We start from the raw sequence: 72,089 nt of genomic DNA on the forward strand, positions 1-72,089 counted from the left end.
GTTCCGGAGCGAACTAGTTCCAATGAAAGGTTCACTAAATGGAACGATTGTCACTAGTTTCATTTCTTTCGCTCTCATCGTTCCTTTTGTCATTTATTTTTATTTTCAATTTACACTCCATCGTCCCGCGTATCGCAGTTTGATTTTTTACATCTGTTTGACAGTAACTATTTGTTTGACATTAACATAAAAACTGCAGACATTGACGAAAATCGTATGCGGGAAGTTCCTACAGGTTCAAACCTCACCAAAGTTGAACCGCGGATTGTTGCAACAGTCAACGAGATCTGTGAAGAAGAAGCCCTTGATAACTCAATTGAAGCGGCTGATGTTACGGTGGTTGAAAATTTGGAAGGTTCTACGGTTCCTCCAGATAAATCTCCACCATTGTTAGGCCGCTTGTACTGCCTTAAAAGTTCAAGAACCATACATATATCAGAATAAGATCTGTGAATTAAGCACTCCGGGTTTCAAACTTTTGCGTAATATCGGTAAAGATAAAAATCGAGCATGTATAATTGCCAGCCAGTCTAGAGATATCCAAATGCAAATACTGGCTATCTTCGGTCTACATGGGACATGATAGGGAGATTCCTTCATGTACTGTTATGTTAAGACCTTAGTTGAGGAGTCACTGAAAACAAAGACAAACCTCATTATGGGATGCGATGCAAATGCACATCATAGTATTTGGGGAAGTAGTGATACTAATGCAAGGGGGAGTCGCGAATAGAGTTTATTTTGCGTACTAACCTGGTAGTTTGCAATAAGGGAGATGCACCAACCTTCGTCACCAAAAACAGGCAAGAGGTTTTGGACGTCACATTGGCCTCTCCGGAACTGAATGATAGGATATCTGATTGGCAATTACTCCGGATGGAAATACTCCGGCGGTTTTACAAGCAGTGACTGACAGAATTATCCCCTGACTGACAGTGATATATAAAGGACGCATAAAGTTAGCATATATTCCAGAAAAGTGGAGGGAAACAAAAGTCGTTTTCATACCTAAAGCGGGAAAAGCCTCTCACTCGAGTGCGAAGGATTTCCGACCACTCATATTATTCTCATTCCTACTTAAGACTCTGGAGAGGATGATAGACTAGCGTCGATTCAAGTTTGCTCTCGAAACGACAGCATGCATACTCGAAGGGCAGGTTTACTGAGACCGCATTACATGAACTAGTCAGTTTTATTGAAAGCTCATTATCTGTCAATGAATACACAATCGTTGCGTTTCTAGACATATAGGGGGCATTCAATAACGTCCATCCGAGCTCGATATTAAATGTACTGGACCTCTGAATGTCGATCCAGGTATACTTAGGCTGCTAGACGAACTGCTAATGAGGAGACGTATTTCGGCCACACTAGGTCAAGCAAATATACAAAGGTATGTGAACAGAGGCACTCCCCAAGGAGGAGCTCTATCACCTCTTCTTTGGAATGTTGCTTTAAAATACCTTCTGGTTTCCCTAGAAAAAGAAAGTATAAAAGTGGTGGCATACGCAGGCGATGTGGCTCTAGCAGTCAGGGGAAAATTCCCATCCACAATCAGAGATGTTATACAGAGAGCCCTCCGGATGACTGAGAAATGGGTGTATTACACTGCCGAATAAAACGCAAGTGGCTTCGCATATGCTCAAATGCATACTAACTGCTTTATTAGAATTCAAATGTATAAATACTAGCAATGAGATTTTAATTCGGTATAAACATAGACCTTATAATACATAGATGAGCCATGGGTGTCAAACTATGTTTGACAGTTCCGAAGATTAAGAATAAACGAGAAAAATAAGAGCACGCTTACAATCTCTTTCGTTTTCCTTTTTGTAGTTTGCCAATTTTACACAAAATTAGAACGTTTATGATGCAACAGAGGATTTATAAATAAATTAATACATTAAAAGTTCATATTTGAACAAAAATTGTGACCAAAATCGCGAAAATACGAAATTTAATTTTGAGCAGCATTGCTCTTTACGAACAACACAAAAGCAAATGCACGAAAATTAATGTTTGGGACTGACTCTTTACGAAAAAATCAAAACGAAATGTCAGAAAATTAATTTTTGGAACTGACACATTTTTTTTAATGAGAATAGTGGATCATCTATGTATTAAAGGGTCTATGGGTATAAATAACCGATTGGATGTGTGTGTGAGTGTGTGAGATACATTAACTTGTTTCAACAGATGAGAGTGAGAATACAATGGTAGGATAAGATAAATGTTAGAGTGGGACTTAACAAATCATACTCTACTGTCTTGGAGTAAATCTTGCTAAGACAGAACTAGTCATGTACTGCAAAGATCGCAAAACTCCAACGGTTAGGCCCATTCTCTTAGGGGGTATTGAAATTCCCTTTAGGGATTGTGCGTGGCGTTATTTTGGACAGGAAGCTGAACTTTAAGCTTAATATTGAAGAAAGGGCGAGAAAAGCAACGGTAGCTTTGTACTCGTGCAAAAAGGTAATAGGAAAAAAGTGGGGACTAAAACCAAAAATTGTGCATTGGCTATACATGGCAGTGGTTAGATCTATAATGCCATATGGTGTTGTAGTCTGGTGGCCGGCACTTCACCAGCTAACAAGTTTAGACAAAGTTCAGCGTATGGCGTGTTTGTGTATCTCAGGCGCATTCAGCAAGACAGGAACAAATTCCCTTAATGTCATGCTGCATCTATTGCCTTTAGACATTTTGGCCAAACAGTCAGCTGCAACAACGGCTGTGCGGTTGCGCGAGCTATCGCTGTGGTCGGAAAAAAGTTACGGTCACAGCTCGGCCTCAAAATAATGCCAGATGTGCCTAACGTAGTGGATTACACTTTGGCGAGTCCACTTTTCGACAAAAAAGTTTGAGACTCTAATCCCCAACAGTGAGGCGTGGTGCACACAGACCCCGGGGAATAAAGAATATATAGATTTCTACACTGATGGCTCCAAATTGGATGGACAATTGGGTTTCGGAGTATATTCTAATGATCTGGAACTTTGAATAGCGAAAAGATTACCTAATCATTGTAATGCTTTTCAGGCTGAAATATTAGCAATAAGAGAGGTGGCGAATTGGCTGAGAAGTAATGTTCCAAAAAATGTGGGCATTACTATATACTCAGACAGTCAACCTGCAATAAAATCCTTGGACTCTGTGTTCCTCAACTCGAAACTGGCCATCGACTGCCGCAAATCTCCCAATGAGATGGCTGAGCAGTACAATATTCACCTAATATGGGTGCCTGGCCATAGCAACATACCGGGGAACTGCGAAGCGGATGAGTTAGCAAGGCTAGGGACTACCTTACATATTCCAGGGGAACTAGAATATGTTGGTATGCCCCTGGTTACCTGTAAGCTCATGCTGCGTGAGAAGGCTGTTATGATGGCAAATGTTCGATGGGAGAATTGCAAGGGCTGTAACGACACCAAGCAAATATGGCCCATTTAAACTTAAACCGCACACTAGATATGCTAGTGTTCTCGAGACGTCAGATATCACGCCTGATATCTGCTATAACGGGTCGCTGCCTGATAGGCGATTTTGCAAAAACTATAGGCGCGAAGTATGATGACTATTGTATGAGCTGTCATGATGCGGAGGAAAAGGAATCAATTAAATACCTCCTGCATTATGTGTAAAGTGCAAGCAACTTTTAGGAGCATATAGCTTCAGATTACTGGCGGATCTGGAAAACGTTAACTTAAGAAGTCTGCTAATGTTTTTGGAACAATCTGGTTGGTTCAACAAAGAAAAATAATCAAGAAGCGGTTAAAACTAGAAGTGCCCATATGTAATAGGTACTTTTAGTTAATGTGGTATCACAATGGACTGAATAGTCTAAGTGAGCCTGAATCTTAATCGGGCTGCCACTTTAACCTAACCTATTCCTTAAAGGTGGCTATTAAGTTCGAGTTTAGCCGCTAAAACCGCTAAAGTGAAAACTAAATCAGTAAAAAGAGGCATAAAATTATACACATTTGTTGCAAATTTTATTATAATTTGATGGGGAATAGTCCATCAATTTTAAGGAATACAAACATTGTGAAAATTTGCTTTGGGTTTTGCTAAAAATGTTAAAATTCTTCAACTTTGAGCAGATTTGGCTAAATCTGTATTAATTTTCTTTCTGTAATGTAGTCCGGATCTTCAAGGTATGATACATATATATTTAACTCAAAAACAGAAATCATTCAATGAACACAATATCAACAATATCAACTTCTCTTACCTTAACCTAACCCTAGAACCTGCAAAGATTTAAGATAATAAAAATACCATACTACACTAAATGCAACGACTGATGCACCTACGGCCTCCCAAAGAGAGCTCACTTAGCCAGGGAAGGAGACAGTACAAATGGGCAAATACCCTACCTTACCGCACTAAGTCTTTGCAAATCCTTTGACAAACGTTAAACTCAATGGGACGTTTTAATTAACAAAATAAATATTAAATTTAACAAAAAAAAAAAACTAACTAACTACTATAAATAATAAATTAAAGTATTATAAATAAATAAAAGTATTATAAATATATAAATTTTTCAAATCAAAATTTCCAATAATTTTCTTAGATTTTAAGCTTCATTATTATACAAAAGACTTGAGCAGCCAATCGTACTCTCTTTTAAATTTTGTACTTTCGTGTGTATTGGTGTAATTTCAAATTCAGATTCTTCTTGCATACGTGTGTGTAACAAAAAAAAAAACGATTTATAATAAAAATCTTGTTGCTGCTTTTAGGCGCATTTCCGGTGGATAAATTAGTTCCCCAAACTCTGGGTTTACGATCGCGAAATATAAATCTTGGATTTCAAAACAATAGGGCGGTCTTTCACTACGCCAATTGCACGGCCGGTCTCTTAAAAATTGTTTCTCAATCTACAATACGTCCTACCTTAGAAACACAAAGAATCACCCTCTGGTAATACTTCTAATCCAATCATAAGGGGAAAAATTCAATCTTCACTGACGATCTTTTTTTCTTCCAGAGTACACTGTTTTCGCCTCTCCGGTGCTCCCACTCGGATAATACCAAAAAATTCGGCCTCCTGTTCGTCCATGAGGCTTCTCCTTTAATTTCAGAAAAATTCAAATTACCATACAATGTGTAAAGTGCAAGCAACTTTTAGGAGCATATAGCTTCAGATTACTGGCGGATCTGGAAAACGTTAACTTAAGCAGTCTGCTAATGTTTTTGGAACATTCTGGTTGGTTCAACAAAGAAAAATAATCAAGAAGGTTCAGCGGTTAAAACTAGAAGTGCCCATATGTAATAGGTACTTTTAGTTAATGTGGTATCACAATGGACTGAATAGTCTAAGTGAGCCTGAATCTTAATCGGGCTGCCACTTTAACCTAACCTATTCCTTAAAGGTGGCTATTAAGTTCGAGTTTAGCCGCTAAAACCGCTAAAGTGAAAACTAAATCAGTAAAAAGAGGCATAAAATTATACACATTTGTTGCAAATTTTATTATAATTTGATGGGGAATAGTCCATCCATTTTAAGGAATACAAACATTGTTTGCTTTGGGTTTTGCTAAAAATGTTAAAATTCTTCAACTTTGAGCAGATTTGGCTAAATCTGTATTAATATTCTTTCTGTAATGTAGTCCGGATCTTCAAGGTATGATACGTATATATTTAACTCAAAAACAGAAATCACTCAATGAACACAATATCAACACTTCTCTTACCTTAACCTAACCCTAGAACCTGCAAAGATTTAAGATAATAAAAATATCATACTACACACAAAAAAAAATTTTTGATTTCAATCACGAAAATCGCGGATTCAATCATTTTTTTAATTGAAATGTCTTCAATCACGAAAATGATAGTATCAATCACCCATTTTGATTGAAAACCAACACGATTTTCAATTAAAAATTTAATTGACTTTTGTCACGGAATCAATTAATTGTGTGATTGATTTTTAATATAAAATTCAATCACAGTTTTAATTGAATCAATTAAAATTTTAATTAATTTTGCGACAAAAATCAATCAACTATTTGATTCATTCAATTAAATAATTAATTGAAATTGGTTATAAATTTCGATCAAAAAATTTATATATTGCGACCCCAAAACCGTATTTAGTTTTATTTGAAATAAAAGAAAATATGTGTTTCTTATAATATTTAATATTTTATTATTTTTTTAATTATGCAATAGACAAATAAATTTGGTTCTTTTCATTTGTGTTTTGTTCTAACATAATTTACAAATACAATTACTATCAATAACAACTGTAGGGTGAAAAAATAAATTATATAAATCATTACCTTCCTTATAATAATAACCATGTTAGCATGTTCCTTCTAATATGTAGATGCGCCTAGATTTCCTATAAATCAGCAGACTATAAGCTAAATTAGTTTTTCTGAAAGTAAACAGAATAATTTGAATTTAATTTTGTTCAATTAAAAGTTAATTTTGTTAAATATTACCTGCATAGAATATCAAGTTCAATTCTTAGTTCCAGGTTGCAGATTTAGAATCTTCTTTTGCAGTTGTAGTCTTTTAGCATAAAAAGGTGTGTTAAGGAGCTCGGTAATTTAATTTTAGTAACAATTCCTTTCCAAAATTTCCACACATTGCAATCGTCTATTAAAATTTGAACCAATCAAAGACAAAAAATAATGGGAAAGCAATGTACTATTTGGTATTATATTGATGATACTTTGCAAATTCTGGAAATAGTTAAAAATATAAATGGAAAATACATATTTTTATTATTTTTGGATATTTTTCATATTTTTAAATCCAAAAGAAAGAACTTTTTTACCATTACATAATTCAGCTCATTAGTTTATATATCAGATATACTGCTCTCTACTTGGGTTCAAACTGAAAAAGGCAGGTAAAACAAAAATGCAATTTAATGCCAACGCCACTTCGCAACTTCAAGGTGAATCTTCCAACAAATCCATACCTCTTTTATAATAAAAATATCATACTACACACAAAAAAAATTTTTGATTTCAATCACGAAAATCGCGGATTCAATCATTTTTTTAATTGAAATGTCTTCAATCACGAAAATGATAGTATCAATCACCCATTTTGATTGAAAACCAACACGATTTTCAATTAAAAATTTAATTGACTTTTGTCACGGAATCAATTAATTGTGTGATTGATTTTTAATATAAAATTCTATCACAGTTTTAATTGAATCAATTAAAATTTTAATTAATTTTGCGACAAAAATCAATCAACTATTTGATTCATTCAATTAAATAATTAATTGAAATTGGATATAAATTTCGATCAAAAAATTTATATATTGCGACCCCAAAACCGTATTTAGTTTTATTTGAAATAAAAGAAAATATGTGTTTCTTATAATATTTAATATTTTATTATTTTTTTAATTATGCAATAGACAAATAAAGTGGGTTCTTTTCATTTGTGTTTTGTTCTAACATAATTTACAAATACAATTACTATCAATAACAACTATATGGTGAAAAAATAAATTATATGAATCATTACCTTCCTTATAATAATAACCATGTTAGCATGTTCCTTCTAATATGTAGATGCGCCTAGATTTCCAATAAATCAGCAGACTATAAGCTAAATTAGTTTTTCTGAAAGTAAACAGAATAATTTGAATTTAATTTTGTTCAATTAAAAGTTAATTTTGTTAAATATTACCTGCATAGAATATCAAGTTCAATTCTTAGTTCCAGGTTGCAGATTTATAATCTTCTTTTGCAGTTGTAGTCTTTTAGCATAAAAAGGTGTGTTAAGGAGCTCGGTAATTTAATTTTAGTAACAATTCCTTTCCAAAATTTCCACAAATTGAAATCGTCTATTAAAATTTGAACCAATCAAAGACAAAAAATAATGGGAAAGCAATGTACTATTTGGTATTATATTGATGATACTTTGCAAATTCTGGAAATAGTTAAAAATATAAATGGAAAATACATATTTTTATTATTTTTGGATATTTTTCATATTTTTAAATCCAAAAGAAAGAACTTTTTTACCATTACATAATTCACCTCACTAGTTTATATATCAGATATACTGCTCTCTACTTGGGTTCAAACTGAAAAAGGCAGGTAAAACAAAAATGCAATTTAATGCCAACGCCACTTCGCAACTTCAAGGTGAATCTTCCAACAAATCCATACCGCTTTTATAATAAAAATATCATACTACACACAAAAAAAATTTTTGATTTCAATCACGAAAATCGCGGATTCAATCATTTTTTTAATTGAAATGTCTTCAATCACGAAAATGATAGTATCAATCACCCATTTTGATTGAAAACCAACACGATTTTCAATTAAAAATTTAATTGACTTTTGTCACGGAATCAATTAATTGTGTGATTGATTTTTAATATAAAATTCAATCACAGTTTTAATTGAATCAATTAAAATTTTAATTAATTTTGCGACAAAAATCAATCAACTATTTGATTCATTCAATTAAATAATTAATTGAAATTGGATATAAATTTCGATCAAAAAATTTATATATTGCGACCCCAAAACCGTATTTAGTTTTATTTGAAATAAAAGAAAATATGTGTTTCTTATAATATTTAATATTTTATTATTTTTTTAATTATGCAATAGACAAATAAAGTTGGTTCTTTTCATTTGTGTTTTGTTCTAACATAATTTACAAATACAATTACTATCAATAACAACTATAGGGTGAAAAAATAAATTATATGAATCATTACCTTCCTTATAATAATAACCATGTTAGCATGTTCCTTCTAATATGTAGATGCGCCTAGATTTCCAATAAATCAGCAGACTATAAGCTAAATTAGTTTTTCTGAAAGTAAACAGAATAATTTGAATTTAATTTTGTTCAATTAAAAGTTAATTTTGTTAAATATTACCTGCATAGAATATCAAGTTCAATTCTTAGTTCCAGGTTGCAGATTTATAATCTTCTTTTGCAGTTGTAGTCTTTTAGCATAAAAAGGTGTGTTAAGGAGCTCGGTAATTTAATTTTAGTAACAATTCCTTTCCAAAATTTCCACACATTGAAATCGTCTATTAAAATTTGAACCAATCAAAGACAAAAAATAATGAGAAAGCAATGTACTATTTGGTATTATATTGATGATACTTTGCAAATTCTGGAAATAGTTAAAAATATAAATGGAAAATACATATTTTTATTATTTTTGGATATTTTTCATATTTTTAAATCCAAAAGAAAGAACTTTTTTACCATTACATAATTCAGCTCATTAGTTTATATATCAGATATACTGCTCTCTACTTGGGTTCAAACTGAAAAAGGCAGGTAAAACAAAAATGCAATTTAATGCCAACGCCACTTCGCAACTTCAAGGTGAATCTTCCAACAAATCCATACCGCTCTTGGTTTTAAGAAAACTAGGAGTGAAAAAATTTATAATTTTAAAAGATCAATACGGTACCCACTTTTTTATTGCAAACATATTCTTATATATTTGATAAAATGATGGAGTTGATGGGATTGATTGGTCAATTTCACGAAATAAAATTGGTCACTAAAAGAAATGAAAAAAATATATTTTTTAGTCCGTTTAATGTAAACAGGCTACAATGGAAAACGGTATTCACATTTCATAATTTCTTACCTTCAATAAACGTAGATTGTTTTCCATTTTTACAATACCACAAAACACAAACACATGTAATTTCAAATGCGTTCTCTCATATATTTTTTTCAAACCTTTACCACGTGGCCATTTGTTGTTGCACACTTTATTTATTTCAACCCTTTGCTATTTGTTGTTGCGTTCAAAATATTTATGCACACATTTTGAATGCAGCAGACAGAATGTCGCCAATCATGTTTTTCAATTTACGCGAAAAACAAAAACCCAACCGTTCGTTATGAGTTACTTCAACAGACTGATCTCTCCATCATACCTTGTTGAATAAATACCCATTCTCTTGTTCTCTTTTCGCTCTTTCCATTGCTCAAAATTATTCAATTTCAATCACAAAGGTGATTGGATCAATCACATGTGTAATTGGAAACGGAAAAAATGTCAATCACGTTTGAAATTGAAAATTATTTCCGAATTGATTAACAAATTGATTGAATCAATTAATATTTTAATTGGAAACGTAACAAATATCAATCATTTTTTTAATTGGTTTTTATTCGGATTTGATTAAATAATTAATTGAATCAATAAACATATTAATTGAATCCGTTTCCAAATTCAATTAAGTGTTTAATTGAAAAAATGTTGGTCATAATTTTTTGTGTGTACACTAAATGCAACGACTGATGCACCTACGGCCTCCCAAAGAGAGCTCACTTAGCCAGGGAAGGAGACAGTACAAATGGGCAAATACCCTACCTTACCGCACTAAGTCTATGCAAATCCTTTGACAAACGTTAAACTCAATGGGACGTTTTAATTAACAAAATAAATATTAAATTTAACAAAAAAAAAAAACTAACTAACTACTATAAATAATAAATTAAAGTATTATAAATAAATAAAAGTATTATAAATATATAAATTTTTCAAATCAAAATTTCCAATAATTTTCTTAGATTTTAAGCTTCATTATTATACAAAAGACTTGAGCAGCCAATCGTACTCTCTTTTAGATTTTGTACTTTCGTGTGTATTGGAGTAATTTCCAATTGTATCGAATCACACCGCCACTGATATTCAACTACTTAGAATTTATGCCAAATGTGTCCACATCACCCATTTTATAGCCTCGACCTCTCTCAATTTTTCCAGGGAAGCCATCTTTGCATGGTACCCCTATGGATCCATTATCCATCTCTTTCTTACCATTCTCATTACCTCTATTTTATGCTAATTTTTCTTTAACTTAACGCATTTCAGGGATAATTAATGAATTAAAACTGTTTTACCGACCTACAATTATCCAACAACAATTCCACAATGTGTAGTATTGGTTGCACTATCCAACACTAACCCGTCATCTGACATATCCTAGACCTACTAAGCACATTTCATAGTATTTCTTCTTTTTCAGCTTGATGGTTTGTGGTTCCATCCAAATCTTACAGCCAATTTCTGATATCCGAACGAAAGCAAATTGCGAACGGCAGTCACTCACTTTCGTCTAGATTTGGGTTTCTCCATGGCTGAACAAGAAGGTTAAATCATGGGCCCATATGATTACAATTTTTTTATTTCGACAAAATTTTAAGATGTCAAAATCATATGTTCATGGTGATTGCAGCTCTCAAAATGACACTGCATAGCAAATGCATCTCAAACAAACTCGCGCATTCATAGCTGGAGAATTGTTCAAAGATGACTTGAGTATCTTGATAACATATTCCAAACCCAAAATACCACGCACATCAGTTTTTAAACTGCATCATAAACTGTTTTTGTTGATATATGGCGAAGATCCATTTGACTGACTTCCATTATTAACTTTGGTGGGTATTATAGTCTTATTTTGAATTATCCACTTCACAATTAAATTTGAACCTTTATTTTTCTCTGGATTTTAATTATTTTTTTAGGACAATTGAAAGAATAAATAATTGCCACTTTTACCAATGCCATACGATTCTTTTATCAGCTGATTTTGACTTCTTAAAATTGTAAACAACATATTGAAATTTGTTGTTTTTGTTATCGTGATTCAACCTCCTTATTCAGCCATGGGTTTCTCTAACTTCCTTTCGTTCGTTCGCATGGCTTACGTTACTGTCAAATGCTAGCATTACCAGATCTCAATTATTTCAATTTCCCGAAAAAGGCCCATACATTTTAAAAATGATTTTCCATAAAATTCAATCTAGCATCGCCGTTCATTTGGCAAACATTTCCTGCTTTTGATATTTGGTTTAGCTCAATAATTTTTTTAACAAATTAGCCCGCGTAGGGAGATAAGGATTTGTATTTCCATATTTCTACAATAATTACAGTTCAGTTGTCCTTTTAATGAGTGTTTCATTCGAAATGTATGTGTTTGCTCGTGTTGGACTTTCCCTTAAACGGTCTCTATGGCGGTAATAAAGAGAAAAAATAGATCGATATAATTAACTTTTATCACATATTTACAATAAAAGCTTTAATCAATTTATCAATTATTAAGTTTTTCCTATTTATAAATGGGAGCCACCGTGGTGCAATGGTTAGCATGCCCGCCTTGCATACACAAGGTCGTGGGTTCGATTCCTGCTACGACCGAACACCAACAAGTTTTTCATCGGTGGATTATCCCTCCTCAGTAATGCTGGTGACATTTCTGAGGGTTTCAAAGCTTGTCTAAGTGATTTCACTGGAATGTGGAACGCCGTTCGGACTCGGCTATAAAAAGGAGGTCCCTTGTCATTGAGCTTAACATGGAATCGGGCAGCACTCAGTGATAAGAGAGAAGTACACCACTGTGGTATCACAATGGACTGAATAGTCTAAGTGAGCCTGATACATCGGGCTGCCACATAACCTAACATAACCTAACCTATTTATAAATGCCTTTTTCCACAAAACGAAAGGTCTTTACCAAGTGAGTGGGTTTGACATTTCAGTTCGTCAAAATGCGAACGAATCGAGTTAGAGAAACCAAATTTTAGAGCTTACGTTACGTCTTCGTTCGCATTGACTTTCATTTCGATTTTCGTTTAGATACCCCTTAGAGAAACCAAAATCAGCTGTTTTTCGTTTTGTATGCGAACGAAGACTAGAATTCGGATAGCAGAAATAGGCTGTTAATCATTCTTATATTAATCTATTTACCTTCTCTCTTTAAAGGTGGGACATCCCGCAGTGGCATCTGCATGTGTAGTGACAAGAATTGCAGAATATATCCAACTAGTGCTGGATACTTTCCACAACTCTTTACTTTGCACCATATAGATGCTCATGCCAGATATCTAACAGACTGGGGCCAAGCAGCCGTGGAAACGCCACCGCATAGCCGAGCTTCCCCCAGTTCTCCTGCACGGCCCGGAGAACTGGGGACGGCGGCCACGAGCACATACAACAAAAACGGCCAGCTGACCCTAGGGTCTCCAATAGCTACCCCTGGCCGCCCCATCATGTGGCAAACTATCCGGAGGCTGGGGAATTATGTGAATTTTTTTGCGCAGCAACAACAACAACTTACAATAGCACTCGTATATTAGGGTGGCTCGCAACAACATTTGCCATCATAACAGCCTTCTCACGCAGTATGAGCTTGCAGGTAGCCAGGGGCATATCAACAGATTCTAGTTCCCCTGGAATATGTAGCCTTGCCAACTCATCCGCTTCGCAGTTCCCCGGTATGTTCCTATGGCCAGGCACCCATATTAGGTGAATATTGGTCTGCTCACCCATCTCATTGAATGATTTGCGGCAGTCGATGGCCGTTTTAGAGTTAAGGAACACAGAGTCCAAGGATTTTATTGCAGGTTGACTGTCTTAGTATATACTAATGCCAACATTTTTTGGAACATAACATCTCAGCCAATTCGCCACCTCCCTTATTGCTAATATTTCAGCCTGAAAAACACTACAGTGATTGGGTAATCTTTTAGCTATTCGAAGTTCCAGATCTTTAGAATATACTCCGAAACCAACTTGTCCATCCAATTTGGAGCTATAAGTGTAGAAGTCTATACATCGTTTATTCCTCGGGGCCTATGTGCACCACGCTCGCTGTTGGGAATTAGAGTTTCAAACTTTTTGTCGAAAAGTGGTCTCGCCAAAGTATAATCCACTACGTTAGGAACATCTGACTTTATTTTGAGGACCAAACTGTGACCGTAACTTTTTTCCGACCACAGCGATAGCTCGCGCAACCGCACAGCCGTTGTTGCAGCTGACTGTTTGGCCAAAATGTCTCAAGGCAATGGATGCAGCATGACATCTATTGCCTCTTACTGAATGCGCCTGAGATACACAAGCACGCCACGCAGTGTGTCCTTCCCATACATTCGATGGCCAAAAATAGAAGGAGTTGTACGAGAGTAATGAAATTTGGCACGAGTCCCTAATATAATAGAATTAAGAAAATTTCAAAGTATCGACAAAATTGACCACGTCCATCGCCCACCGCCCATACAAACTAAAATCATTTTTCGACCACAGCGATAGCTCGCGCAACCGCACAGCCGTTGTTGCAGCTGACTGTTTGGCCAAAATGTCTAAAGGCAATAGATGCAGCATGACATCTATTGCCTCTTACTGAATGCGCCTGAGATACACAAGCACGCCACGCAGTGTGTCCTTCCCATACATTCGACGGCCAAAAATAGAAGGAGTTGTACGAGAGTAATGAAATTTGGCACGAGTCCCTAATATAATAGAATTAAGAAAATTTCAAAGTATCGACAAAATTGACCACGTCCATCGCCCACCGCCCATACAAACTAAAATCATTTTTGGCTTTTAAAAATTAACTATTGCTACAAATTTCCTGAAAATTGCTGAAAGAACATATCTATGCAACACCTTTAAAAAAAATTATTTCATCAACATTGACCGCGCCCATCACCCACCTCCCATACAAATGATATTTCAAAAATGCCATATCTTCTGTAAATTTATAACTATAATGTTTATTTTTCGCAAAAATGCATACAGCATCTATTAAATGCTGTTTTGAAAATATGAAGAAAATCCGCCCACTGTAACACCCGCCCCCCATACAAAAATTTTACAGTTCACTCTGTTCTGTCACAATCAGAACTCAAATATTCTTTAAACTCGTTAGTGATAACCAATTCGAACACATAAATCCGAACTGACACTAACCCTTTTTGTTTGTGTACCTTCCAGCACTTGTAACTGGAAAGCAATAAAAGAAAGTACACTGGTCGTAATTTCAATAGAATAACTGACAAAAATTTATTGATTTTCAATTGTATATATACCTACGAGATAGTTACATCATTGCCTATGCGTTGTACGAGAATTCATGAGTTTGCATATTGCAGTGTTCCACATGTCGGCCAAGTCAGTTTTGGTGAATTGGGACATATGGTAGCATGATCTGCTTACTCAGTAATTAACGTCCAACACTCACAAATATGGGACACTTGATCATTGACATAAATAAAATGTGTTAAACTAAACATAAATGAAATATAAAACCAAAGAAGTAAAAGTAACCTACGACAATGTGTTTCAATGTGTTCTACTTATACGTTGATTAATTTATTTGTAATAAATAGGTTATTAACCAAATAAAGACAAAAAGAAAGAACAAAAGAATTGTATTACAGTACAATACTAAACATTAAATGAACCAAAATCTAACATTCTCCCCCGCGTTGACCCATTGGTCAACCTAATAGTAAATTTTTAAACATGAATGGCAAAATTATGTCTTGGAGTAGGTGTTGGTCTACTATTACTCGACTCAGGAGATGGAGAATTTCGTCTGCATGGCCTCTTAGATATAAGACATCTACATGATATCAGAGTAAAGATTATGCCACCAATGCATAATGCTGCATACGATATTGATATACTATGTTGGTAACTGCGGTGGTGCTCATTTCGTGTGTTTTCGATTGCCTGGAGTTTCTTCTGTATGGATGATAGTTAGTAGTTATTCAACCGTCGAACTGAACGGACGTGTTTTCTAATAGCGGAGTATTTCATCGTAATAAGTACTTATTACGAATTTCACGTGTGGTGGAAATAATAAACCACCATGCAGCGAAATTCAAAGTCATCCACTGGGTTGCTAACTTCAGGGCCCAGTGGACGGGTAACGACTGAAGTTATAAATTTGGGCAGCGACCAAGAGTCAGGCCCAATTAGTCGACCTGTAGACGGGTCGACTGGTGGTGACACTTTGGCAAGTCGAACCTTTTCTAAGGTGACGACATCAAAAGGAGGCAATCCCTCTCGAAAGAGATTCAAGGAACGAAGAAATGCTTTGTTTATCCTAAAGAAATTAGGATCAGTCGACCCAAGCACGTTGTCGGCTAAGCAAAGCGATTCCTTAAAATGGGCTCAAGGAATTCTTGAAGCTGGAAAAAGGGAACGATCACCGGATGAGCTACCATCCTCTAAACGGGATCAAAGATCGTTTGCCTCAGTTGCAAAAGACAGCCTTGTGATGGCTATTATTAATAAAGGAGCATTGGACGGTATGATTCCAAGGCAAAAATGGGGGGAAATTGAGAACGCGATGTCTGGTGTCTACTCAGAGGTGCGAAAAAAGTTTCCCGGACCAAGTCCTCGACGGCAAGATGCTGGATGGTATCAAGGACGATATAAGTTAATAGCTTTTGCAGACCAGAGGTCCATGGATTGCTTTAAAGCTGCATTGATGCTAATTGGTGAAGTTTGGGAAGGAGCCGCTTTGGAGTTAGTCGATAAAAAAGACATACCGGCTAAACCTAGAGCACATGCATGGATACCGGCAAACCCTCCTGATCCTGAGTCAATACTAGAGAGACTAAAAGAATGTAACCCAGATCTTCCAACCGCCGATTGGAAGGTTGGTCGTTTGGATGAGGTGGATGGACCAAGACGACATGCGGTGTTTATATTAAACATAGAGTCGCTGCCACATCTAGCCCAGAACCAAGGACGCGTAAGTTATGGCTTTCATGATATCCATATGAAGGTATACAAAAGCGATCAGCCAAAGGATACCGAAACGGACAAGCCTCCGGTAGAGGCAGCAGTGAAAAAATCTCCTAGCGAAGCCGAAGGCGACATAAAACCTACAGACTATGGCGAAAATCATATGCGGGAAGTTTCTACAGGCTCAAGCCTCACCAAAGCTGAACCGCGGATTGTTGCGAGAGTCACCGAGATCTGTGAAGAGGAAGCCCTTGATGACTCAATTGAAGCGGTTGATGTGACGGTGGTTGAAAATTTCGATGGTTCTACGGTTCCTCCAGATAAATCTTCACCATTGTAAGGCCGCTTGTGCTGCCTTAAAAGTTCTCCTGATGAAAGGAGACATAGATATAGTTCTTATTCAAGAACCATACATATATAAGAACAAGATCTGTGAATTAAGCACTCCGGGTTTCAAACTTTTGCATAATACCGGTAACGATATAAATCGAGCATGTATAATTGCTAAAAACGAACTAAACTTGTTTCTGCTTCCTTCATTGAGCAATGCAGACACTGTCGTAGCCAGTCTAGAGATATCCACATGCAAATATTGGGTATCTTCGGTCTACATGGGACATGATAGGGATATGCCACCCTGTGCCGTTAAGACCTTAGTTGAGGAGTCACTAAAAACAAAGACAAAACTCATTATGGGATGCGATGCAAATGCACATCATAGTATTTGGGGAAGTAGTGATACTAATGCAAGGGGAGAGTCGCTAATAGAGTTTATTTTGCGTACTAACCTGGTAGTTTGCAATAAGGGAGATGCACCAACCTTCGTCACCAGGAACAGACAAGAGGTTTTGGACGTAACGTTGACCTCTCCGGAACTGAATGATAAGATATCTGAGTGGCAAGTTTTGAGGGAACATAGCTTCTCAGATCATCGCTACATCAGTTTCAGATTGGCTGTTCGTACTTCAAAGACCATATTTCCGCCAAATGTTAGGAAAGCTGATTGGAATAGGTATAGGGAATCGTTCAATTTGATGATACCGGAAGTGCCGGAGACAAATATGAGCACTGTGCAAGATATCGAACACGCAGTGGAGCGGATTACTAAGGCCTTCAACATTTCACTGAAAGCTGCATGCCCTAGAGGAAAGCCAAGGGGAAAAAATCGGCCGCCATGGTGGACTACGGAGTTAAGTAATATGAGGAAATCCTGCAGGAAGCTCTTTAACAAAGCAAAGTCCACAAGAGCTCCGGAGGATTGGGACACTTACAAGATGAATCTGAGAGAATATAAACGAGAACTGAGAAGGTCTCAACAAAACTCTTGGGATGATTACTGTAGCAGTATTGAGAATACGTCAGAGGCTTCCAGACTACGGAAGGTACTAGCATCCACTAACACCGCTCCAGGTTTCATTAAAACATCGGAGGGAAATTGGACAACGTCCAGTGAGGAGACGTTGGAGGTACTTTTGGACACACACTTCCCTGGAAATCAGACGGTTGAACCATGTTCCGGCGGTGTAACAGAGGCTCAGCGATCATTTCCTATCGAGGAAATTGTGTCGGAATCTAGAATAAAATGGGCTTTAAATAGCTTTGGACCATTCAAATCCCCCGGACCTGATGGAATTACTCCGGCGGAGTTACAGGCAGTGGCTGAAAGAATTATCCCCTGGTTGACGGTGATATATAAACAATGTGTAAACTTAGCATATATTCCAGAAAAGTGGAGGGAAACAAAAGTCGTCTTCATACCTAAAGCAGGAAAAGCCTCTCACTCGAGTGCGAAGGATTTCCGACCAATCAGCTTATCCTCATTCCTACTTAAGACCCTGGAGAGGATGATAGACATGTATCTTAGAACTAGCGTGGATTCAGGTTTGCTCTCGAAACGACAGCATGCATACTCGAAGGGCAGGTCTACTGAGACCGCATTGCATGAACTAGTCAGCTTTATTGAAAGCTCACTATCTGTCAAAGAATACACAATCGTGGCGTTTCTAGACATCGAAGGGGCGTTCAATAATGTCCATCCGAGCTCGATATTAAATGGACTGACAACTCTGAATGTTGATCCAGGTATACTTAGGCTGTTAGACGAACTTCTAATGAAGAGACGTATTTCAGCCACACTAGGGCAAGCAAACATACAAAGGTATGTGAACAGAGGCACTCCCCAAGGAGGAGTTCTATCACCTCTTCTTTGGAATGTTGCTATAAACAACCTTCTGGTTTCTCTAGAAAAAGAAAGGATAAAAGTGGTGGCATACGCAGATGATGTGGCGCTAGCAGTCAGGGGAAAATTCCCATCCATAATCAGAGATATTATACAGAGAGCTCTCCGGATGACTGAGAAATGGGCGAAAGATAATGGTCTTGGTGTAAATCCAGCAAAAACAGAAATAGTCATGTACTGCAAAGATCGCAAAACTCCCACGGTTAGGCCCATTTCCTTAGGGGGTACTGAAATTCCCTTTGGTGAGTGTGCAAAATACCTTGGCGTTATTTTGGACAGGAAGCTGAATTTTAGGCTTAATATTGAAGAGAGGGCGAGAAAAGCCACGGTAGCTTTGTACTCGTGCAAAAAGGCAATAGGGAAAAAGTGGGGACTAAGACCAAAAATTGTGCATTGGATATACACGGCAGTGGTTAGACCTATAATGCTATATGGTGTTGTAGTCTGGTGGCCGGCACTTCAGAAACCGACTTGTTTAGATAAAGTTCAGCGTATGGCGAGCTTATGTATCTCAGGCGCATTTAGTAAGACAGGAACAGACTCCCTTAATGTCATGCTACATCTATTGCCTTTAGACATTTTGGCCAAACAGTCAGCTGCAACAACGGCTGTGCGGTTGCGCGAGCTATCGCTGTGGTCGGAAAAAATGTACGGTCATAGTTCGGTCCTCAAAGTAATGCCAGATGTGCCTAACGTAGTGGATTACACTTTGGCGAGTCCACTTTTCGACAAAAAGTTTGAAACTCTAATTCCCAACAGTGAGGCGTGGTGTACCCAGACCCCGGGGAATAAAAGATATATAGATTTCTATACTGTTGGCTCCAAATTGAATGGACAAGTGTGGTTCGGAGTATATTCTAAAGATCTGGAAATTCGAATAGCGAAAAGATTACCTAATCACTGTAGTGTTTTTCAGGCTGAAATATTGGCAATAAGAGAGGTGGTAAATTGGCTGAGAAGTAATGTTCCAACAAATATTGGCATTAATATATACTCAGACAGTCAACCTGCAATAAAATCCTTGGACTCTGTGTTCCTTAACTCAAAAACGGCCATAGACTGCCGCAAATCTCTCAACGAGATGGCTGAGCAGTACAATATTCACCTAATATGGGTGCCTGTTCATAGGAACATACCGGGGAACTGTGAAGCAGATGTGTTAGCAAGGCTAGGAACTACCTTACATATTCCAGGGGAACTAGAATCTGTTGGTATGCCTCTGGCCACCTGCAAGCTCTTACTGCGTGAGAAGGCTGTTATGATGGCCAATATTCGATGGGAAAATTGCAAGGGTTGTAACGACACCAAGCAAATATGGCCCCATTTAAACTTAAACCGCACACTAGATATGCTAGTGTTCTCAAGGCGTCAGATAGCACTCCTAATATCTGCTATAACGGGTCGCTGCCTGATAGGCGAATTTGCAAAAACTATAGGTGCGAAGTATAATGACTATTGTATAAGCTGTCATGACGTGGAGGAAAAGGAATCAATTAAACACCTCTTGTGTGAGTGTCCTGCTTTTTGTGTAAGTCGTAAGCGAATTTTAGGAGCATATAGCTTTAGATTACTGGCTGACCTGGAAAACGTTAACTTAAGCAGTTTATTAATGTTTTTGGAGCAATCTGGTTGGTTCCACAAAAGTAAATAATAGAGAAGGTTCAGTGGTTAAGACTAGAAGTGCCCATATGTAATAGGTACTTTTAGTTAAATGTGGTATCACAATGGACTGAATAGTCTAAGTGAGCCTGAAATTTAATCGGGCTGCCACTTTAACCTAACCTAACCTAACCTATGGATGATAGTTCGGCCAGATGTGAATCGAGTTGATCCCGTTAAGTTTTTTCTCCATCTGTCCGAAGTTGTGTTTAGTTGTTGTCATACTTTGTTTCACAACATTCAGAGTTGAGTTGATAACCGAAGTCTGATCTCTCAAAAGTCTTAACATGACGGAATCATCTGTTTTCATGTTTTTTATAGTTGCTGACATCTGTTCTGCGTACTCCGAGTCCAGAATACCAAACAGTGAATTAGCTATATTTCCAATTATGTTAATAGCACCTCTTATTATTCGTGATTTACGCAGCAGTTTGTTTTCTAATTCTAGCTCTTGTTCAATTCGGAAAAAATTTTCAAGAATATGGCGACAAGATTCCTTAATTTCCATCATGTCACATGTCTTTTGCAAGGAAAGAGTTTCATCACGCAACAATTTGGTATCCTTCCAATACATTGATAAGTCGTAGTAAACAATTAGATTCCATTGGCTTGTTGCAATTTTTGTTCTTCCAACTTCTTCGAAGTGAACTCCCAATTTTGATTCAAATCTTGAGATGTTTAGGTGAGTTGATGATACAATCGGGAGGATTAAAAACATCGCTAGCAAAGTTAAAACTAAATGGTTTCCATGTAAGCGTGTCTTCTTTCGTTCTGGTTCAGTCTCAATGTCTTCATCAACACAACTGGCTGTATTTTCAATCGGTAGCAGTGCTAGGCGGTGTATCGGTCTCTTGAAAATCCCTGTTGCCGTTTTTACCTCAGCAACACGAACAATTCCATCATTTCCTGGGAAAACATTAGTTATGCGTCCCAGTGGCCATTTCAATGGTGGAGTGTTATCCTCCTGAATTATCACCATATTTCCTGGTTTGAGGTTGGGAGATGATTTCTTCCATTTATGTCGAAGCTGAAGTTCTTGCAAGTACTCTTTTGACCATTGCTTCCAAAACTCAAATTTCAGTCTTGACACAAGCTCCCATCTGGATAGCAAGGATATTTTTCGGGAATCTGCTTCACTATCTATTGGAGTGGTAAGTGGTTCGCCAATTAGGAAGTGTCCTGGAGTCAGTGCCGTTAAATCGGATGGATCACTCGACATAGGTGTCAATGGACGGGAATTCAGTATTGCTTCGACCTCCACAATTACAGTTTCAAATTCTTCGTAAGTTAGCGAAGCAGTACCCATACTTCTTACAAGAAGATGTTTTGCAGATTTTACTGCTGCTTCCCATAAACCTCCAAAATGAGGTGCTCTTGGTGGAATAAAGTTAAATTTGATTCCTTTAGAACTGGCAGCAGTCATTATATTTTCTTGTGCCTCTGATGAGTAAATCGCTTCAGCCAATTCTGATAGTTGGTTCTTAGCTCCCACAAAATTAGTTGCATTGTCAGAATATATGTTTTGACAGTGTCCACGACGAGCAATGAACCTTTTCAAAGCTCCAATAAATGCACTAGTTGATAGGTCAAATACAAGTTCCAAGTGTACTGCCTTAGTTGCAAAACAACAAAAAACTGATATGTACGCCTTAGTAGGTCGCTTGCCTCTTACTCTGTGATGTATCCAAAAAGGATCACAGTAATCAACGCCACTATTAATGAATGGACGAGCAGGAACTACGCGTGTTTGTGGTAAGTCGCCCATTATTTGTTGACACAATTGTGGTTTCGCCCTGGTACATCTGACGCATTTCTGGACAACGGATCGAGCTGTTATCTTTCCTTTCACCGGCCAAAACCGTTGTCTGACTGTGTTTAATAATGCCTGGTGTCCACAATGTTTGTTTTCCTCATGCAAAGAAATAAATAATAACTTCGTTATTGGGTCATTATAAGGGAGTACCATAGGTTGTTTAACATCTTCGTGAAGGTCTGAATTTCCTAAGCGACCTCCAACCCTTATGATACCCTTGGAATCCAAATATGGACTAAGAGCATTAATACAACTTCTTTTATCCACTTCGTGGCTTTTCTGCAACTGTTTGATTTCGTCATAGAAGTCAGATCTTTGCACCCTTCGGATGATGACGTATAGAGACTCATCTAACTCTTTTGGGGTGAGTGATATATGTGAATTTCGCTTATGTTTGGGAATTCTTGTGTTGTTCATAAATCGAAAAATATATCCAATAATTCTTTGTAGACGTTTGAATGAACCTCCATGATGCACTTTGTATAGGATTGCATCCTGCTCTACTGCGGTACTTATAGTTGCCTTCTTCTCAACATCAGTGAGAATGGCTAAATTAGAATTATATTTTTGTGGCCATAAAGATTCTTTCCCATGAAGGAATAAAGGCCCGTGGAACCACAACTGGCATTTTGGCAAGTCTACTGCAGGCAGTCCACGTGATACAATATCTGCTGGGTTATCTATTGATCTCACGTGGCGCCATTGATCACGAATGCTCAAAGATTGGTGTTACCGCCGCCACTGTTTATTTACATTTTTCTCATTATTTAAATATTTGAAATTTTTTCCATTTACTTATTCTTATTGATCTCTTAATTACTCTCTTTCGTAGCCCTTTTGGTTATTGTCAATTTGATCATTATATGCACATACATATATGTACATATATGTATGTAGCCCTTTCATTTGTTTACATTGCGGAATAACGGCAATATCCAGTTTTACATATTTATACATAGCATACAAAGGGCCACGAAGGAAAAGAAAATCAGTTCAAGTTTTCAACTGGAGCGATCAAATTGTTTTTAAAGTTTTTTTACGCGTCTGTACCGAATAAACGGAATTAATGAATAAACACTTTTATAAATTTCTTAAGTAAAAGACTAGTGTTTCATTTGTTAATAAATTACGGACCACTAAAAAAGTTTGTATGTCTCCGTGAACTCAACATTCTTTAAAAACAATTTATTTGTGAAGTTTATTAAAAATAATTTTTATTTGCGCGAGTGAGCGAATAATACGAATAAAATACATACAAAATAAAAGCTTTCGCGGCGTGTAAAAATATATTTTGACTTTAACAAAAAGTTTATAGTAGTTCAAATTGAAGAGTTTCAAAAGTGAAAGAATAAATTGAATAGTGGTGGTTCAAAAGTCAAATTTTTGTTGTTGTTTGAACAAATATACAAGCCGCAAGAAAGTTGCACAATTTCATCGGATTCAAAGTTAAAGACAAAATAATGTCGGAAACCGATTTTAATTGCAATAAGTGTGATCTAAAAGACACCGATCGTATGGTGCAGTGCGATTCGTGTGATAAGTGGTTCCATTTTGAATGTGTAAAAGTGGACAGCAACATAGCGAATGTAAGCTGGAGTTGCTCATGTTGTGTGGAACAACCGGTGGACTCTGGCGATAAATCTAATGCAACACAACAGTTGCCGCCCGTTGATGACACCACTGACTTCACCACCGGTACTCGAGCTGCATCATCACCAGCTACTGGAAATGGCACAACAGTGCAGCAAAACGCAGTACATCAACCATTTACCCAAATTGGACTACCGTCGGCACAAGTAAGTACCAGCCAAAGGGGTGCATATGCAAATGCACATAACCTAAATTTGGAGAATCAAGGCTCGAGTACATGTCACAATGCCCAAGCAAATCTCAAGTATGGCGCCTACAAATACAACAATGACGCTACCGGCACATAAGGAGCAGTATATACAACGCCATTTTAATAATTCTAACGGCTCGAACGTGTCCCCATGCAACTCGTCGTCTCAAACACAGTTGCAGCTACAAATGTTGGAAGAAGAAAAAGAACTGCAAAGGCAATATTTGGAGAAAAAATATCATATTTTATCCCAAGGCAATTTAAGCCAGCCGTCGAGTTCCTTCGCCAACAATACCACATCGTTTCATCCCACACCAACACAAATTGCAGCAAGGCAAGTAATACCAAAAGAATTGCCGAATTTTGATGGTAATCCAGAAGACTGGCCCTTATTCATCAGTAACTATCGCAACAGCACCGAGATAGCCGGCTACAGTGACGGCGAAAATTTAATGCGTCTGCAGTCGTGTCTCCGCGGTCGTGCTAAAGAGTTAGTGAAAAGTAAATTACTGATCCCGTCGATGGTGAATGAAATTATTCAAACTTTGGAAATGTGTTTCGGTCGTCCAGAGCATATATTGGACAGTATGATTGAGAAAGCAACCAAAATACCTCCTTTAAAAGATCGATTGGACAGTTTAATTGAATATGCTTTAACAGTGCGTAATATTTGTTCGACAATGGAAGCCTGCAATTTAGTGGCTCATTTGAATAATCCGATGCTCGTGAAGACATTGGTCGAAAAATTGCCAAACAATCAAAAGCTGAACTGGGCAATGCATATTAGAAATGAAAAAGTGCCGATTGTGAAAGAATTTAGTGATTGGATATATGCAATAGCAGCTGCTGCGAGCCAAGTCGTGTCTCCTACAACAAGTAAAAAGGGAGCATCAGTGAACACTCATCAACAGAATAATACAAGCAAGCCAATTTGTTTTTCGTGTAAAAGTGAAGCTCATAAAATTCAGAACTGTGGAGAGTTTCAATCTTTTAATTTAAACGCCAAATGGAATGTGGTAAAAGAAAACAAATTATGTAGACAGTGCTTGAATTTACATCGCAGAAAGTGTTTTTCTAATAGGCAGTGTGGAATTAATGGTTGTGCAGCAAAACATCATTCATTGTTACATAAATATACGACGGTAGAACCAAGTGCAAGCAATATAGCACTACCGCAGCAAAGTGGAAACGTAAATACGCACAACAACAGTGATAACCAAAACCCGTATTTTCGAATTTTGCCCATAAAAATTTATTTCAATGGTGGCTCTGTGAATACGTTCGCCTTTTTGGATGAAGGTTCTTCGGTGACCCTTATGGAACATGAATTTTACAACCAGTTGGGACTGAAAGGTGAAAGTGAACCATTAGAATTAAAATGGACTGGAAATACAACCCGATCTGAAGACGATTCTGTGAGATTGAATGTGGAAGTGTCTGGAGTAAATGGTTCGAAATACGTTATTTACAACGTGCACACTGTGCAAAATCTTGGCCTACCAACACAAAGCTTGGATTTCGAATCCATTGTAAAAGATAACCCGTATTTCAAAGGTTTGCCTATACAGTCATACGAAAATGTCAAGCCGACAATACTAATTGGTGTAAACAATTGGAGAGTGGCTGTGCCATTGAAAGTCCGTGAAGGTGGAAGAAATCTGCTTATAGCAACAAAAACTCGTCTTGGTTGGACACTGCAAGGTTGTGGCTCCGGTGTAAGGAAATCTTTTTCTCTAAATATTCACACATGTGCATGTGAGGATCGATACAAGAATTTACACGATGAAGTAAAAGAGTATTTCGCACTGGAGGTGGCCCAGGAGAAAACATTGTTGTCATTCGAGGACCAGAAAGCTATGCAGATTTTGGAAAATAATGTAATTAGAAAAGGCCAACAATTTGAAGTAAGTTTACTTTGGAAAGATGAAAATCCAGTTTTACCAGAAAGTTATGAAGTTGCCTGCCATCGACTTAAGTGTCTCCAAAAGAAGTTCAAGAAGGATCCACAACTACAACAAACTATGCAGGTGGAAATCGACAAACTTCTCAACAAAGGATATGCCAGAAAGGTAACAAATTCTGAATTTAATTCTTATAGTAGAACTTGGTACCTTCCAATTTTTGTTGCTCTAAACCCAAATAAACCTGGCAAAGTCCGACTAGTGTGGGATGCTGCAGCAAAATCGAATAATAAGTCACTCAATGATTTCTTTCATCGGATTCAAAGTTAAAGACAAAATAATGTCGGAAACCGATTTTAATTGCAATAAGTGTGATCTAAAAGACACCGATCGTATGGTGCAGTGCGATTCGTGTGATAAGTGGTTCCATTTTGAATGTGTAAAAGTGGACAGCAACATAGCGAATGTAAGCTGGAGTTGCTCATGTTGTGTGGAACAACCGGTGGACTCTGGCGATAAATCTAATGCAACACAACAGTTGCCGCCCGTTGATGACACCACTGACTTCACCACCGGTACTCGAGCTGCATCATCACCAGCTACTGGAAATGGTACAACAGTGCAGCAAAACGCAGTACATCAACCATTTACCCAAATTGGACTACCGTCGGCACAAGTAAGTACCAGCCAAAGGGGTGCATATGCAAATGCACATAACCTAAATTTGGAGAATCAAGGCTCGAGTACATTGTTGCCCAATGTCACAATGCCCAAGCAAATCTCAAGTATGGCGCCTACAAATACAACAATGACGCTACCGGCACATAAGGAGCAGTATATACAACGCCATTTTAATAATTCTAACGGCTCGAACGTGTCCCCATGCAACTCGTCGTCTCAAACACAGTTGCAGCTACAAATGTTGGAAGAAGAAAAAGAACTGCAAAGGCAATATTTGGAGAAAAAATATCATATTTTATCCCAAGGCAATTTAAGCCAGCCGTCGAGTTCCTTCGCCAACAATACCACATCGTTTCATCCCACACCAACACAAATTGCAGCAAGGCAAGTAATACCAAAAGAATTGCCGAATTTTGATGGTAATCCAGAAGACTGGCCCTTATTCATCAGTAACTATCGCAACAGCACCGAGATAGCCGGCTACAGTGACGGCGAAAATTTAATGCGTCTGCAGTCGTGTCTCCGCGGTCGTGCTAAAGAGTTAGTGAAAAGTAAATTACTGATCCCGTCGATGGTGAATGAAATTATTCAAACTTTGGAAATGTGTTTCGGTCGTCCAGAGCATATATTGGACAGTATGATTGAGAAAGCAACCAAAATACCTCCTTTAAAAGATCGATTGGACAGTTTAATTGAATATGCTTTAACAGTGCGTAATATTTGTTCGACAATGGAAGCCTGCAATTTAGTGGCTCATTTGAATAATCCGATGCTCGTGAAGACATTGGTCGAAAAATTGCCAAACAATCAAAAGCTGAACTGGGCAATGCATATTAGAAATGAAAAAGTGCCGATTGTGAAAGAATTTAGTGATTGGATATATGCAATAGCAGCTGCTGCGAGCCAAGTCGTGTCTCCTACAACAAGTAAAAAGGGAGCATCAGTGAACACTCATCAACAGAATAATACAAGCAAGCCAATTTGTTTTTCGTGTAAAAGTGAAGCTCATAAAATTCAGAACTGTGGAGAGTTTCAATCTTTTAATTTAGACGCCAAATGGAATGTGGTAAAAGAAAACAAATTATGTAGACAGTGCTTGAATTTACATCGCAGAAAGTGTTTTTCTAATAGGCAGTGTGGAATTAATGGTTGTGCAGCAAAACATCATTCATTGTTACATAAATATACGACGGTAGAACCAAGTGCAAGCAATATAGCACTACCGCAGCAAAGTGGAAACGTAAATACGCACAACAACAGTGATAACCAAAACCCGTATTTTCGAATTTTGCCCATAAAAATTTATTTCAATGGTGGCTCTGTGAATACGTTCGCCTTTTTGGATGAAGGTTCTTCGGTGACCCTTATGGAACATGAATTTTACAACCAGTTGGGACTGAAAGGTGAAAGTGAACCATTAGAATTAAAATGGACTGGAAATACAACCCGATCTGAAGACGATTCTGTGAGATTGAATGTGGAAGTGTCTGGAGTAAATGGTTCGAAATACGTTATTTACAACGTGCACACTGTGCAAAATCTTGGCCTACCAACACAAAGCTTGGATTTCGAATCCATTGTAAAAGATAACCCGTATTTCAAAGGTTTGCCTATACAGTCATACGAAAATGTCAAGCCGACAATACTAATTGGTGTAAACAATTGGAGAGTGGCTGTGCCATTGAAAGTCCGTGAAGGTGGAAGAAATCTGCTTATAGCAACAAAAACTCGTCTTGGTTGGACACTGCAAGGTTGTGGCTCCGGTGTAAGGAAATCTTTTTCTCTAAATATTCACACATGTGCATGTGAGGATCGATACAAGAATTTACACAATGAAGTAAAAGAGTATTTCGCACTGGAGGTGGCCCAGGAGAAAACATTGTTGTCATTCGAGGACCAGAAAGCTATGCAGATTTTGGAAAATAATGTAATTAGAAAAGGCCAACAATTTGAAGTAAGTTTACTTTGGAAAGATGAAAATCCAGTTTTACCAGAAAGTTATGAAGTTGCCTGCCATCGACTTAAGTGTCTCCAAAAGAAGTTCAAGAAGGATCCACAACTACAACAAACTATGCAGGTGGAAATCGACAAACTTCTCAACAAAGGATATGCCAGAAAGGTAACAAATTCTGAATTTAATTCTTATAGTAGAACTTGGTACCTTCCAATTTTTGTTGCTCTAAACCCAAATAAGCCTGGCAAAGTCCGACTAGTGTGGGATGCTGCAGCAAAATCGAATAATAAGTCACTCAATGATTTCTTGATGAGTGGCCCCGATTTACTGACATCGCTTATAAATGTTTTACTCGAGTTTAGAGTTGGTCAAATTGCTGTCTGTGGCGACATCGCTGAGATGTTTCATCGTATCAATGTAAATGATGTGGATATGCACGCCCAACGTTTCCTGTGGATCAAAGATGGTGAAGTAATCGCATATGTAATGAAAGCCTTAACGTTTGGAACTAGCTGTGCTCCGTGTATTGCTAATTTTGTGCGAAATAAGAACGCCGAAGATTTTCGCGACTTATACCCTCGTGCAGTCAAAGCAATAAATTTCTACCACTACATGGATGATTTCATCGACAGTGTTCAAACCGAGGAAGAGGCCATAAAGTTAGCGAATCAAGTCAAAACGATTCATGCTAAAGGTGGGTTTCACATGCGTAACTGGGCTTCAAATTCAAATATAGTGCGACAAAAATTAGCAGAAGGTGGCGCAGCAACTGAAAACTCCTTTGGAGCTGTCGAGAAAATTCTTGGTATGTATTGGGAATCAAATAATGATGTTTTTCAATACAATTGTCGATTTTCGAGGCTCAAAAGAAACGTGTTTCAAAGGCATACGGTTCCCACCAAAAGAGAAGTCCTTCAAGTTTTGATGTCAATATTTGACCCCCTCGGCTTCGTGTCTCATTATACCATAAGTCTTAAAATTTTGCTGCAGGATATATGGCGATCCGCCATTAAATGGGACGACGAACTAAATGAGGACTTGCATATAAAGTGGTGTTCCTGGCTTTCAAATCTGGAGAAAATTTCAACTGTCTCTATTCCGAGATGTTACTCGAGGTTGTTGAAATCGACGCTTAATGTGCAGTTACATACTTTTGTCGACGCTGGGGAAAACGCATACGCTGCTGTTTGTTATTTTCGTATTCAATACCAAGGTGAAGTCGACGTGCGCATAGTGGCAGCCAAGGGTAAAGTTAGCCCACTGAAACCAGTTTCCATTCCTAGACTGGAACTTCAAGCTGCACTAATTGGAGCGCGTCTATCAAGAAAAATTATAAAAACTACACGGCTTAATTGTACTGAGTGCTTCTACTGGTCCGACTCTAAAACGGTTTTGAAGTGGTTGTCCATGGACCCCAAGAATTTCAAAGCTTTTGTAATGTATAGAGTTGGAGAAATATTGGAATTAACAAATTTACCACAATGGAATTGGGTTCCATCTAAATTAAACCCTGCTGATTTCGCAACAAAGGTCTGCTCAGCCGAGGACGACATGTGGTTCCAAGGTCCTGAGTTTCTAAAAGACAATGAGGATGTCTGGCCAAAGTGTTCCGATTTAGGAAGAATCAGCTATGAAGAAGTACGTAATCATCTTTTACATGTGAGTAAATCGCACAAATTTTTTATGAACATTGAATATTTTTCGTGCTAGCGACGGTTGTACCGAGCATTGGCTCAATTCCTGTTTTATATGGAAAAATTGAAATCCGTTGTCCAAAGATCGAATGTAGAAAACGATACATTTTTCGAATGTATCCAGAAATCGAAATATATTTTATATAAATATGCCCAAAAGAGTGAATTTTCCGAAGAAATTTGGCATTTGAAAAACAAAAAGCCAATCGAAAAAGATAGTATTCTGAAGCAATTGAATATTTGTCTCGATGAGAATTATGTAATTCGTGCTTACGGAAGAGCAGAAATGTTAAACTGCAACAATGCCATAATTTTACCCACAAATCACTATATTACATTTCTTGTGGTGAAGTACTACCATGAGAATTATCACCACTGTCTACACGAAGCCACTATATCCAGAATTAAGTCGAATTTTTATGTCCCAAAATTGAGAGTTGTATACAAAAAAGTACGAAGCAGCTGTCAACACTGTAAAAATTTATACGCAGTTCCACGGCCACCGCAAATGGCAACTCTACCATCAGCTAGGCTCTCGAGTTTTGAACGTCCATTTACTTATGTGGGAATCGACTTTTTTGGCCCTTTGTTCGTCACTGTTGGAAGACACCGAGAAAAAAGATGGGGAGTTCTTTTCACATGTCTAACTGTTCGTGCAATTCATATTGAAGTGGCTCACAGTCTTGATACTAGCTCGTGCATCCTGTGTATACAAAACTTCATCAGCCGACGTGGCTCTCCGAAAGAAATATACACGGACAATGGGACAAATTTCAAAGCTGTAGAAAAAATTCTGCGTGAAGAAAAACAACATATCGACTTACACCAAGTTTTCTCTAAATACGATGACATCAAGTGGCGATTTAATCCACCAGCAGCTCCGCATATGGGCGGTGCATGGGAACGTCTAATAAGAACAGTTAAATCCGTTCTCTACTCCATGTTACCAGCTTTCAAATTCAACGACGAGACTCTTCGATCTGCGTTATATGAAATTGAATTTATGATCAACTCTCGTCCTTTGACATTTGTGGCTCTAGATTCCGATGACGACGATGCCCTCACTCCAAATCATTTATTACTTGGTTCTGCGGGAGGACAGAAGCCATTATGTGAGTTTGATTATGACCTGCGACAGAGATGGCATAATACCCAAAAATTTGCGAATCATTTCTGGCGTAGGTGGGTTCGTGAGTATGGTCCTCACTTGGTGCGAAGAAGCAAGTGGCTCGAAAAGGTTCAACCACCATCCAAAGGAGACGTAGTCATCATTGTGGACGACAATCTTCCTCGGAATAGTTGGCCCAAAGGAATATTGACAGAACTGTATACCGCCAAAGATGGGCAAGTCAGAAGAGTTAAAGTGAAGACGACTAGCAGCACCTATGAGAGGCCCGTGACCAAGATTGCTATACTAGACGTCGGTAAAAGATCAGAGAGCAAGCTCCTGGGACCCTAGTTCGCTTGCGAAGGGGGGAATGTTACCGCCGCCACTGTTTATTTACATTTTTCTCATTATTTAAATATTTGAAATTTTTTCCATTTACTTATTCTTATTGATCTCTTAATTACTCTCTTTCGTAGCCCTTTTGGTTATTGTCAATTTGATCATTATATGCACATACATATATGTACATATATGTATGTAGCCCTTTCATTTGTTTACATTGCGGAATAACGGCAATATCCAGTTTTACATATTTATACATAGCATACAAAGGGCCACGAAGGAAAAGAAAATCAGTTCAAGTTTTCAACTGGAGCGATCAAATTGTTTTTAAAGTTTTTTTACGCGTCTGTACCGAATAAACGGAATTAATGAATAAACACTTTTATAAATTTCTTAAGTAAAAGACTAGTGTTTCATTTGTTAATAAATTACGGACCACTAAAAAAGTTTGTATGTCTCCGTGAACTCAACAATTGGATTGTTGATACTCTGTTAGCCACAAATGTCTTCAGAGAGGACGACTGAGCATTGATCCAGGATAAAACGATTTCGGAGTCAGTCCATAAATATACAGATTCGTTCTGAATGTTGAGATCTACTCGTACTCGATTAGCAAGTTCTGCCGCGACGACTGCTGCACATAATTCTAGTCTGGGTAATGTTTGTCGCTTCAATGGCGATACTCGTGACTTTGCACACAATAATCGTACAGTAATGCGACTGTCTTTGAATGAAGCTCGAATATATGCTACTGCACCATACGCTTTTTCGGATGCATCTGCAAATACATGAAGCTGGATCTCTTTCGGAACATCGCCATTGAACAAGTGTCTTGCCATTTTGAAATTGTTCAGACTGTATATGTTGTTTCTTAGAGTTTTCCATTCTGAACAAAACGACTCAGGTAGCGGATCATCCCAGCCTAATGAAGCTTCACAAAGTTTTTGCATAAAGATTTTTGCCGTAACCACTGCAGGTGCTAATAGACCAAGGGGATCAAATAATTTTGCGAGATCGGATGTGGCGGTACGCCTAGTAACTGTTTTATGTTCGTTAAACTTGACCTTAACACAGAAGTTATCAATGTGGGGCAACCAAAACAGTCCCAAAGTTTTGACTGTGTCAGAACTTATAACGTCGAAATCCAGATTAACTTCTTGGTCAGCTTCCGGTATGTCTTTTAGTAGTCTCGGGTGGTTTGCACACCACTTCTTCAGGTTGAATCCATACTCTTTTAACATTTGTATTGATTGGTTTTGTGTTGTAATCGCTATGTTGATGTTATCTGAGCCACCAAGTCCATCATCAACATAAAAGTTATCCTTCAACATCATAGAGCCGTATGGATATTTTATAGCATTATCTACTGCAATCTTCTGCAGACATTTGGTAGCAAGATAAGGTGCTGCTCTTGTGCCGTATGCTACTGTATTGAGAACATAATAGTTGATTGGCAGTGCAGGATCTTCTCTCCAGATTATTAATTGAAACTGATGATTACTTGGATGTATTAGTATTTGTCTATACATCTTTTCAATGTCAGTAGTGAATACATATTTCGGAAAACGAAACCGAAGTAAAATGGTAAATAGATCACTTTGAACGACTGGTCCAGTATACATTAGATCGTTGAGAGATAAACCAGTTGATGTTTTTGCTGATGCATCAAACACTACTCTTAGTTTCGTAGTTGTACTATCTGGCTTTAGCACACAATGATGTGGAATGAAATATTTAGGATCCATTAGGTCATCAATCTTGACTCGGTGCATATGCCCAAGTCTTTCATATTCTTTCATAAACTGCACATATTGGGCTCGCAAATCTGAATTCTTCAGCAAACGTCGCTCTAGACTCATAAATCGATTGTACGCCATTGTATATGAATCCCCTAGCGCCTGTGGGATCTCTCGAAACGGCAAACTTACAACAAACCTGCCGCTTTTATTGATTGCCACATGGTGGGCAAAATGCGCTTCACATAGATTTTCTTCTGTGCTCATAGATTTTGATGTTGGCTCTACTTCATCAATTTTCCACAATCTTTCAATAGCTTCATCAAGCGCCTTATCACTATCGAAAACTGCACACGTGGGTGTTGACAAAAATCTTTCATTATTATTGTTTCGCAATGAACCTCCCACGATCCACCCGAGAGCAGTATTCTGGAGAACTGGTAGATTCTCTGAGAGTTTTATAGTGCCAGGCTGCATCAAAGTGAAGAAAAACTCTGCTCCAAGTAGAATGTCTATCTTACTTTGTTTGTTGAATTGCGGGTTCGCCAATTTAATATGAGGTGGCAAACCCCATTCGGATATATCTATATGGTGATTCGGTTGTGGAGGAATTATTGTAGGCAATATATATGCTTCCAAATTTGTTATGTAGCATCCATCTGTAGACGCCATTTTAACATTCACCCGATGAGTCGCTCGTTTTCTGGTCTTTCCAACTCCATCAATATCCAGCGAAGCTTCCATTGGTGAAATGCAGAGATTCTGAATCAGCCGTTCACTGATAATGTTTATTTGTGAACCAGAATCTAGGATCGCCACGCATTCTTGCTTGATACCATTGGGGGCCTGGATAATGACTCTTGCAGTAGCTAGCATCGCATAAGCTTCGCGTCCAACAAAGGTCTCCGCCGCGGCCGAAGATACTGTTGGTACGTTCGGTAAAATTGTCGTTTGTTCAGACTTTATTGGAATATGAAGCAGACTGTTGTGTTTCTTCCCACACTTCCTACACGAAGATCCTTTGCAATTGTGTGACGCATGACCACTCTTCAGGCAATTGAAACATAATCTTCTTGATTGGGCAAATCTGACCCTATCTGCTTCGCTCAATTGTTTGAATTTTTCGCACATGTAAATCATATGGTCTATGGTACCACACATTGCACATTTAGAGTTTATTTTTTCTTTCGTTACAATCGATGACACAGCTTTAGTCGAAGTGTTTCTATCCTTCTGGCTTACAGAATCCATTGTCTGGAACTGGTGTTCCAAAAATTTCAACAAAGTCGCTATTTTCGGTGTTTCTTTCGGATTCTGTAACGACTGCTCGAATCGAATATGCAAATTTCTATCCAATTTTCTTATAAGGATTTGGACTACTATGGGATCCCAGGAACTTGTTTCCACACCCACATTATTCAGAGCCAGTAAACACTCCCTTGCTGTGTCATGTAGTCCTTTTATGGTGATCGCATTTGACATAGCATTTGGTTGTGCTAATATCTTGTCTATGAGAGTAGCTACGATAACCCTTTTGTTATCGTACCTTTCTCTCAGCATCGACCATGCCGAGTTGTAGTTGGCTTCAGTAGTCGTCAAATGACTGATCAATCTTTCAGCTTCTCCGACGACATGCGATTTCAGGTACCACATCTTCTGAATTGCCGGTATGCTTGTGTTATGAACCATAGTCAAAAACAGGTCATAAAATTGGCACCATTTGCCATAATCGCCGTCAAATTTTGGGATTGTAATTTTTGGAAGGGTCACTGATGAATGGCTCGTTGGATGAACAGCTGGTTCGGTACTCGCACTGTCTACAATGACTTGAAGACTTGTCAGTTTCTCAAGAATCAGATTCACCAATTTTTCATAATCCTCGTGAATCGTTGTCGTGACTGTCATAGAATCGGGTAGTAGTTCCATTGCAGCGTCGTACAACTGCTCTAGGTGTCTCCAACGGCTATCAATGGTGTGTATCTGCACTTTGCATAACTGTGGAGATGCATTTGCAGGTGTAGTGTTCTCCACATATGATCGTAACATATTCATGTTTATTTGGACTTTCCTCATTAGTCGGGCTACTTCGTCTGTAAACCCTCCGGAACAAGCTCCAATATTTGTTCCGAGAACGTCATCAACTGTATGTTGATTTATACTCATTTGTTTTGCCTTTTGTCGCAATCTATCGGCTTCTGACTGGAATAGAGCAAGGAACTCATGTGCAAGCGACCGCACCTTCTCGTAAAACCCAGTTTCGAAATAGTCAACACCTTCCTTTGCACTGACCGCCATTCGAAGTTTTCCATCATTTTCATCGAATCTATTCCAATCCTCAGACAGAGCTCGATATCTCGCTTCGTAATAGGACGACCTGTCCTTCCTGCTATCCGAATCCTTCTTGAAGTTACGGATAATCTTCTGGATCTTTTCTCCAAGATCACTCTGTCTTTGAACAGTTCCTCTGTAGACATTTTTGCTTTGATTTTGTCTTCTTCGTCAATTAAATTTCTTCTCAAGGTGCTGCTAAGGACTTTTTCCTTTCCTTCACAAACTTCCACACGAAGTTATTTGTACTCGCCACCACACGTGCGTTGATTATATCCGAGTCGCGACACTGCGTCAGATTTCTTGTATCATGAACTGCGCGTTCTAATGTTGTAACTTGAGGACTCAAGTCCTGCAAGTATTAGGGTCACCAAAAATGTTCTGTCACAATCAGAACTCAAATATTCTTTAAACTCGTTAGTGATAACCAATTCGAACACATAAATCCGAACTGACACTAACCCTTTTTGTTTGTGTACCTTCCAGCACTTGTAACTGGAAAGCAATAAAAGAAAGTACACTGGTCGTAATTTCAATAGAATAACTGACAAAAATTTATTGATTTTCAATTGTATATATACCTACGAGATAGTTACATCATTGCCTATGCGTTGTACGAGAATTCATGAGTTTGCATATTGCAGTGTTCCACATGTCGGCCAAGTCAGTTTTGGTGAATTGGGACATATGGTAGCATGATCTGCTTACTCAGTAATTAACGTCCAACACTCACAAATATGGGACACTTGATCATTGACATAAATAAAATGTGTTAAACTAAAAATAAATGAAATATAAAACCAAAGAAATAAAAGTAACCTACGACAATGTGTTTCAATGTGTTCTACTTATACGTTGATTAATTTATTTGTAATAAATAGGTTATTAACCAAATAAAGACAAAAAGAAAGAACAAAAGAATTGTATTACAGTACAATACTAAACATTAAATGAACCAAAATCTAACTCACTCTATTTAATTTATTAACAACATTTTCACATCTTCGTGATAATCTAATTTTTTAAGCTTCAATTTCGTTCTTAATGAATTGATGTATGGGTCGGAGGATATCAACAAATGATGCATTACGTCTTCGTTAGTAGAACAGCGCCCAGTCTTGCGCGAGTTATATCCCTGCCAGCATTTCAAAGTTCCATTTCATCCTCATCGCTACCACAGACTCGTAAGTGACACTGCAACAATCGCCAACTGTGATAGTATTTTGCATCACTATACGCATGAAAGTAATTTGCCATCATTATTGTTAACATACAAGAGCCATTTTATATTTTGTGAAACACCAAGCACAACTAGCTTCTTATAATTTATTTAAATAAAAACGATAATGAAGTGCTGAAAACATAGTTATTTAGCTTAAAATTGTGAAAGGTATATTGGTGAAAATTTTTGACTTTCCCAATGGAATAAAGTGATAGTTATTCAAATATTTTTCAAGACACGCTGCCTCCATTGGGAATAAAAGCACTGGCTGATAGACGCTACAACATGTAACTCAACATCAATATTTTTATTAATGCATAAAAATATGTTAAATGTGATGTGATTCTTTTACAACTATCTTAAAATGCACTTTCTCTGATTGTTTGAAGGGGATCTTATTGGCGTCCTTCTAATTGTGTCCAGAAGGGCACCTAATAATTGCACTCATGCGATACTTTTTTCTAGTAACTTGGCGTTGTACAACTTCTCAATAGTGACGGCGCTTTTCCGAGGAGTTTTGGATATCGTATACGACTGTTTTCGACGTAGTGGGGATTCTCAAAAGCGCCCCCAAATTCAAAAAAATTTGGCAGGGATAGCCTATAACGTTTATAGTCTTTGTTCCTCGCTTCCTGCGCTTCTTCTGATAGCATTCCTTTGTAAAATAAACCATATGTTAATTCAAAATGTATGAAACAAATCGTATCTTTAACCTACCTATAGGTAGAATGGCCTCGGATACAATTTTGCTACCATTTATCAAAACTTTATGCACTGTCATGGGCACCATTCAAATCAATGTACAATTTTGCCGTGTCTAAACAATATATATGGAACTTCTCAGAGTCTATTGCCTGACTTCAACTTATTGTAGATAATATAATTTTTAACCTATGAATCAGTTGTTCATTTACTCCGGTTATGTCAGCTGTAATTTCAGGGTTTACAAAAAATCGTCGAGCTGTATTCCCACCGTTGCTGAACCCATACCTTGTTTTACCACATCAACATTTATTCTCAATACTAATATAAGGTTTTTTGAATTGTGGCCTTGGCTTCTTCTTTAATTTGCCTTGTATCTTTGTAGCTTTGCAGCATGGCGAACAATTTTTATATTTTTTAATTTACATAATGCTTGATGCCTATTTTAAGTGAAAAAAAATTTCTATAAGGTACACTCGGTGTATATTTTATAAGTAACAAGGTTTTAAATATGACATAGAAAACTAACCCATTTGATACTTGTTCACATATGTCAACTTTGCGGTGCTCGGGACAGAAAACCAATGGAGATATTTGCATAGTTTTAACCATCTGTGCAAAAATCATCAAAATCGGAGAGCAGGTCCAAAATGATTTATTGCCACAGCGGACACATTGTGCGCCGTTCGGATTCGGCTATAATAAAAAGGAGGTCCCTTGTCATTGACCTTAACATGGAATCGGGCAGCACTCAGTGATAAGAGAGAAGTTCACCAATGTGGTATGACAATGGACTGAATAGTCTAAGTGAGCCTGATACATCGGGCTGCCACCTAACCTAACCTAACCTATCGGTGGATATGACCTCTGCTGTAACATGATGACCCAGGTACTTAACTTCTCGCTGGAAAAGCGAGCACTACTTAGCGTTAAGTCGTAGACCAGCGGCTGACAGTTGCTGGATAACATCCTTCTAGTTCTTAAGGTGTTCGTCAAATGTTTTGCCCATACCTATGATATCGTGTAGGTATTGAAGCTTCCAATGCAACCCCTTTAGTACCAGCTCCATCAATCGCTCGAACGTAGCCGGAGCATTGCAGAGCCCGAATGGCATTACATTGAACTGCCATAGACCGTCATTAACTCCAAAAGCTGTCTTTCCTTTGTCTTTCTCGGCGATCTCTACTTGCCAATAGCCACTCTGCAAGTCAAGTCTGGAAAACCTTGTTGTTCCAGCTAGTGTGTCCAATGTGTCATCAATGCGTGGAAGTATCCTTCCAGATGTTTTCTCGCCGTTCCATGTGCCTTTGATGAGTTGCTTTCCAAATTTACAATTGCCTCGGCTGGTGTACATTTGCCAATGTCAGAAAATTTTCCAATATGCTCATCATGGGCAGATAAATTCAAAACTCGAACTGGTATAAGTCCCTCTTCATTTGTTGTTACCAGGGCATTTGCTATCAAGATATTGTTGTTTTTTTCTGCTGGTTCAACAACCCACAATTCGCCGACTTCACAATCTCCATTCAAAGAAACCCATATTATTGCTTCGGCATTTGGTGGTATTGACTCTGGCTGGCTCGTTGTCAAGCATCTGACAGGTGTATTTTCACTATAGCCCGGAATTTCTATATGGCACCAGATCATTACACGTCGCTTCATATCCAGGTTGAGACCAAAAGCAATCATAAAATCTGCTCCAATTATAACTTCGTCCACTATATCGGCCACAATGAATTCATAATTAACGGATTTGTTTCACTGGTTAACTTTACAGGAACCCTTCCATATACGGTTGCTGTTTCCCCTGTATCCGTATAGTCTAACTCTAATCAGCGGTGTAACTTTCCCTTTTACTAAATCAGATCTAAGGATAGATTTCGATGCACCAGTACCTAACGTCAAGGTACGCTTATCGCCATTAATACCACCCGCAATTGTCAAATTGTTATTGCTATAGAGATTGTGGGGCCATCATCATCTTGCTTGATGGGGATGTTTACCTTGGCCGCTTGCGTCGTGCTTTACATTCTCGGGCAAGATGTCCGGGCTTATCACAGTTATAATATTTCATTCTGGATTTGTTGTCTCCTGCTTCATTTCTTGCATTGCCTGTTTAACGGCTTCTTTCACTGAATCAATCACGGAGTTTGATTCGTCATTCTCGGTCTCCACCTTACGTACTTTGTGAACTTGAGGACGTGCTAGTACTCTCGCTGTCTCTTGTGCAAGTGCGAATGTTACTGTTTCTGCGAATGAAGCCTTTTGTGACGCATATGTTGCACATTTTATGTCTGGGTCTCGAATGCCATTCACAAAGGTCTCAATTTTGATGCGGTCCACAAGTGGGTGACTCTCTCCTGGGTATGCCAATAGCACCAACCGCTCAACTTCTGTTGCAAAGTTTTGTAGAGACTCATTTGATTTCTGGACTCTTCCTCTTAATTCCATTCTGAAGATGTCTTGCTTATGTTCTCCACCGTACCTGCGTTCCTCGTACGGGTTTCGAAGGTGAAATCCGTCCCCCTATTGTGAACTTGCAGCTGATTCTCCAGAATGTATTCCATTAAGCTTTCTCCTCTTGAATTCGTGTCTGTGCTCGCCCATAGCTCATGGTGAGCATTTGCGTCGCATCCTATTATGAAGTCTCTTTTTGTCCCTGCAGTACTTTACCAAATCCCTTACTGTCTGAGGTGGTGGCAGCAGAGCATCGTCGTGTGCAAAGTAAGCCGATGATAAAACCAACTGCCTAGAGTTCATCTCCACTATCAGTGCTGTCTGATCTGTGCCACAAAATTGGTTAAAAAAGAAACACTTTATATATTTTCTTAGTAAAATGTTTAGTTTTTCTCCATTTCCATGAAATAATTCATAATTTCTATGGTCTAAGCCCTCTATCACTCTTCCTCTTATCCAGGGTTCCTACACCAGGGCGACATCTATTTTGTGCCTAAGTAAATGGAGGATTAGATTAGTGGAAGCTAGCTCACAGTGATGCAGGTTTATCTGTACTATTCTTAGCATCATTTACTTACTGGGCCGTTCCACAACCTTTCCTCCATATCCTTTAACGGTATGACGAGACCACTGCTGAGTCCAACACTGAAGCGATTACCATTTGGCTCGAGTTTCTCAATCGTCTCCAGATTCACTGCCAATATCACGCTTCACCCTGCTTCGGTCGGGGGGTCCATCTTTAGTATGGTCCAGTCCTCAGTGGGGTAGACTGCTCTATTTTGCGCCTTCAACATGGTCAGCAGACGATCCTGTGGAAGTATGGGTCCCGCAATGAAAACCCGTACCCTAGGTTGCAGCTTGACCTCTTCTTCCGCTTGACCTCTTCTCCATCATTAGCTTCGAGCCCTCCCATAACTCCAGTCCCTCAATTGTGTCCTTGAGTCATGCGAGGGTCTCCTGGTATTTACAATGCAGGTTTTATGCCCTTGCCTCGATTGTATATTCCGAAAGTAGGGAGTATCTCCAGTTCCTTGACATATTCTTTCGGAGACTTCGAACAGCAATTTACTCTCCAGGCGCTTCCAGTTCTCCTCTTTTACTCTTCTGTCTTTACTAGACTCATCCACAATTACTACCTTAATACACGCTTGTTGTACAAGTTATCGCCCTGCTCGTTTCTAGACTTCTTTATCATTGTGACCTCCGTTGAGGCCGAATCTTTCCCTGCCAACATTTTTTGAATTTGGGGGCGCTTCTGAGAATCCCCACTACGTCGAAAACAATCATATACGACATCAAAAACTCGTCGGAAAAGCGCCGTCACTATTGAGAAGTTGTACCACGCCAAGTTACTACGAAAAAGTTTCTCATCAGTGCAGTTATTAGGTGCCTATTTAGATCAATTTCGAAGGACGCCAATAAGAACCGCTGCAAACTATCAGAAAAAGTGCATTTTAAGATAATTGTAGAAGAATCATTGTGGTCAAGTAAAACACGATTGTGTAGATGTTTATTGATTTGATTAAACATTTATAATTTCTTATAAATATAACATTTTTCGGTTTATCTCACCACATTTAACATAATTTTTTGCATTAATAAAAGAATGATGTTGAGTTTTAAGTAGCAAGTTACATATTGCAGCGTCTATCAGCCAGTTTGTTTATTTTCGATGGAGACAGCATGCCTGGAAAAATATTTGAAAAACGATCACTTTATTCTATTTGGAAAGTCGAAAATTGTTCACCATATACCTATCACAATTTTAAGCGTAATATCTATGTTTTCAGAACTTTATTTTCGTTTTTATTTAAATAAAATATAACAAGCTGGTTGCGCTTGGCGTTTCACAAAAAATAAAATGGCTCTTCTAACAGTAGTGATGGCAAAATACTTTCATGTACATTTTGTACTTTTTGATATGCTTCCCCCATCACAGTTCGCGATGGTTGTGGTGACATTTACGAGTCTGTGATAGCGATGAGGATGAAATGGAACTTTGAAATGTTGGCAGGGTTTAGTTCTATTTCTCTTGTATCGTCCATATTCCTCGGATTCAGGGTTAAATGACACATCATCTGCCGGAAGTTTTGATCCATTAGCATTCTCGGCGGGATTTCGAGCCTGGCTCGGCTTTCCTTTCGAGGTCGCTAATGGACTGGACGCACAGAATATCCCGTCTCGGTCTATCTTTCCCCTGTCCTGGGAACGATAAGACGAGCTTGGCTCATTCATCCCGTTTATGTTGCGACTCGCTTCAGCTTTGGCTAAATCGGCGCGTTCGGTAGGGCAAAAGTTCAATTTAGAAGAGCTACAATCTCCTGATATAAAGTTACCTTCCATGAGCTCCTTATTGGTTATCTCCCATCTCTTTATGGTTTTGTTCGCTTTGAGGAGGCGCCTCGAGTCATTTTCCGACATATCCTTCTTTCCTGTTAGTATCTGCTTCATTCTAAAGGCCTCTTTGACCCTTAGAAAGAAGAAAGAGTCAGTGGAGGATATTATGTCATCCGATTTATCCCCAGACACTCCCACATTGCCCATCGCCTCCACCAGCGAACCTGCTTCGCTGATCGCAATATTTGGAACAATTTTCTGTTTCTCGTGCTCGCCAACAAGAGCTTTTGCATTCCTGAGCCGCACGGCCTCCATTTCCGTCAACTCATCCTTCTTCTCCAACCTACGAATGCATAGTCTAGCATTTTTCAAGGATGCCCTCAAAAGTGTCGACGATGCATTCGAGGCTAAATCGTCAGCAACGTAACCGTCTGATCTCACGTTAACGTTATCACTCACATTTCCTAAATCAATTTGCAAAGATTTCCTCTTAAAAAAGAACAAACTCTTGTCGAAATTCTTAAAGTCAAGAAAAAACATAATAAAATACACTTCTGATACTACTAGCGCGATCTATCGGCTAGTATATATCAAGGATAATCTTTATAGATACAACTACAGCGCCATCTATCGGCGAGTAGATTCTAGCCACCATACTATGCAATAAATACTATGCAATTTCCTTCAGCATTGCCAGATTCGAAATCAGTAAGAGGAGAGACATAGACCAATTAAAATAGAGACATACCTTGATAATTCACCATGGTGTTGTTTATTTGCAGTGCGCTGTCATTCCACTCAATTGCGCAGTCAAGTGACTCAATTTCTTTTTGGAAAACGAGAATTACCGTACAAATCAGTCAATTTGCATTACAAAAAAGATGTGGATGTATAGAGTTTTACATGTTTTTCCAATATTTGGTGTTTCATCAAAAGAACAAACGAAAGAAAACAAATTAAAGCCAAATTAAAAATCACTCAATTGCTGACGAAAAAGAGCCATCTACGGTGTGCAGACAAACTACAGCGCTGTGAATTCACTTTCGTTGTCTATACCTTCCTTGGTCTATGGTATGGTGGTTAGAAGCTACTCGCCGATAGATGGCGCAGTAGTTGTATCTATAAAGATTATACATGATATATAATAGCCGATAGATCGCGCTAGTAGTATCAGAAGTGTATTTTATTGTTTTTTCTTGACTTTAAGAATTTCGGCAAGTGTTTGTTCTTTTTTAAGAGGAAATCTTTGCAAATTGATTTAGGAAATGTGAGTGATAACGTTAACGTGAGATCAGAGGTTACGTTGCTGACGATTTAGCCTAGAATGCATCGTCGACACTTTCGAGGGCATCCTTGAAAAATGCTAGACTATGCATTCGTAGGTTGGAGAAGAAGGATGATGAGTTGACGGAAATGGAGGCCGTGCGGCTCAGGAATGCAAAAGCTCTTGTTGGCGAGCACGAGAAACAGAAAAATGTTCCGAATATTGCGATCAGCGAAGCAGGTTCGCTGGTGGAGGCGATGTGGGAGTGTCTGGGGATAAATCTTCTTTTTAAGGGTCAAAGAGGCCTTTAGAGTGAAGCAGAGACTAACAGGAAAGAAGGATATGTCGGAAAATGACTCGAGGCGCCTCCTCAAAGCGAACGAGACTATAAAGAGATGGGAGATAACCAATAAGGAGCTCATGGAAGGTAACTTTATATCAGGAGATTGTAGCTCTTCTAAATTGAACTTTTGCCCTACCGAACGCAACATAAACGAGATGAATGAGCCAAGCTCGTCTTCTCGTTCCCAGGTCAGGGGAAAGATAGACCGAGACGGGATATTCTGTGCGTCCAGTCCATTAGCGGCCTCGAAAGGAAAGCCGAGTCAGGCTCGAAATCCCGCCGAGAATGCTAATGGATCAAAACTTCCGGCAGATGATGTGTCATTTAACCCTGAATCCGAGGAATATGGACGATACAAGAGAAATAGAACTAAAGATTCGGCCTCAACGGAGGTCACAATGATAAAGAAGTCTAGAAACGAGCAGGGCGATAACTTGTATAACAAGGGTTGTATTAAGTAGAGGTCTGCACAATTCCATTTGTAAATGCAGAGTACACGTGTACTTACTACATGAGTACATCTATTTGAGAGAGTCGCAAAACTATTGGTACACATTTTGATGAACACCAAAAGCCACGAGTAACTTCTTGTTGCTACTCTGATGTCTTCACTACAAACAAACACATATTCCTCTTTCTCTCTTATTGAAGTGTACTCAGAGTGATCACGTCGAGTATGTTGCGAGAACAAAACTTCATAGAGTACTCCATGTGCAGTTTCAGAAATACAAAAAAACAGTTACTCTCCATAATATATGTTTTGGTTTGTTATAAAGAACGGCAAACGTTAAGGTAAGTGTGTGACATACATAAATATATGAAATATGTGATATACATACATATCTATGATTCATAATAATGGAAAGTTTTGCCTCGGACATAACTGAGAAATACTTGTGGTACCACGTGAATTGAAGCGAATCCATGTTGTACTTTTTCTCAAGTACTTACATTTTTTATTGTTCCTTTTTTTCGGAACACATATTGTTTCGGATAAGTACTTGGTGGTATTTGACAAGCAAGTGTTCTCTTCACTTCACTACTTGCGCTCTGAGCGAAAGACAGTGTATGTACTATATTCGACAGCGAATTGCAGACATGTAGTAAAAAGTTATTCGATGCAGACCTCTAGTATTAAGGTAGTAATTGTGGATGAGTCTAGTAAAGACAGAAGCCAGTTCCTTGACATATTCTTTCGGAGACTTCGAACAGCAATTTACTCTCCAGGCGCTTCCAGTTGCCTGGAGAGTAAATTGCTGTTCGAAGTCTCCGAAAGAATATGTCAAGGAACTGGAGATACTACCAACTTTCGAGGCAAGGGCATAAAACCTGCATTGTAAATACCAGGAGACCCTCGCATGACTCAAGGACATAATTGAGGGACTGGAGTTATGGGAGGGCTCGAAGCTAATGGTGGAGAAGAGGTCAAGCTGCAACATAGGGTACGGGTTTTCATTGCGGGACCCATACTTCCACAGGATCGTCTGCTGACCATGTTGAAGGCGCAAAATAGAGCAGTCTACCCCACTGAGGACTGGACCATACTGAAGATGGACCCCCCCGACCGAAGCAGGGAGAAGCGTGTTATTGGCAGTGAATCTGGAGACGATTGAGAAACTCGAGCCAAATTGTAATCGCTTCAGTGTTGGACTCAGCTCTCGTCAGACCGTTAAAGGATATGGAGGAAAGGTTGAGGGACAGCTCAGTAAGTAAATGATGCTAAGAATAGTAGAGATAAACCTGCATCACTGTGAGCTAGCTTCCACTAATCTAATCCTCCATTTACTTAGGCACAAAATAGATGTCGCCCTGGTGCAGGAAGAGGAAGAGTGATAGAGGGCTGGATAAGAGGAAGAGTGATAGAGGGCTTAGACCATAGAAATTATGAATTATAAAGGGTGATTTGTTAAGAGCTTGATAACTTTTTTTAAAAAAAAAACGCATAAAATTTGCAAAATCTCATCGGTTCTTTATTTGAAACGTTAGAGTGGTCCATGACATTTACTTTTTGAAGATAATTTCATTTAAATGTTGACCGCGGCTGCGTCTTAGGTGGTCCATTCGGAAAGTCCAATTTTGGGCAACTTTTTCGAGCATTTCGGCCGGAATAGCCCGAATTTCTTCGGAAATGTTGTCTTCCAAAGCTGGAATAGTTGCTGGCTTATTTCTGTAGACTTTAGACTTGACGTAGCCCCACAAAAAATAGTCTAAAGGCGTCAAATCGCATGATCTTGGTGGCCAACTTACCGGTCCATTTCTTGAGATGAATTGTTCTCCGAAGTTTTCCCTCAAAATGGCCATAGAATCGCGAGCTGTGTGGCATGTAGCGCCATCTTGTTGAAACCACATGTCAACCAAGTTCAGTTCTTCCATTTTTGGCAACAAAAAGTTTGTTAGCATCGAACGATAGCGATCGCCATTCACCGTAACGTTGCGTCCAACAGCATCTTTGAAAAAATACGGTCCAATGATTCCACCAGCGTACAAACCACACCAAACAGTGCATGGGCAGTTCTTGAACGGCTTCTGGTTGCTCTTCACTCCAAATGCGGCAATTTTGCTTATTTACGTAGCCATTCAACCAGAAATGAGCCTCATCGCTGAACAAAATTTGTCGATAAAAAAGCGGATTTTCTGCCACTGATTTTGGTAATAAAATTCAATGATTTGCAAGCGTTGCTCGTTAGTAAGTCTATTCATGATGAAATGTCAAAGCATACTGAGCATCTTTCTCTTTGACACCATGTCTGAAATCCCACGTGATCTGTCAAATACTAATGCATGAAAATCCTAACCTCAAAAGAATCACCCTTTATCATGGAAATGGAAAAAACTAAACATTTTACTAAGAAAATATTTAAAGTGTTTCTTTTCGAACCAATTTTGTGGCACAGATCAGACAGCACTGATAGTGGAGATGAACTCTAGGCTGTTGGTTTTATCATCGGCTTACTTTGCACACGACGATGCTCTGCTGCCACCACCTCAGGCAGTAAGGGATTTGGTAAAGTACTGCAGGGACAAAAAGTGACTTCATAATAGGATGCGACGCAAATGCTCACTATGAGCTATGGGCGAGCACAGACACGAATTCAAGAGGAGAAAGCTTAATGGAATACATTCTGGAGAATCAGCTGCAAGTTCACAATAGGGGAACGGATTTCACCTTCGAAACACGTACGAGGAAGGAAGTTCTCAATTTGAATTTCAACAATTTTACCAGAAGGACGACAATCTCTAACGAAATAAGTTACTCGGATCATAAGTACATACAATTTGATGTGCGGACCGGTGTGGAGACAAATGTTGAGGAATTCAGTAATCCAAGAGGGACAAATTGGAACAGTTTCAGGACCCATTTGGGAGGTTTGAGAATACCAGGCTATATAAGGAGGAAGTCTAGGAGGCTATATAATGAGGCATGGTAGCTATGGAATGAATACAAAGACTGCCTGAAAATTTTTAAAAAGGAGGCAAGGAAGGCTAAAAGAATGGACTTTATCCGCGTGCTAGAGCAACTTTCTACTATTAAGGATACTGTACAACGACTCCTAGTTGTACATCGAAGATACAGGCGAAAGAATAAAAGAAAGCGATGTGCTCGTCTCGATGGTTTAGTGTTTGCTGTTATCTGTTCATGTGGAAAATACTTCACATGGATTTTATTGCTATACGCTTGCGTAACATACTCATATGTATGTTATCACCCCAAATGGTTCTATTATATTTAAGTAGAGCGCTGATAACACTTCTGCCTACAGACAATACACATGCGCATTTGTTCACATATATAACAGCCAACAATGTTTGGACACAGCAAACTATGCTGGTGGCAATTATTGACAATATGGGAATCTATGAATATTAAAAGGCAACTGTACAGAACTGTACATACTGCCGGCCTTAAAAGATCCCAATCTTTTAAAACTAAAATTAGTTATAAAATTATATTATAGAATTATAAAATATGGGTTTAGGTTTTTTAACTAAATATGGTATATCAAAATAATTATAATTCTCGCTTTTTTAATTTTCTATATAATTGCAACATCCAGTCATTTATGGATTCTCTTTTCCATCGATGATACAATTTTAAGATTCTTATGCTGCTTATACAAGTTTTACCTCGTGGTAATAACTCATAATCTTGATTTGCTTTGATATATTTCGAGACAAAAACGTTCGATCGTTCTAGCCCCTTTTCCTTCTAAATTTCTTTGACGGAAACTGATCTAGGTATTGCTGTTTACCAGCTCTTTACTCGTCTCAGCTCTATTAGTCATCTTTTTCTCATTCGTCGACATACTTTGCCGACCTCGGTATGTTGTTCGACTACTGGGATGCTTGCTTTGGCTTTATCTGTCTCATACTCAGCTATCCATTTGTTCGCGTTTTCAGATTTCGCTGCCGCATATAGTGATGTTCCTGCTTCAGTTGTTGTTTGCGACTTATCATGCTTGGCATCTATAACATCCTTCTTTTTCAATGGTTTCTTCAATACTTTTACCGAATCAGGTTTTAACAAAACGTTAATATTTCCTTCACCATCACGCTACACATCGCGTTGAATCTTTCTTTCTTTCGATGCTTTTATATCTATTGGGACTACTGTCTTTGTCTCTGACATGTCGTTATTATTCTCATCCAAACCATTAACAGTTTGGATGAATCTTCCCGACCTCCAGTCCGATGGCATAATTTTTTCTGTGCTCTTACTAAGCATAGAATTTGTATCACCTATTGGTCCCTCATATGTTCCTTCACAGTTCAATGGATGTTTTATTATAGGAAACCACATTCCATTTATTTTGAAATGGTCTTCACTAAAATCATCCACGATTGGGACTAATTTAGGAATTTCTATTCTTAATGGAAACCACATTCCACCGATTTCAACATAATCGTTTTTTATGTTTAATTTTTCTGGCGCTGATTTTATTGAGTTATCATTTCTGATAACATCAGCACAAATATCATGAAAATATTCTTTTTCCAAAAGATTCCTAAGTTCTTCATATATAAATCTATTTACTTTAAAGGATACTTCCTCGTTCCTGATTTCAGTACCTGTTTTAATTTTAACAAGCCTGCCTAGAAAATAATTTTTTTTAAAGAATACTCCACACCTAGAGTGAATATTTTATGTTCGTATGGAACTTCTCCCATACGACGGAGCTCCCCATCATATTTTATAAAATCCTCCATTAACTCATAGAAGGATTTTCCTAAGGCTACACACTCTCCTACTTCTACCTTTCCTTTCTCTGTATCTGGAGAATGAACAATTTTGTCCAATTCCACACAAAGACATACAATATATTCGCCCAACACCCTTTGTTGTTTAATGAATTCTTCGAAATTCATTTTCACGAAATGTAAGATTTTTAGTTTGTTAGAAAATTCCTTCATCGAAATTTAACTACACTTTTTGTCTAACACTCACAGCACTACCCACTCACTTGTTTAGCCCTGCGTGTTTCTATATCATAGATAGATTAGACATTTTCAATATGCCTACCTATCACGTCGGGGTCACCAAAATGTACAACGACTCCTAGTTGTACATCGAATATACAGGCGAAAGAATAAAAGAAAGCGATGTGCTCGCCTCGATGGTTTAGTGGAAACTCCCTTTACAATGACTTATATACTAGAAAGTAAAATACTTCTTATTCTAATTATAGCTAAGTGTTTGCTGCTATCTGTTCATGTGGAAAATCCTTCACATGGATTTTATTGCTATACGCTTGCGTAGCATACTCATATGTATGTTATCAGCCCTAATGGTTCTATTATATTTAGGTAGACCGCTGATAACACTTCTGCCTACAGACAATACACATGCGCATTTGTTCACATATATAACAGCCAACAATGCTTGGGTACAGCAAACTATGCTGGTGGCAATTATTGACAATATGGGAATCTATGAAATATAAAAGGCAACTGTACAGAACTGTACAGATACTGTTACGAATTTGATATTTCTAGATTTAAGTTTATTCAAATTAGTTTCCGTTAATTTAAAACTTCAAATTGTAACGGCCAAATTACGTCATCACTTGTCAAAATCATTTCTTTATTTTCTTGTACTTTCCTAAACGTTTTTTTGTTCTTAGTTTCTCAATCGTTCCTTTTTGTTTTGTTATCTTCATTGCTTATTGTTATAGTTGTAGTAATATGACCATAATCATCTATGCATGTGCGACATCTGCCATAGAGTAGAATGTTCCAGATGATATCAGTTAAGCAAATAAATTGTATATTGTCGTTATTTGAAAAGAACTGTGTTTTATTAACGGGTTATTAAACACGCCTCAATAGAAAAACGTAACAATTGGTGTCGGAAGTGAAATAACGAAAAAAAATCTACAATGAAGTTTAATCAGATTCGAGTGCAAGACCTGAAGAATGAATTGAGCAAAATGGAGCAGCCGACTACAGGAAATAAGGCTCAATTACAAAAGCGACTACCGGAAGAGTTCGAGCGGCGCAGTATTGATATCGAAACACATGAGTTCGATTATAAGGAAGATCTTGACGAATCAGTAGTAGCCAGCGCCTTGGAAACTCCAACTGTAGCTTCTAATGTTGTTGATTACACATCGATGGTCAATATTTTGAGCAAAATGATGGAAGAAAATTCTCTAAAAATGCAAGATAATTCTAGAAAAATGATGGAGCAAAATTCTTGAAAAATAGAAGAAAACTATAGAAATTTGGTGGAGAAATTTGACGAAAATTCTAGAATTCTTAATGAAAAGTTACAACAAATCTACACCTTTCTACACCTTGAGAAAAAATGTCAGAACTAGAAATGAAAGGTGGTCCAGTGCGCGTAATCGAGAGCCCAAAAATCAAAACTCCTGTTTTACACCTTTCTACACCTTGAGAAAAAAATGTCAGAACTGGGAATGAAAGGTGGTCCAGTGCGCGTAATCGAGGGCCCAAAAATCAAAACTCCAGTTTTTGATGGCTCATCTTCATTTGATGTTGTCAAATTCCAATTTGAGACGGTGGCATCCAGAAACATGTGGAATGACAACGACAGAGCAATTGAACTTCTGTTGGCATTGAAGGGTAATACTGCCGATGTAATACAAAGTATCCCAACTTCTTCCAGAAATAACTATAACGACGTAATAGCTGCACTACAACGCAGGTACGGTGGAGAACATAAGCAAGACATCTTCAGAATGGAATTAAGAGGAAGAGTCCAGAAATCAAATGAGTCTCTACAAAACTTTGCAACAGAAGTTGAGCGGTTGGTGCTATTGGCATACCCAGGAGAGAGTCACCCACTTGTGGACCGCATCAAAATTGAGACCTTTGTGAATGGCATTGGAGACCCAGACATAAAATGTGCAACATATGCGTCACAAAAGGCTACATTCGCAGAAACAGTAACATTTGCACTTGGCAAGAAACTGCGAGATTGCTGGCACGGCATCAAATTCACAAAGTACGCAGAGTAGAGACCGAGTGTGAAGAATCGAAATCTATCATTGAATCGATGAAAGAGGCAATGAAGCAGGTAATGCAAGAATTGAAACAGGATGCAACTAAACCCCGAATCAAATGCTATAACTGTGATAAGCCGGGACATCTAGCTCGGGAATGCAAAGCACGACGCAAACGGTCAAGATCCACATCACCATCTCCACAGAAAAATAACAATTTAACTATTGTGGGTGTTATTAATGGCGACAAGCGTACTTTGACGTTGGATACTGGTGCATCAAAGTCTATCATTAGATATGATTTAGTAAAAGGAAAGGTTACACCACTGATTGGAGTCAAGCTACGCACGGCTACAGGGGAACCCGCAACCGTATATGGAAAGGTCGCCGTAAAATTAACTATTGCTAACAAATCCGTTACTTATGATTTCATTGTTGCCGATATAGTAGACGAAGTTATAATTGGAGCGGATTTCATGATTGCTTTTGGTCTCAATCTGGATATGAAGCATCGTATAATGACATGGTGCGATGCCGAAATAACGGTAAACGTGGGCTATAGTGAGAATACACCTGTCAGACGTTTGACAACGAGCCAGTCAGAGTCTATACCACCGAATGCCGAAGCAATTATATGGGTTTCTATGAATGGAGATTGTGAAGTCGGCCAATTGTGGGTTGTTGAAACAGCAGAAAACAAAAGCAACAACATCTTGATAGCAAATGCCCTGGTAACAACGAACGAAGAGAGACTAATACCAGTTCGTGTCTTGAACTTCCGAATATTGCGATCAGCGAAGCAGGTTCGCTGGTGGAGGCGATGTGGGAGTGTCTGGGGATAAATCTTCTTTTTAAGGGTCAAAGAGGCCTTTAGAGTGAAGCAGATACTAACAGGAAAGAAGGATATGTCGGAAAATGACTCGAGGCGCCTCCTCAAAGCGAACGAGACTATAAAGAGATGGGAGATAACCAATAAGGAGCTCATGGAAGGTAACTTTATATCAGGAGATTGTAGCTCTTCTAAATTGAACTTTTGCCCTACCGAACGCAACATAAACGAGATGAATGAGCCAAGCTCGTCTTCTCGTTCCCAGGTCAGGGGAAAGATAGACCGAGACGGGATATTCTGTGCGTCCAGTCCATTAGCGGCCTCGAAAGGAAAGCCGAGTCAGGCTCGAAATCCCGCCGAGAATGCTAATGGATCAAAACTTCCGGCAGATGATGTGTCATTTAACCCTGAATCCGAGGAATCTGGACGATACAAGAGAAATAGAACTAAAGATTCGGCCTCAACGGAGGTCACAATGATAAAGAAGTCTAGAAACGAGCAGGGCGATAACTTGTATAACAAGGGTTGTATTAAGTAGAGGTCTGCACAATTCCATTTGTAAATGCAGAGTACACGTGTACTTACTACATGAGTACATCTATTTGAGAGAGTCGCAAAACTATTGGTACACATTTTGATGAACACCAAAAGCCACGAGTAACTTCTTGTTGCTACTCTGATGTCTTCACTACAAACAAACACATATTCCTCTTTCTCTCTTATTGAAGTGTACTCAGAGTGATCACGTCGAGTATGTTGCGAGAACAAAACTTCATAGAGTACTCCATGTGCAGTTTCAGAAATACAAAAAAACAGTTACTCTCCATAATATATGTTTTGGTTTGTTATAAAGAACGGCAAACGTTAAGGTAAGTGTGTGACATACATAAATATATGAAATATGTGATATACATACATATCTATGATTCATAATAATGGAAAGTTTTGCCTCGGACATAACTGAGAAATACTTGTGGTACCACGTGAATTGAAGCGAATCCATGTTGTACTTTTTCTCAAGTACTTACATTTTTTATTGTTCCTTTTTTTCGGAACACATATTGTTTCGGATAAGTACTTGGTGGTATTTGACAAGCAAGTGTTCTCTTCACTTCACTACTTGCGCTCTGAGCGAAAGACAGTGTATGTACTATATTCGACAGCGAATTGCAGACATGTAGTAAAAAGTTATTCGATGCAGACCTCTAGTATTAAGGTAGTAATTGTGGATGAGTCTAGTAAAGACAGAAGCCAGTTCCTTGACATATTCTTTCGGAGACTTCGAACAGCAATTTACTCTCCAGGCGCTTCCAGTTGCCTGGAGAGTAAATTGCTGTTCGAAGTCTCCGAAAGAATATGTCAAGGAACTGGAGATACTACCAACTTTCGAGGCAAGGGCATAAAACCTGCATTGTAAATACCAGGAGACCCTCGCATGACTCAAGGACACAATTGAGGGACTGGAGTTATGGGAGGGCTCGAAGCTAATGGTGGAGAAGAGGTCAAGCTGCAACATAGGCTACGGGTTTTCATTGCGGGACCCATACTTCCACAGGATCGTCTGCTGACCATGTTGAAGGCGCAAAATAGAGCAGTCTACCCCACTGAGGACTGGACCATACTGAAGATGGACCCCCCCGACCGAAGCAGGGAGAAGCGTGTTATTGGCAGTGAATCTGGAGACGATTGAGAAACTCGAGCCAAATTGTAATCGCTTCAGTGTTGGACTCAGCTCTCGTCAGACCGTTAAAGGATATGGAGGAAAGGTTGAGGGACAGCTCAGTAAGTAAATGATGCTAAGAATAGTAGAGATAAACCTGCATCACTGTGAGCTAGCTTCCACTAATCTAATCCTCCATTTACTTAGGCACAAAATAGATGTCGCCCTGGTGCAGGAAGAGGAAGAGTGATAGAGGGCTGGATAAGAGGAAGAGTGATAGAGGGCTTAGACCATAGAAATTATGAATTATAAAGGGTGATTTGTTAAGAGCTTGATAACTTTTTTTAAAAAAAAAACGCATAAAATTTGCAAAATCTCATCGGTTCTTTATTTGAAACGTTAGATTGGTCCATGACATTTACTTTTTGAAGATAATTTCATTTAAATGTTGACCGCGGCTGCGTCTTAGGTGGTCCATTCGGAAAGTCCAATTTTGGGCAACTTTTTCGAGCATTTCGGCCGGAATAGCCCGAATTTCTTCGGAAATGTTGTCTTCCAAAGCTGGAATAGTTGCTGGCTTATTTCTGTAGACTTTAGACTTGACGTAGCCCCACAAAAAATAGTCTAAAGGCGTCAAATCGCATGATCTTGGTGGCCAACTTACCGGTCCATTTCTTGAGATGAATTGTTCTCCGAAGTTTTCCCTCAAAATGGCCATAGAATCGCGAGCTGTGTGGCATGTAGCGCCATCTTGTTGAAACCACATGTCAACCAAGTTCAGTTCTTCCATTTTTGGCAACAAAAAGTTTGTTAGCATCGAACGATAGCGATCGCCATTCACCGTAACGTTGCGTCCAACAGCATCTTTGAAAAAATACGGTCCAATGATTCCACCAGCGTACAAACCACACCAAACAGTGCATGGGCAGTTCTTGAACGGCTTCTGGTTGCTCTTCACTCCAAATGCGGCAATTTTGCTTATTTACGTAGCCATTCAACCAGAAATGAGCCTCATCGCTGAACAAAATTTGTCGATAAAAAAGCGGATTTTCTGCCACTGATTTTGGTAATAAAATTCAATGATTTGCAAGCGTTGCTCGTTAGTAAGTCTATTCATGATGAAATGTCAAAGCATACTGAGCATCTTTCTCTTTGACACCATGTCTGAAATCCCACGTGATCTGTCAAATACTAATGCATGAAAATCCTAACCTCAAAAGAATCACCCTTTATCATGGAAATGGAAAAAACTAAACATTTTACTAAGAAAATATTTAAAGTGTTTCTTTTCGAACCAATTTTGTGGCACAGATCAGACAGCACTGATAGTGGAGATGAACTCTAGGCTGTTGGTTTTATCATCGGCTTACTTTGCACACGACGATGCTCTGCTGCCACCACCTCAGGCAGTAAGGGATTTGGTAAAGTACTGCAGGGACAAAAAGTGACTTCATAATAGGATGCGACGCAAATGCTCACTATGAGCTATGGGCGAGCACAGACACGAATTCAAGAGGAGAAAGCTTAATGGAATACATTCTGGAGAATCAGCTGCAAGTTCACAATAGGGGAACGGATTTCACCTTCGAAACACGTACGAGGAAGGAAGTTCTCAATTTGAATTTCAACAATTTTACCAGAAGGACGACAATCTCTAACGAAATAAGTTACTCGGATCATAAGTACATACAATTTGATGTGCGGACCGGTGTGGAGACAAATGTTGAGGAATTCAGTAATCCAAGAGGGACAAATTGGAACAGTTTCAGGACCCATTTGGGAGGTTTGAGAATACCAGGCTATATAAGGAGGAAGTCTAGGAGGCTATATAATGAGGCATGGTAGCTATGGAATGAATACAAAGACTGCCTGAAAATTTTTAAAAAGGAGGCAAGGAAGGCTAAAAGAATGGACTTTATCCGCGTGCTAGAGCAACTTTCTACTATTAAGGATACTGTACAACGACTCCTAGTTGTACATCGAAGATACAGGCGAAAGAATAAAAGAAAGCGATGTGCTCGTCTCGATGGTTTAGTGTTTGCTGTTATCTGTTCATGTGGAAAATACTTCACATGGATTTTATTGCTATACGCTTGCGTAACATACTCATATGTATGTTATCACCCCAAATGGTTCTATTATATTTAAGTAGAGCGCTGATAACACTTCTGCCTACAGACAATACACATGCGCATTTGTTCACATATATAACAGCCAACAATGTTTGGACACAGCAAACTATGCTGGTGGCAATTATTGACAATATGGGAATCTATGAATATTAAAAGGCAACTGTACAGAACTGTACATACTGCCGGCCTTAAAAGATCCCAATCTTTTAAAACTAAAATTAGTTATAAAATTATATTATAGAATTATAAAATATGGGTTTAGGTTTTTTAACTAAATATGGTATATCAAAATAATTATAATTCTCGCTTTTTTAATTTTCTATATAATTGCAACATCCAGTCATTTATGGATTCTCTTTTCCATCGATGATACAATTTTAAGATTCTTATGCTGCTTATACAAGTTTTACCTCGTGGTAATAACTCATAATCTTGATTTGCTTTGATATATTTCGAGACAAAAACGTTCGATCGTTCTAGCCCCTTTTCCTTCTAAATTTCTTTGACGGAAACTGATCTAGGTATTGCTGTTTACCAGCTCTTTACTCGTCTCAGCTCTATTAGTCATCTTTTTCTCATTCGTCGACATACTTTGCCGACCTCGGTATGTTGTTCGACTACTGGGATGCTTGCTTTGGCTTTATCTGTCTCATACTCAGCTATCCATTTGTTCGCGTTTTCAGATTTCGCTGCCGCATATAGTGATGTTCCTGCTTCAGTTGTTGTTTGCGACTTATCATGCTTGGCATCTATAACATCCTTCTTTTTCAATGGTTTCTTCAATACTTTTACCGAATCAGGTTTTAACAAAACGTTAATATTTCCTTCACCATCACGCTACACATCGCGTTGAATCTTTCTTTCTTTCGATGCTTTTATATCTATTGGGACTACTGTCTTTGTCTCTGACATGTCGTTATTATTCTCATCCAAACCATTAACAGTTTGGATGAATCTTCCCGACCTCCAGTCCGATGGCATAATTTTTTCTGTGCTCTTACTAAGCATAGAATTTGTATCACCTATTGGTCCCTCATATGTTCCTTCACAGTTCAATGGATGTTTTATTATAGGAAACCACATTCCATTTATTTTGAAATGGTCTTCACTAAAATCATCCACGATTGGGACTAATTTAGGAATTTCTATTCTTAATGGAAACCACATTCCACCGATTTCAACATAATCGTTTTTTATGTTTAATTTTTCTGGCGCTGATTTTATTGAGTTATCATTTCTGATAACATCAGCACAAATATCATGAAAATATTCTTTTTCCAAAAGATTCCTAAGTTCTTCATATATAAATCTATTTACTTTAAAGGATACTTCCTCGTTCCTGATTTCAGTACCTGTTTTAATTTTAACAAGCCTGCCTAGAAAATAATTTTTTTTAAAGAATACTCCACACCTAGAGTGAATATTTTATGTTCGTATGGAACTTCTCCCATACGACGGAGCTCCCCATCATATTTTATAAAATCCTCCACTCTCCTACTTCTACCTTTCCTTTCTCTGTATCTGGAGAATGAACAATTTTGTCCAATTCCACACAAAGACATACAATATATTCGCCCAACACCCTTTGTTGTTTAATGAATTCTTCGAAATTCATTTTCACGAAATGTAAGATTTTTAGTTTGTTAGAAAATTCCTTCATCGAAATTTAACTACACTTTTTGTCTAACACTCACAGCACTACCCACTCACTTGTTTAGCCCTGCGTGTTTCTATATCATAGATAGATTAGACATTTTCAATATGCCTACCTATCACGTCGGGGTCACCAAAATGTACAACGACTCCTAGTTGTACATCGAATATACAGGCGAAAGAATAAAAGAAAGCGATGTGCTCGCCTCGATGGTTTAGTGGAAACTCCCTTTACAATGACTTATATACTAGAAAGTAAAATACTTCTTATTCTAATTATAGCTAAGTGTTTGCTGCTATCTGTTCATGTGGAAAATCCTTCACATGGATTTTATTGCTATACGCTTGCGTAGCATACTCATATGTATGTTATCAGCCCTAATGGTTCTATTATATTTAGGTAGACCGCTGATAACACTTCTGCCTACAGACAATACACATGCGCATTTGTTCACATATATAACAGCCAACAATGCTTGGGTACAGCAAACTATGCTGGTGGCAATTATTGACAATATGGGAATCTATGAAATATAAAAGGCAACTGTACAGAACTGTACAGATACTGTTACGAATTTGATATTTCTAGATTTAAGTTTATTCAAATTAGTTTCCGTTAATTTAAAACTTCAAATTGTAACGGCCAAATTACGTCATCACTTGTCAAAATCATTTCTTTATTTTCTTGTACTTTCCTAAACGTTTTTTTGTTCTTAGTTTCTCAATCGTTCCTTTTTGTTTTGTTATCTTCATTGCTTATTGTTATAGTTGTAGTAATATGACCATAATCATCTATGCATGTGCGACATCTGCCATAGAGTAGAATGTTCCAGATGATATCAGTTAAGCAAATAAATTGTATATTGTCGTTATTTGAAAAGAACTGTGTTTTATTAACGGGTTATTAAACACGCCTCAATAGAAAAACGTAACAATTGGTGTCGGAAGTGAAATAACGAAAAAAAATCTACAATGAAGTTTAATCAGATTCGAGTGCAAGACCTGAAGAATGAATTGAGCAAAATGGAGCAGCCGACTACAGGAAATAAGGCTCAATTACAAAAGCGACTACCGGAAGAGTTCGAGCGGCGCAGTATTGATATCGAAACACATGAGTTCGATTATAAGGAAGATCTTGACGAATCAGTAGTAGCCAGCGCCTTGGAAACTCCAACTGTAGCTTCTAATGTTGTTGATTACACATCGATGGTCAATATTTTGAGCAAAATGATGGAAGAAAATTCTCTAAAAATGCAAGATAATTCTAGAAAAATGATGGAGCAAAATTCTTGAAAAATAGAAGAAAACTATAGAAATTTGGTGGAGAAATTTGACGAAAATTCTAGAATTCTTAATGAAAAGTTACAACAAATCTACACCTTTCTACACCTTGAGAAAAAATGTCAGAACTAGAAATGAAAGGTGGTCCAGTGCGCGTAATCGAGAGCCCAAAAATCAAAACTCCTGTTTTACACCTTTCTACACCTTGAGAAAAAAATGTCAGAACTGGGAATGAAAGGTGGTCCAGTGCGCGTAATCGAGGGCCCAAAAATCAAAACTCCAGTTTTTGATGGCTCATCTTCATTTGATGTTGTCAAATTCCAATTTGAGACGGTGGCATCCAGAAACATGTGGAATGACAACGACAGAGCAATTGAACTTCTGTTGGCATTGAAGGGTAATACTGCCGATGTAATACAAAGTATCCCAACTTCTTCCAGAAATAACTATAACGACGTAATAGCTGCACTACAACGCAGGTACGGTGGAGAACATAAGCAAGACATCTTCAGAATGGAATTAAGAGGAAGAGTCCAGAAATCAAATGAGTCTCTACAAAACTTTGCAACAGAAGTTGAGCGGTTGGTGCTATTGGCATACCCAGGAGAGAGTCACCCACTTGTGGACCGCATCAAAATTGAGACCTTTGTGAATGGCATTGGAGACCCAGACATAAAATGTGCAACATATGCGTCACAAAAGGCTACATTCGCAGAAACAGTAACATTTGCACTTGGCAAGAAACTGCGAGATTGCTGGCACGGCATCAAATTCACAAAGTACGCAGAGTAGAGACCGAGTGTGAAGAATCGAAATCTATCATTGAATCGATGAAAGAGGCAATGAAGCAGGTAATGCAAGAATTGAAACAGGATGCAACTAAACCCCGAATCAAATGCTAATACTGTGATAAGCCGGGACATCTAGCTCGGGAATGCAAAGCACGACGCAAACGGTCAAGATCCACATCACCATCTCCACAGAAAAATAACAATTTAACTATTGTGGGTGTTATTAATGGCGACAAGCGTACTTTGACGTTGGATACTGGTGCATCAAAGTCTATCATTAGATATGATTTAGTAAAAGGAAAGGTCACACCACTGATTGGAGTCAAGCTACGCACGGCTACAGGGGAACCCGCAACCGTATATGGAAAGGTCGCCGTAAAATTAACTATTGCTAACAAATCCGTTACTTATGATTTCATTGTTGCCGATATAGTAGACGAAGTTATAATTGGAGCGGATTTCATGATTGCTTTTGGTCTCAATCTGGATATGAAGCATCGTATAATGACATGGTGCGATGCCGAAATAACGGTAAACGTGGGCTATAGTGAGAATACACCTGTCAGACGTTTGACAACGAGCCAGTCAGAGTCTATACCACCGAATGCCGAAGCAATTATATGGGTTTCTATGAATGGAGATTGTGAAGTCGGCCAATTGTGGGTTGTTGAAACAGCAGAAAACAAAAGCAACAACATCTTGATAGCAAATGCCCTGGTAACAACGAACGAAGAGAGACTAATACCAGTTCGTGTCTTGAACTTGTCTGACAATCACGAGCAAATTGTAAAATTTTCTGACATTGGCAAATGTACACCAGCCGAGGCAATAGTCAAATTGGAAGGCAACTCATCAAAGACACATGGAGCAGTGAGAAAACATCTAGAAGGGTATGTCGAGGGTTGGACACGTCATCTATCGCCGTCAGAGAGAAATAAAGCCAAGCAATTGTTGTGGAAAAACGCCTCTGCTTTTGCTTCTGAAGAGGGAAATCAAGGAAGAACATCTGTAGTGAAACATGAAATTAAAACCGCAGAAGAAAGGCCCATAAAACAGGCACCACGAAGTGTTCCCCTGGCAAAAAGAGACGAAGTTCAAAAGCTCATAAAGGAAATGGCGGAGAGTGATGTGATCGAGCCGTCATCAAGTCCTTGGTGTTCCCCGGTTGTGCTGGTCAAAAAGAAAGATGGAAGAACCCGATTCTGCGTGGACTACAAAAAACTGAATGATGTCACCAAAAAGGACAGTTATCCGCTTCCACGCATTGATGACACGTTGGACACACTAGCCGGAACAACATGGTTTTCAACGCTTGATTTGCAGAGTGGACATTGGCAAGTAGAGATCGCCGAGAAAGACACGGAAAAGACGACTTTTGGCGTTAATGGCGGTCTCTGGCAATTCAATGTAATGCCGTTCGGGCTCTGCATCGCTCCGGCTACCTTCGAAAGATTGATGAAGCGGGTACTGAAGGGGTTGCACTAGAAATCGTGACTGAATTCTTGGATGACATCATAGTGATGGGCAAAACATTTGACGAGCACCTTAAGAACTTGAAAGACGTTATCCAGCAATTGCTCCCTTTTCCAGCGGGAAGTTAAATACCTGGGTCATCATGTGACTGCAGAGGGCATATCCGATGAAGACAAAATCCAAGCTGTCAGAGATCGGCCACGGCCTCGAAATCTCCACGAATTAAGAAGTTTCCTTGGGTTATGTACATATTACCGACGATTCGTCCCAAACTTCGCCAGCATCGCCGCTAGTCTCCATAAATTGACGCAAAAAGGTCAGAAGTTCCAGTGGAGCGACGAACAGGAGTATTCATTACAACATTTAAAAGAACTTTTATGTTCAGCTCCTGTTCTAGCGTATCCTATTCCGGGCGAAAAATTTGTTTTGGATACAGATGCTAGCGCGCATGGTATTGAAGGTGTGCTATCTCAACAGATAGACGGCAAGGAGAAGGTCATCGGATATTTCAGCCGAACGTTGTCCAAGCCTGAAAAGAACTACTGTGTAATGCGACGAGAGCTGCTAGCCATCATAGAGAGTGTAAAACATTATCATAAATATTTGTATGGACAACACTTCTTGCTCAGGACTGATCACTCTGCTCTACGATGGTTGCTACAATTCAAGAATCCGGAAGCTCAACTGGCACGTTGGATCGAGAGGCTCCAAAGCTATGATTTCAGTATCGAGCATAGAAAAGGTGGAAAACACGGTAACGCTTACGCTTTGTCATGTCGACCTTGCAGTATAGAATGCAAGCACTGCTCGAAAGCTGAACATAAGGAGGAGATTGTTGATATTCGGCTGTTACACATCGAATCTGGAGTGCTCTGGCCAACAGAACAGCGTAAAGATCCCATTTTGAACAAAATTATTTCGGCAAAGGAAGATAACAAGAAGCCCAGTAAAAAAGACATAGCAGCCGAAAGTCCACGTATGAAATCATAATGGACTCAATGGGATAGTTTAGTTCTAGTCAATGGATCCCTGCAACGTAAATGGGAAAGCGAAGATGGCAAGAGCAGCCGAAATTTGATCATCGTACCGGATTCCAAAATAAGTGACGTTTTGGCGGAGTTCTATAATGGTCCCAGTGGAGGTCATCTGGGAATAACCAAAACAGCCGAGAAAGTGAAGCAACGATTTTACTGGGTTGGATGCCTGAAATCAATTGCTGAATGGGTAGGCAATTGCGAGAAGTGCATGAAGGCGAAAGGTCCAACAAGGAAAAGTCGAGGTCCTATGCAAGAGTATAGACCAGGAGCCCCGTTTGAAAGAATAGCAATGGACGTGGCAGGCCCTTTCCCAGTAAGTGATTCTGGAAACCGTTATGTCCTTGTGGTCATGGATTACTTCAGCAAATGGCCGGAGGTGTATGCAATTCCAAACCAAGAGGCAAAAACGATTGTGGATGTGGTCAACAAAAACTGGATATGTCGCTACGGTGTGCCTTCCGAGATTCACTCAGACCAGGGAAGAAATTTTGAATCGGCCATATTCAAAGAGATGTGCGGGGACTACGCCATTACATCCACAATCCGGCATGGTAGAAAGGTTTAAAGGTGGTTGACAACGACCAGAATCACGAATCAGTGCGCAACAAAATAAAAATGGTCAGCAACAGAATGAAGGCGAGATACGATCGTGCTGTAAGTACTGAGGTCTTCCAAGAAGAAGAATTGGTTCTGCTATTTAACCCTCTAATGCCCAAGCCCGCCTTTAGGCGGTCTTCATTTAATAAAGAAGCTTTTAGTAAAACACACCTTAAGACAACAAAAATGGGAAAAATAAAAAGAAAACTTAGTTAAAACTGTTCAAGAGGCTTTGAATGTACTGAATTTTACCGTGTACATTTTTCTTGCTTTCGTGTCGTTAACATTGAAAATTTAATCAGCTGGCAAAAAAATTGGGACATTAGAGGGTTAACTCGCAACGAAAGAAAGGATTGTGTCAAAAACTGCAAACACAGTGGGAAGGCCCATACAAAGTCATCAAGAAGATCAATGATGTTGTATACCGGATTCAGAAGGACGACAGCCCTAGATCAAAGATGAAAGTTGTACATCTGGAACGATTGGCTCCTTACGGAACAGGTTCTGTGCCTGTTCAGGAGGAACAGGCTTAAGCGGGAGGCAGTGTTACGAATTTGATAATTATAGATTTAAGTTTATTTAAATTAGTTTCCGTTAATTTAAAATTTCAAATTGTAACGATAAAATTTCGTTATCACTTGTTGGAGTCATCTATTCATTTTCTGGTACTTTCCTGAATTTCTTTTATGTTCTTTTGTTTGCTTATTTTCATATCGTAAGTTCTTACTCTCTCATAGTATAACAACACCTTTGCTTTGTTATTTTGAATTCTCATTTCATCTCATTGTCTATTGTCATTGTTATTGTTGTTGTAGTAATGCGAGTATATATCTATGTGAGTGTATATGTGTTTGGCAGACACCAGATGAATAACTTAATGGTCGTAGATTCTTCTAGCGTTGTCAAAGAATGTTCTGGCGTTACCAGAATATTGTAGTGCTGCCAGAATATTCTCACATTCCTAGACCGTCATATATAAAATCGCTCGCATGCTGCTAACGAGTCAGTCTTAATTAAAGCGTAAAACGAATAACATGAGTGTGAACGAATTGTAAAGTGAATAGTAAATAAATTGTAGATTAACGTTACTGAAGCGAACAGTGTTTTAATTGACTGGTAATTAAAAACGCCTAAATATAAAAACGTAACAATATATTTATTCATACCTGTAATCATTTGAAGAGATTTTCAACAGATTTTCTGTTGTGTCACAACATAAATGGTTGCAGTAACCAAATTTACTTCCTTTGAATAAGTTTGATTCGTATTGGTTGATACGACCATCCGTAAGGAAAATTTTTAACTATCATTTAGTAAACACCATTTTCATATATTATTCATAGCCGAATATCATTTAAAATATTTATAAAATGTCATTTGTTTTTTTTTTAAGAAGAATAAAGAATTTTATTTCAAAATTTTAAATAGAGGCAACGATAACAAAAACATAAAATTTTATCATCTCTTCGCCATGAATGGGAACACCGTATAGCATGAATGGAATAAGAAATGTTTTCTCGGGACAAAAAATTCAAAACAATGGTTTGTATTTAATCTTAGGTTAGGTTAAGGTTAAAGTGGCAGCCCGATTAAGATTCAGGGTCACTTTGACTATTCAGTCCATTGTGATACCACATTAACTAAAAGTACCTACTACATATGGGCACTTCTAGTTTTAACCGCTGAACCTTCTTGATTATTTTTCTTTGTTGAACCAAGCAGATTGTTCCAAAAACATTAGCAGACTGCTTAAGTTAACGTTTTCCAGATCCGCCAGTAATCTGAAGCTATATGCCCCTAAAATTTGCTTACGCCTTACACAAAATGCAGGACACTCACATAAGAGGTGTTTAATTGATTCCTTTTCCTCCGAATCATGACAGCTCATACAATAGTCATTATACTTCGCGCCTATAGTTTTTGCAAAATCGCCTATCAGGCAGCGACCCGTTATAGCAGATATCAGGAGTGATATCTGGCGTCTCGAGAACTCTAGCATATCTAGTGTGCGGTTTAAGTTTAAATGGGGCCATATTTGCTTGGTGTCGTTACAGCCCTTGCAATTCTCCCATCGAACATTTGCCATCACAACAGCCTTCTCACGCAGCATGAGCTTGCAGGTAGCCAGGGGCATACCAACAGATTCTAGTTCCCCTGGAATATGTAAGGTAGTTCCTAGCATTGCCAACTCATCCGCTTCGCAGTTCCCCGGTATATTCCTATGGCCAGGCACCCATATTAGGTGAATTGTACTGCTCAGCCAGAGGAACACAGAGTCCAAGTATTTTATTGCAGGTTGACTGTCCGAGTATATATTAATACCCACATTTTTTGGAACATTACTTCTCAGCCAATTCGCCACCTCTCTTATTGCTAATATTTCAGCCTGAAAAACACTACAGTGATTAGGTAATCTTTTCGCTATTCGAAGTTCCAGATCATTAGAATATACTCCGAAACCCAATTGTCCATCCAATTTGGAGCCATCAGTGTAGAAATCTATATATTCTTTATTCCCCGGGGTATGTGTGCACCACGCCTCACTGTTGGGGATTAGAGTCTCAAACTTTTTGCCGAAAAGTGGACTCGCCAAAGTGAAATCCACTACGTTAGGCACATCTGGCATTATTTTGAGGACCGAACTGTGACCGTAACTTTTTTCCGACCACAGCGATAGCTCGCGCAACCGCACAGCCGTTGTTGCAGCTGACTGTTTGGTCAAAATGTCTAAAGGCAAAAGATGCAGCATGACATTAAGGAATTTGTTCCTGTCTTGCAGAATGCGCCTGAGATACACAAGCACGCCATACGCTGAACTTTGTCTAAAACACCAGACTACAACACCATATAGCATTATAGGTGTAGCCACTGCCGTGTATAGCCAATGCACAATTTTTGGTTTTAGTCCCAACTTTTTTCCTATAGCCTTTTTGCACAAGTACAAAGCTACCGTTGCTTTTCTCGCCCTTTCTTCAATATTAAGCTTCCTGTCCAAAATAACGCCAAGGTATCACCAAAGGGAATTTCAATACCCCCTAAGGATATGGGCCTAATCGTGGGACTTTTGCGATCTTTGCAGTACATGACTATTTCTGTCTTTGCCCATTTTGCCCATTTCTCAGTCATCCGGAGGGCCCTCTGAATAATATCTCTGATTGTGGATGGGAATTTTCCCCTGACTGCTAGAGCCACATCATCTGCGTATGCCACCACTTTTATCCTTTCTTTTTCTAGGGTAACCAGAAGGTTATTTGTAGCAACATTCCAAAGAAGAGGTGATAGAACTTCTCCTTGGGAGTGCCTTTGTTCACATACCTTTGTATGTTTGCTTGTCCTCGTGTGGCTGAAATACGTCTCTTCCGTAGAAGTTCGTCTAACAGCCTAAGTATACCTGGATCAACATTCAGAGTTGTCAGTCCATTTAATATCGAGCTCGGATGGACGTTATTGAACGCCCCTTCGATGTCTAGAAACGCCACGAATGTGTATTTTTTGACAGATAGTGAGCTTCCAATAAAGCTGACTAGTTCATGTAATGCGGTCTCTGTAGACCTGCCCTTCGAGTATGCATTCTGTCGTTTCGAGAACAAACTTGAATCGATGCTAGTTCTAAGATAAATATCTATCATCCTCTCCAGAGTCTTAAGTAGGAATGAGGATAAGCTGATTGGTTGGAAATCTTTCGCCCTCGAGTGAGAGGCTTTTCCCGCTTTAAGTATGAAAACGATTTTTGTTTCCCTCCACTTTCCTGGGATATATGATAAGTTGATACATCCTTTATATATCGCCGACAACCAGGGGATAATTTTGTCAGTCCCTGCTTGTAACTCGGCCGCAGTAATTCCATCCAAATCGGGGGGATTTGAATGGTCCAAAGTTATTTAACTCCATCTTATTCTAGATTCCGATACAATTTCCTCGATAGAAAACGACCGCTGAGCAACTGTGGCACCGCCAGAACCTGGTTCAACCGTCTGATTTCCAGGAAAATGTGTGTCCAATAGTACCTCCAGCGTCTCCTCACTGGACGTTGTCCAAATGTTTTAATGAAACCTGGAGCGGAGTTGGTGGATGCTAGAGTCTTCCGTAGTCTTGAAGCCTCGGACGTATTCTCAATACTGCTGCAGTAATCATTCCAAGAGTTATGCTAATCATTTCTCAGTTCTCGCTTGTATCCTCTCAGATTCTTCTTGTTAGCGTCTCAATCCTCAGGGGCTCTAGTGGACTTTGCCTTGTTAAAGAGCTTCCTGCAGGATTTCCTCATATTACTTAATTCCGTAGACCACCATGGTGGTCGATTTTCCCCCCTTGGATTCCCTCTGGGGAATGCAGCTTTCAGTGAGATGTTGAAGGCGTTAGTAATCCGCTCCACTGCGTGTTCGATATCTTGCACATTTCTCATATTTGTCTCTGTTATTTCCGGTATCATCATATTGAACGATTCCCTATACCTATTCCAGTCAGCCCTCCTAACATTTGGCGGAAATATGGTCTTGGTGGTATGAACATCAAATTTGAAACTGATGTAGCGATGATCTGAGAAGCTGTGTTCACTTAAAACCTGCCACTCAGATATCATTTCATTCAGTTCTTGCGAGGCCAATGTGATATCCAAAACCTCTTGCCTGTTTTAAGTGACAAAGGTTGGGGCATCTCCCTTGTTGCAAACTACCAGATTAGTACGCAAAATAAAGTCTATTAGCAACTCTCCCCTTACATTAGTATCACTACTTCCCCATATATTATGATGCGCATTCGCATCGCATCCCATAATATGTTTCGTCTTTGTTTTCAGTGACTCCTCAACTAAGGTCTTAACGACACATGGAGGCATCTCCCTGTCATGTCCCATGTAGACCAAAGATACCCAATATTTGAATTTGGCTATTTCTAAATTGGCAACGACAGTGTCTGCATTGCACATTGAAGGAAGCAGAAACAAGTTAAGCTCGTTTTTAGCAATTACACACAAAAAAAAAAATTGATTTCAATCACGAAAATCGCGGATTCAATCATTTTTTTAATTGAAATGTCTTCAATCACGAAAATGATAGTATCAATCACCCATTTTGATTGAAAACCAACACGATTTTTAATTAAAAATTTAATTGACTTTTGTCACGGAATCAATTAATTGTGTGATTGAATCAATTAAAAACGTGATTGATTTTTAACATAAAATTCAATCACAGTTTTAATTGAATCAATTAAAATTTTAATTAATTTCGCGACAAAAATCAATCAACTATTTGATTCATTCAATTAAATAATTAATTGAAATTGGCTATAAATTTCGATCAAAAAATTTATATATTGCGACCCCAAAATCGTATTTAGTTTTTTTCTTTTGAAATAAAAGAAAATATGTGTTTCTTATAAAACATATTTAATATTTTATTATTTTTTGAATTATGCAATAGACAAATAAATTTGGTTCTTGTCATTTGTGTTTTGTTCTAACATAACTTACAAATACAACTACTATCAATAACAACTATAGGGTGAAAAAAATAAATTATATCAATCATTATCTTCCTTATAATAATAACCATGTTAGCATGTTCCTTCTAATATGTAGATGCGCCTAGATTTCCAATAAATCAGCAGCCTGTAAGCTAAATTAGTTTTTCTGAAAGTAAACAGAATAATTTGAATTTAATTTTGTTCAATTAAGACTTGATTTTGTTAAATATTACCTGCATAGAATATCAAGTTCAATTCTTAGTTCCAGGTTGCAGATTTATAATCTTCTTTTGCAGTTGTAGTCTTTTAGCATAAAAAGGTGTATTATGGAGCTCGGTAATTTAATTTTAGTAACAATTCCTTTCCAAAATTTCCACACATTAAAATCATCTATTAAAATTTGGACCAATCAAAGACAAAAATAATGGGAAAGCAATGTAATATTTGGTATTATATTGATGATACTTTGCAAATTCTGGAAATAGAAAACATATAAATGGAAAATACATATTTTTATTATTATCGGATATTTTTCATATTTTCAAATCCAAAAGAAATAACTTTTTTACCATTACATAATTCAGCTCATTAGTTTATATACCAGGTATACTGCTCTCTACTTGGGTTCAAACTGAAAAAGGCAGGTAAAACAAAAATGCAATTTAATGCCAACGCTACTTCGCAACTTCAAGGTGAATCTTCCAACAAACCCATACCGCTCTTGGTTTTAAGAAAACTAGGAGTGAAAAAAGTTTATAATTTTAAAAGATAAATACGGTACCCACTTTTTTATTGCAAACATATTATTATATATTTAATAAAATGATGGAGTTGATGGGATTGATTGGTCAATTTCACGAAATAAAATTGGCCACTAAAAGAAATGAATAAAAAATATATTATTTTAGTCCGTTTAATGTAAACAGGCTTCAATTGAAAATGGTATTCACATTTCACAATTTCTTACCTTCAATAAACGTAGATTGTTTTCCATTTTTACAATACCACAAAACACAAATACAGGTAATTTCAAATGCGTTCTGTCATATATTTTTTTCAAACCTTTACCACGTGTCCGTTTGTTGTTGCACACTTTATTTATTTCAACCCTTTGCTATGATTTGTTGTTGCGTTCAAAATATTTATGCACACATTTTGAATGCAGCAGACAGAATGCCGCCAATCATGTTTTTCAATTTACGCGAAAAAAAAACCCAACCGTTCGTTACGAGTTACTTCCACAGACTTATCTCTCCATCATACATTGTTGAATAAATACCCATTCTCTTGTTCTCTTTTCGCTCTTTCCATTGCTCAAAATTATTCAGTTTCAATCACAAAGGTGATTGGATCAATCACATGTGTAATTGGAAACGGAAAAAATTTCAATCACGTTTGTAATTGAAAATTATTTCCGAATTGATTAACAAATTGATTGAATCAATTAATATTTTAATTGGAAACGTAACAAATATCAATAATTTTTTTAATTGGTTTTTATTCGGATTTGATTAAATAATTAATTGAATCAATTAACATATTAATTGAATCCGTTTCCAAATTCAATTAAGTGTTTAATTGAAAAAATTTTGGTGATAATTTTTTGTGTGTATACAGGATCGATTTACATCATTATCAGTATACTGCAATAGTTTGAACCCCGGAGTACTTAATTCACATATTATGTTTCTATAAACATATGGTTCTTGAATAAGAACTATGTCTATGTCCTCTTTCATCAGGAGAACTTTTAAGGCAGCACATGTAGCCTTACAATGATGAAGATTTATCTGGAGGATCCGTAGGACCATCGAGATTTTCAACAACCGTCACATCAGCCGCTTCAATCGAGCCATGCCCTCTTCAGAGATCTCGGTGACTCTCGAAATAACCATAGGATCAACTTTGGTGAGTTCTGAGGCAGTAGAAACCTCGTCACGCATACGGTATCTATCCATGTCTTCAACTTTGGTATCTCCCTCGACTTCGCAAGAGGATACGCTTACTTCTGATTCAGACAGAGGCTTGTCCATTTCTGAATACTTTAGCTGATCGTTTTTATATACCTTCATTTGGATATAATGAAAGCAATAACATACACGGCCCTGAGACTTCGCTAGATGTGGCAAAGATTGAGTGTTCAATATAAACACTGCATGCCGTCTTGGTCCATCCACTTCATCCAAACGGCCAACCTTCCAATCAGGTGTTGGAAGATCTGAATTGCATCGTTTCAGCCTGTTTAAAATAGATTCTTGACTAACTCTAGAGCAGCTCCTTCCCAAACTTCACCCATTAGTATCAGAGCAGCTTTAAAACATTCTATAGACCTCTGGTCCTCAAATGCGACTAGCTTAAATCGTCCTTGATACCAACCAGCCTCTTGGTGTCGAGGATCTGGGACGGGAAACTTTTCCAGCACCTGTGAGTAGACGACAGACAGAGCATTCTCAATTTCCCCCATTTTTGCTTTGGAACCATACCGTCCAATGCTCCTTTATTAATGATAGCCATAGCAACTGAGGCAAACGATCTTTGATCCCTTTTGAAGGATGGCAGCTCATCCGCCGATCGTTCCCTTTTTCCAGTCTCAAGAATTCCTTTAGCCCATTTTAAGGAATCGCTTTGTTTAGCCGACAGCGTGCTTGGGTCGACTGATCCTAACTTCTTTAGGATAAACAAAGCATTTCTGCGTTGCTTGAATATCTTTCGTGAGGAATTACCTCAAATGTCGTTACCTTAGAAAAAGTTCGACTTGTCAGAGTGTCGCTACCTGTCGACCCGTCTACAGGTCGACTAATTGGGCCTAACCCTTGGTCATTGCCCAGATTTATAACTCCAGTCGATACCCGTCCACTGGGCCCTGAAGTTTGCAACCCAGTGGATGACTTTGAATTTCGCTGCATGGTGGCTTAATATCCCACCACACTTGAAATTCATAGAAGGTAGATAGGTAGAAGATGAGTTTATCCGCTATTAAAAAACACGTCCGTTCCGTTCGACGGTTGAATAGATATAATATTCAACCGTCGAACTCAACAATCTTAATATCTACACACAAAAAAAATTTTTTTGATTTCAATCACGAAAATCGCGGATTCAATCATTTTTTTAATTGAAATGTCTTCAATCACGAAAATGATAGTATTAATCACCCATTTTGATTGAAAACCAACACGATTTTCAATTAAGAATTTAATTGACTTTTGTCACGGAATCAATTAATTGTGTGATTGAATCAATTAGAAACGTGATTGATTTTTAACATAAAATTCAATCACAGTTTTAATTGAATCAATTAAAATTTTAATTAATTTCGCGACAAAAATCAATCAACTATTTGATTCATTCAATTAAATAATTAATTGAAATTGGTTATAAATTTCGATCAAAAAATTTATATATTGCGACCCCAAAACCGTATTTAGTTTTATTTGAAATAAAAGAAAATATGTGTTTCTTATAATTTTTAATATTTTATTATTTTTTTTAATTATGCAAAAGACAAATAAATTTGGTTCTTTTCATTTGTGTTTTGTTCTAACATAACTTACAAATACAATTACTATCAATA

The 72,089-nt window shown here is 38.3% G+C and overlaps 4 protein-coding genes and 1 long non-coding RNA gene across 5 annotated transcripts; 2 read left to right on the top strand and 3 right to left on the bottom strand.

Annotated features, from left to right (window-relative positions):
* Nucleotides 1–20,550: 20,550 nt before the first annotated feature.
* LOC142239762 (uncharacterized) lies at nucleotides 20,551–23,187 on the bottom strand. Its single transcript, XM_075311536.1, has 2 exons — nucleotides 23,145–23,187; nucleotides 20,551–22,778 (listed from the first exon to the last, which is right to left on the bottom strand). Exons 1-2 carry the CDS (start codon nucleotides 23,185–23,187, stop codon nucleotides 20,551–20,553), a joined length of 2,271 nt encoding a protein of 756 aa, XP_075167651.1.
* A 1,071-nt stretch (nucleotides 23,188–24,258) lies between these two features.
* Nucleotides 24,259–26,301, top strand: LOC142239763 (uncharacterized). The gene has a single exon (XM_075311537.1). It carries the CDS (start codon nucleotides 24,259–24,261, stop codon nucleotides 26,299–26,301), a length of 2,043 nt encoding a protein of 680 aa, XP_075167652.1.
* A 10-nt stretch (nucleotides 26,302–26,311) lies between these two features.
* On the top strand, nucleotides 26,312–31,759 carry LOC142239764 (uncharacterized). Its single transcript, XM_075311538.1, has 2 exons — nucleotides 26,312–30,265; nucleotides 30,317–31,759. The coding sequence occupies exons 1-2, from the start codon at nucleotides 26,312–26,314 to the stop codon at nucleotides 31,757–31,759; spliced, it is 5,397 nt and encodes a 1,798-aa protein (XP_075167653.1).
* Nucleotides 31,760–32,178: 419 nt separating this feature from the next.
* On the bottom strand, nucleotides 32,179–36,568 carry LOC142239765 (uncharacterized). Its single transcript, XM_075311539.1, has 4 exons — nucleotides 36,548–36,568; nucleotides 36,277–36,309; nucleotides 36,042–36,166; nucleotides 32,179–35,950 (listed from the first exon to the last, which is right to left on the bottom strand). Exons 1-4 carry the CDS (start codon nucleotides 36,566–36,568, stop codon nucleotides 32,179–32,181), a joined length of 3,951 nt encoding a protein of 1,316 aa, XP_075167654.1.
* A 5,104-nt stretch (nucleotides 36,569–41,672) lies between these two features.
* On the bottom strand, nucleotides 41,673–42,145 carry LOC142237702 (uncharacterized). Its single transcript, XR_012722550.1, has 2 exons — nucleotides 41,950–42,145; nucleotides 41,673–41,882 (listed from the first exon to the last, which is right to left on the bottom strand). It is a non-coding gene; the product is annotated as an uncharacterized LOC142237702 (long non-coding RNA).
* Between the last annotated feature and the right edge of the window lie 29,944 nt (nucleotides 42,146–72,089).

The sequence above is a fragment of the Haematobia irritans genome, chromosome 5 (genome assembly GCF_050003625.1).
Source record: "Haematobia irritans isolate KBUSLIRL chromosome 5, ASM5000362v1, whole genome shotgun sequence".
In the NCBI taxonomy this organism is placed as follows: Eukaryota; Metazoa; Arthropoda; class Insecta; order Diptera; family Muscidae; genus Haematobia; species Haematobia irritans.

What these genes read in the sequence shown, in the direction of transcription:
- LOC142239762 (XM_075311536.1), bottom strand. Translation starts at nt 23,187, where the DNA reads ATGTATAAATATGTAAAACTGGATATTGCCGTTATTCCGCAAT. An exon ending in TATTGCCGTTATTCCGCAAT is followed by an intron (nt 22,779 to 23,144) that starts GTAAACAAATGA and finishes ATTCTAATTTAG; the next exon opens with CCATTCTCACTGATGTTGAG.
- LOC142239763 (XM_075311537.1), top strand. Translation starts at nt 24,259, where the DNA reads ATGTTGGAAGAAGAAAAAGAACTGCAAAGGCAATATTTGGAGAAAAAA.
- LOC142239764 (XM_075311538.1), top strand. Translation starts at nt 26,312, where the DNA reads ATGTCGGAAACCGATTTTAATTGCAATAAGTGTGATCTAAAAGACACC. An exon ending in TACGTAATCATCTTTTACAT is followed by an intron (nt 30,266 to 30,316) that starts GTGAGTAAATCG and finishes TTTTCGTGCTAG; the next exon opens with CGACGGTTGTACCGAGCATT.
- LOC142239765 (XM_075311539.1), bottom strand. Translation starts at nt 36,568, where the DNA reads ATGATCAAGTGTCCCATATTT. An exon ending in TGATCAAGTGTCCCATATTT is followed by an intron (nt 36,310 to 36,547) that starts GTGAGTGTTGGA and finishes ATTGCTTTCCAG; the next exon opens with TTACAAGTGCTGGAAGGTAC. An exon ending in AAGGTACACAAACAAAAAGG is followed by an intron (nt 36,167 to 36,276) that starts GTTAGTGTCAGT and finishes TAATACTTGCAG; the next exon opens with GACTTGAGTCCTCAAGTTAC.